The sequence below is a fragment of the Desmodus rotundus genome, chromosome 5 (assembly GCF_022682495.2).
Source record: "Desmodus rotundus isolate HL8 chromosome 5, HLdesRot8A.1, whole genome shotgun sequence".
Taxonomy (NCBI): domain Eukaryota; kingdom Metazoa; phylum Chordata; class Mammalia; order Chiroptera; family Phyllostomidae; genus Desmodus; species Desmodus rotundus.
The window spans coordinates 14553287-14614234 of record NC_071391.1 but is presented as its reverse complement, the minus strand read 5'-3'; the positions used below and the strand labels follow the sequence as shown (position 1 = coordinate 14614234).

Genomic DNA, 60948 nt, shown 5'->3' with positions numbered 1-60948 from the left:
AGAGAGAGAGAGAGAGAGAGAGGGAGAGAGAGAGAGAGGACAACATCTAAATGCACATCAACAGACTGGGATTGTGGTACACCCATACAATGGAATATTATGAAGAAATAAACATTAAATGAACTAGAGCTACATATATCTGCATGGATATAGCTCAAATGTTTAATGTGGAGAAAAAATAGTGCAATAAAGTTTAAATAAAGTTTAAAGTACACAAAAATACTCGATGGTGCCCAGGGTTTACGTATACATGTGGTGAAGGATAAAGCAATGCTTGGGGCGAGAAATCTCAAAATCAGGATGGTGGTCTCCTCAGTAACGGGCTGGAGGAACTTCAATGGTATTTGTCAAGTTTTATAAAACTTGGCAGTGGTTCATAAGTGTTTATCAAACTGTTGTTTCTGCATTTTATACGTCTAAAATGTTAAGCGAAAAGAAGAAACCACCAGGCAGCTAACCCAGTTGGAAATTATTTATTTACCACTGAAAGGTTTTTGCTCCAAAGTGACACCAGACATATGACTACCATGTCTCATGCTTCTTTTTGTGCTTCGGTTCATAATTGCAAACAAACACACACGTAGCATCGACAACAGGAAACACGGGCGGCAGAAACAAGTCACAGGGGCTGCGTCGCTCTCTGGGTGGTCCTCACCTCAGTTTGGCTTAGGCTACAGCCACCTGCCACCCAGGACTCCAAACATCCCAAAGGAATTGCCCTTGAAGAACTGTTCTCCCACCTTGCTCTCTACATGGCGCCATTTGGGGTGTTTTGTCCCTCAACGCACACCAAGAGTCATACCTCAAACCGAAACGGACAGACACGTGCAAGGTCTTGATCAATAGGCACTCGACACATAGATACTGACTTGATGTAAGAAGGAGACTCACAGATTAATGCAAGTGGACTCCCAATTCTTTGTCCCCATCACCGCACCTATGAAAGAACCAGATCGCCTTGTGGGCAACAGCCCCGTCTGCGGTGGCTCCTTACTTTATCTTCACCTCCGAGTCACGCCCATCTTGGAAAACACTCCCTGGCAAAGCACAAGGTGCTCCTTCCAAAAACATCAGATGCGCTCACGTAGAGTCAATAACTCTGCAAATCGCCAATGTTTCTTGTACAAGGTAAACTGACGCAGAGGTTACTGAAGTTTTTTGATTTGTCAGTCTGATATCTCTGGGTAATATAGAATTCACCAAGACAAAGTTTGGGTGAAAAAGCACAGCGACAATATTCTCTTCTATCGTTAGTGACACACCCACGGACTACAAATTGTCGTTGGGTGAACGGTGACACTCAATGTCATGAATTTCTAGGCCAGCTGAGCTTTCTGATGCCTTTGCCATTGAGAAGTCAGCTAGGACTCTGATTTTTATGCCACTTGCAGGGTCCTTTTCTGTCTACTCCCCTGTCCATACTTTATTCATTAATTCATTCAACAAATATTTTGCTGAGGGCCCACACACCAGCTTTATCGTGGGTGCTCAGCACACACCAGTGAACACAACAGACAAACACCCCTGTAGAACCTGTCTTGTTTCTCTTTATGCCTGCTAAGGGAGGTGACAGCTGACACCTATGAGGTTCTGTGGTGGCATTGGACTCTTATTAGGGGCAACCTTTAATTTATAGATTCTGGAAAACTAAACCTCTGAGATCCAAAGAACTGAATGCCTCATGGTGGAATGACCATGGGTGGAGTTGGTATTTCTGGGATCAGAGACCCTACCCAACCCACCTCAAACATCCTTTGGTGTGACTGTAAGCCAGGTGCATAGATTCGCAAGGAAGTGGCACCACGTTTCCTGATTTTAAGCCTAGAAACCAGATTTGTTAAGATCGGAGTAGCTGATGTTACCAAGAAGAGAATACAGCTTACATAGGGAACATTTTGTTCTCTTTTAGCCATGCCAACCAACAAAGGGAGAGCAGAGTGATGGGGAGGGTGTCTCAAAAACATGATCAAAGAAATCACTAACAAATGTTTTGCCTAAAAAAACTTGGTAGGCAGTGGTCAACCTTAGCGATCAAGATTTCCAATGATCTGTAAGATTTTCCCATTAAAGAGGGATTAGATATTTTTTTGTTGTTGTTTCTTTGGAGGCGGTGTGGGGTAGAAGTTGTTTCTAATGCTTTTCTACTTCTGCCGAGAAAGGAAAAATAATAACTAAGGGTGATAAGGTCCCTGCTCAGATTCTCAGGGAGAGGCCAAAAACGACTTGCCTCGTTGAAGGTTGAAGGACAGCCCTTACCCATCTTGTCTAGGAATTCCCTTTTACATCAGGACTCGGGTGACATCGGAAGGTCCGGGGTTTGGACGTCAGTATTCAGGAGTCCAAATGCAGAATTCATGGCTCTGGAAATGCATGTGATGGTTCTGCGCTTGCCAGGCAGTGTGAGCCGCCAGCTTAAAGCTTAAGGATGATCTGCTGGGGGCCTCAGGGTTTGGTTTTAGCCAGCGACCCCCTCAGCTTCTGAGTACTCTTTCTCTCATTTATCACGTGGCTCCCACTGACAGAGCTGCCTTGTCATCAGACCCGCTCATCAGGGGGCCAACAAGAGAACCCAGTAGTCCTGGCTCAGGGGCAAATATACCCACTCCACGAGGCTCATAATTTGGTTACCCATGTGGACAGCTATTTGGGATAATAAGGTAGGAATCTGAGACCTAGCTGCTGGTTGGTTACTGATTTTAAAGTGATAGGCCCTGAAAACGGAAGTGGGAGGCACATTTGTAAAAGTCTCTGTTTCCTACTAAAAGTTAGCGTCTTTCTCCACCTCCAAAGGGCCAGATGTCATAGACTAAATTAATATGTGTCCCTCCCCAACTAAATTCTTCCTGACGTGGCTGGACTGCTAGAAGGAATGGTCTTCCTCAGAGGGTCACTTTGGTGATGCTGGTGGATGTGACAACTAGCGCCCAATGACCAATGGGGGGGGACCCACCTGAATGTTGTCAAGAAAGCCCCCCCCGAATATAATATAAACTGATTTTGAGATAAAACAAGAAAGCTTTCAGTAAAAAGTACAAATTCAATCCATGAGCAGGATCTGAAAAGCACAAATGAAAACATTAAGAATTAAGATAATTAAATTATAAAAACACAGAGGCTTCCAAATTTCGCGCTGACAGCTGAGATGTCCAGCCTTGGAACTGGCTGCCCCAGGGTGTTGGGCCCCAACAAGGACTGTGGAAACCTGTCTGGAATGTTTGTAGGAGGGACTTCGCCAAGCGCAGGGCTCCAACCTCTGCATCCAAACCGGATGTGCTTGTTCAAAAGGCAGGCTCCTGGGGTCTGACTCCGAACGTCTGCAGGTGGGCCCGGGAATCTGCTGGTGATGTCTCCACACACTAGGGCCCCAGGACTGTTGGGTTGTTGCTGCCTGGGCACGGGAGCCCGACTTCATGCTGCCTGAGATTTCACCCCGCCCTGACACGCTCTAATTCTAATTCTATCCAGAATACTTTTATTTTCTTTACCATTTTTGAAATGCTCATTTTGAAAAAGCCACATTCTTTGCACCCATTACTCCTCAAATTCAGCTTTCTCTGCATCTGGACTAACCTCTCCCCACCCCCTGCCGCAAAACCTGCACAAGGGCTGTATTTGATAAGTGTCTCTTCAGTGACACAGATGAGCAAAATGCATTCCTCAGTGGGACCCACGTGTCCACACGCTGCCCTGCTCTGCCGTGTCTTGCTCATGTTTTAGAAACGGGAGTGTGATGAGAGAGGATTGGTGTCCTGGCCTTTGCAAACGCGCCTGTCTTCTGGGTGTCAGAATGAGGATGTGGCACAAAGAGAAGGTTGAAGAGGACAGCTGAGACTGAAGGGGCAGGGCTGTGCCCAAGAAGAGAGGTGGCCCAGGAAGCCGGCTACAGGTGCAGCTGGTGCCACATGGCGATCTGCCGGCGTGGGTTCTTGAGCATCTCTTCCCAGTGGCTGCGCTCGGAGCCCGAGGCGTGCAAGCCCAGGCTGCAGCAGCCCAGCACGCAGCTCTGGCCCTCCTCCTCCTGGCCCAGCACCTCCAGCTCCACGCTGGAGGCCTGCAGCAGGTCATCGGGCAGCTCGAACATGATCATCTCATTCCACACGGGATTGATCTTGTGCTTGGCTCGTTTCGTCTGCTTCTTCTTCAGCTTCCGAGCTTCGTGCTTTAAGGTCACCTTGACAGAGACATCTGGGGAGGGACAGAGGGGAAAGAGACAGAGAGAAGGGTCAAGAGTGAACTTGTGGGATGTGGCGAGGCCCAGGACAATGTTCTCTCTTAGGGATGGAGAGAAAGGGTCTCTGGCTCAAGATCTGCACTGAGACGCCCTCTCTGTGCCCCCCACCCCCGCCACGGGTCAGGTACTAATCCAACAATTATTAAATGCCTGCCATATAGCAGACACTGGTCTAGACATGGGAATACAGCAAAAGTTCCTGGCTAATACAATGAGTACTCTAGTATGCAAAACACACAATGGCATTGAGGCTGGCCATTGGGTGGCCCATGATTATGTCATGCTAGGGGACACCAGGGAACCACCCTTTGCCATTAGGCTCTCCAAGTGCCTGTATGCCCCACATCAAGCCAGGCCCAAGACCGTGGCTCAGACGCCCTGCGGCTGGATTACAAACTCAGTCCAGGAAAACGAAGCCATCCAAAGTCTTCATGCCCTTGGTTCTCTGTCCACGCACTTTTGTCTATGATTAGGATCGTAGGTCACCTGCTGGCTGGATGAGTTCTTCTCCTCCGCTCCTTTGTAAGTGTTATTTGAGGACTCCGACTTCATGTGGAGGGTGAGGGCAGGCTGCCTCCGCCCCCGTGGGCACTGCACCGATAGAGCTGCCCCCCGCCCCAAAATCCACCTGCCCCTTTCTTCAGGGACACAGGTCACCATCACAAGGCTCGGGACCCAGATTACGTTTTCATTAGTCCAGGTTTCCAAAGCTACTGTGAGAATAATTGTTACTCTGCATTTATTGCTATAATTACCCCTGCCTGGGCAGTTTGTTATTTCAGCAGATGTTGGAGAGACGAAGTGCTGTGCTGTGATTGTCCTGACAGGAGCTACTAAAAAGGAGCAGGAGGCAAAGAACCGTCCGGAGAGGATGAGGAAAGAGCAGTGGGTTATGACTTTGGGCTCAGGAATCTGGCAGCAAGGCCAACACTTCTGATTTCATTCACCCACGAGGCGTTTCTCAGATTCTGAACACAGGGACACTTCTTTATTTGTATCCTGCTGTAAATATCCATTTATTTATATCCTGCCATGAGCGCTTGGCTCCGGGTCCAGGTCCAGATCCCACACAGCTAACCGGGGACGCTTTCCTGCTCTGGCAAGAGAACCTGTTCGCTCCCCTACCCCCGACTGGGAGTCTGGGCTGAGGTCTCCAGGAGGAGAAACCGAGGCTTCCAGAATGTTGAAGAGTTGTTTATCTGGGTATATAGAGCATGGACACCCTAAGCTTCAGGCTGCCTCAGCCCAGGAGCTCACACAGCTTCTGCTGTCACCCACAGTCAGCTGGTATGGGGGTGGCAGGTTGGCAACGGCTGAGAAGTGAGGAGAGACTGGGGTGGGTGTGGGGAGCACAGGGATGGCTTAGCTGAGACAGGAGAAGGGGAACCGGGGCTTCTCAACACCTGCCCATAAGGTGGGCCCAGCCAGGTCTGGAGACAAGGTCAGGGCCAAGTTTCCACTACAGCCCAGATACTCCACTCCATGGCTACAACCTGACCCTTGGCTTCTTATGACCAGGGATAAGACTGGTTCTTCTCGTGGTGGATCTCCAAGGTCAGGAGTCCCTGGTAGGTATGAGCCCAACCTGGGTCCCGATGGGTGGGATTGGCCAAGGAGTACATGGACGTGAACTTAAAGAAGAGAGTGTGCCCTTTAAAAATTAATTTATGAGCTTGGGGTGGAGGACACAGTTTAGGTCAACTTCACAAATGTACTCATGTCCCACCTCCTTGCTCACCTCTCCCCACTGTCTTCCAGGTGCCCCCTCCCTCTGCACACATTCCCGGAGGCCAGAGGGGTCCTGGCTCCCTCCCCTCACACCTCACTCACCCTTCCCCAGGAGCTCCTTGGACTGGCTAGAGTGGAGGTTCTTGGCCTTGATCAGCACGACCAGGAGGCGGTTGGCAGCCGGGAGGTAGCTGATGGAGAGGAGGACCTCTCCAGTACCGGCAGAGGGCTCCTGAAACAGACGGGAGAGTGAAGAGACAGCTTCATTGAGGGTGGCTTCTGCCCTAGCACCTAAGGCTAAGGCTAAAGCCAGGGTCACACTACTTGTACCCAGCTGGCATCCTAGAGACCATTTACCCAATAATGCTGGCTTCTCCATCCTTTGCAGAAGGGAGAGGGGCGCAAAAGAATTCTATGTGGCACCTATTTCAATAAGAGTTGGTTTTGGTTGTCATAAAATGTGATTTTCCAAATACCTGACATTCAAACCCAACCTATAAAGCAGATCAAAGAGATGCCACTCAGGAGGTGGCAGGGGCCTCCTCTCACCCTTCACTTGCCCTGGCCCCAGGCCCCTAGGGTATCTTTACAGAATGCTAGGGTTCTGGGCAACACAGTTGGAGAACCACTGCCCTCACCCATCACGTTCCTGGGGCAGGGGGAACTGTGATTCATTACTTAGAAAAGATCATCCCTTCCAGCCCCTACCGTGCTGAGAGAGTCAATAATGTCATGTACCGACGCTGAGCAAGGCCTTGCTTTGTCAACAGAATGGCCAGCTATGGCCAACAAGAAGCCAGGCACACGATGCTGGGTGACACACGAGAGACCACAGGCAATAACTTCACGCGGCAGGAGGTGCGGAGCCCTCTGAGAAGCATCCGCCACGTCTATCCCATCTGCAGGTTTACAGGGCATCTGCACTGAAATTCCTGAAGAATTGGTTGGGAATTTCAACAAATCCACTGAGGGGCAAATGTGACCAAAAGAGCCACTACAGAAGGCGGAAGTCTGTCACAGTCCAAAGGTAGTGTTGAGAGTGTAGAGTCTAGAACCAGGCCGCCTGGGACTGAGTTCCAACCCTACCATTTGCTGGCTATGTTCCTTAACTTCCCCAAGCCTCGATTTCCTCATCTGTAAAATGGGAATAATAGCATCAACCAACTGGGTGGTAGAAGTTAAATGACCATATTTAATGGCTTAGAACAGTGCCTGACACACTAAGCGCCGTGGAACTGGTTGCTTCATCACCATTAGTTATGGTGATAACTAGGAAGGACGATCACTACTTCTTGGGATTAAGTGGGAACATTATTTCTGGGTGAATGGGGGCCAGTCTGGGCTCTGGGAGTGAGGCTGGATGGAGGAGCTGGCCAGCGCTCTGCCTTTCACCCAGGAAAAGCGTCTTCAACATGACCCTGACGTCCAGCGAGCCATTACGTGACTAGTCACATGATGAAATGAGTTGAGAGCTGGCAGGAGTGTTGGCAAGGGCCTGAATGAGAGCAGCTAACATCAAGGACACACACACCGAGTGCCGGCTGTAACTACGGTATCTATCACCCCGGGCTGTGACTCCGCAAAGCCATGCCCGGCAGCCAGCACGCAGTTGACACATGAGAAGCAGTGGTGAGAGAGGGGGTTGAGATGTCCCATTTGATCTTGGCGACAACACAAAGAGTAAGACTGACATCATTCCCATTTGAGGCGTGAGACTCTGATGCTCAGTCAGTCATGCCACTGCTTGAGGTCCTGTAGCCACAGACGGCAGACTGAGCCTTGAGCGGGCGTCTGGAGTGACAGCAAAGCCCAGGTCCTAACCCCAGTGCTCTTCGGCATCCTTGGAGTGTGCTGCAGACTCTCATCTCAGGGAGGGGACTGAGGCCCAGGGACCTGTCCAGGCACCCAGGGGGTGGCAGCAGAGCTGGATGGGCACCAGCCTCCTGATTCAAGGGCATTTACTGGAGGCGCACGGTTGGCCTGGGCAGTAGCCACAGCATGAGCAGATTTCGACGCGCCACTCCCCACCAGACCAGGCGAAAGGAGCCTGGACCTGTCAGTGCATTAAGGGCTCATCACCTTTGTGGAGGGTGCCAAGAGTCCCAGACATGCCCAGCTGGCTGCACCACAGCCGGAGGGCTTAACGGCATCTGCCCCTCGGCTCTGCTGCTTTAAGTGCCTGCCGACAAAAATGCAGGCACAGGAGATCCTGGGGGCTCGACTCCTGCTCGCCATATGGAGGGAGTATTGCAATAAAGCAAGTCACAATCTTTCGCAGGGGGAGGGGCTTGCCTTCAATTTGTAAAATGTGCAGTATCAGTGGAGTACAATAAAGCAAAGCTGAATAAAACCAAACATGTCTGTAACCCTCTTTCCTTCTCATCCTCTCCCTGGTTTTTCCTGCCCCCCACCCCCAAATCTTTTTCTTAAGCTCTCAATGAATCATGCAAGCTGCCCTCGGTGTGGGTCACTGTATGGTGCCTGGTGACGCACATGCCACTTTTGGCTGAGTGTCTTCCGCTGAGAACTGGGGCACCGCTGGCACCTTTGTTAACTCATTCTGGGCTGCAGAGATGAAGGCTCCACCCACCGGTTCACATGGGCCCGCGCCCTCCAGCTGGGACCAGAGGCTTTCTCCTGCCGCATACACTGAGTGCCACCTCCTACCTCTGACTCCAGGCTGCCCTCTGAGATCGCTCACATTTGTGGGAAACAGGCCAGCGGTCCAAGTGGGTGCAAGAGCATGTTTGTGCAGCAGTGGCAACTACAACGTGTGTGACGGTTATTAGAGTGGCTGAGCCGTAAAGGCAGGGCTCTGTCTTACCTATTGCTGTGTCCTTAGCTCCCGGAACGGTGCCTGGCGCACCGTAGAAATCCGGCAAGGTATTTGCGGCATGAATGAAGGGTTTTTACTCTTCTGGGGGAAGGATAGAAGCAGCTTTGGTGCCTGAGACTTCTCCCTAGATGGGCTGGAGTTCAGCCTCTCAGGGGTGTCATCAAAGTCCCCAGGGCCCTGGGGAGCCCCTCCGTCTCTGGAGAAAGCTGGTTTACAGATGAATAAACCAAAGTGTTCATTCTCCTTCCCAGGGCCTCCAGCTATGATTCCACACGAATCCCAAACCACACATTAATTAGAGCGTGTGCTTTGGAACAACCTAGTTCCAGCTGAGAGTGACTCAATGTTTACCAATTTTCTGAGCCTTGGAAAAAGAGAAAAATAAGGCAAGAAAGAGATTATGGCAAAAAGGGATGCAGGTGGGGAGTGAAAGTGTACCCCTGTCCCTGCAGGGTCCAGCGGGAGAGGCACCTGTTACCGGCGCCTCACACCATCAGGCACTTCCAGGGTGTGGTGGCAAGGGGACGGCACGCGATTTACGGCAAGGCCAACCTGGCCTCAAGGCAGAGCTTGCCGTGTCCCAGATGGGCGACCCTGCGCGGGTGGCTGAGCTACTCTAAGGCTCAGGCCCCTGGTCTGTAAATGGGGAAGCACAGCACCACGTGGTGCTCATCTCCCTGGCAGTGCCTGGCACATGGTAGGTGCATAGGAAGTAGAAATAATGTAAATGAGGATAATACTGCCAGCACCAGACCCAACACACTTTTAACATGACGGCAGGGAAGGTCTTTGCCCGGCAAGCTAGAAGCAAAACTTGATGCCAGGAATCTCAAATCTATGGGTCTGCTCCAGCCCTCCACCCAGGTAAGACTCCAGCCTTCCTTACACCCACACACTCTCTCTCTCTCTCTCTCTCTCTCTCTCTCTCTCTCTCTCTCTCTCACACACACACACACACACACACACACACACACACACACACACCTGCGCTGGGAGATTCTCTAAAGCTTGTTCCATGCTCTACTGCCAGGTTTCACCTTTCCTGGAGGGAGGCAGTCCTACCTTACTTGAAGTCTTCAGCTCCCCCCACTGGGCAGTCCCCAGAGGCACAGACACCCCATCCAGGCCCAGGCGAAGCTCCCCAGCCACACTGTGGCGGGAGAAGCGGTCGCAGGTTCTCAGGGTCAGTGTCAGGGTCGCTGTGGGGAGCTCCTCCTCCGCCACGGGGAGCACCAGGCCTTCCTCCCAGGTGGTATGCAGCTCCCGCTTCTTCAGGGCTGTCTGGGCCTCCACTGAGCCCGTCCTGTTGGTCACGCTGCCTTGGATGTAGCAGTCACAGCCTCCGTCATGGTCACTGGTCACAGCTGCAGCCAGGGACAAAGCAACACTGACAAGGAACTTCTCGAGAACCCAGGGAGGAGAGAAGCACAGCCCTGCTTTGAGCTGCAGAAGCCGGCTTGAAGGTCATAACCATGGGTGTGCGGACAAACCCTGGGGCTGACCACCTTGGCTTTGTAGAATCGCCTTGCAGAAAGACAGCGAGAGATGGATCTCTTAGCTGAGGGGAAGAGTGTCAGTGCAGGCTGATCTTCCTTGGAGCACTGGGACGAGACTTGGTGCTTCCCAGAGCCCTTCCCACCTCACGACTCTGAGATGTCCCCAAGGTGCTGGAGCCCAGAAACTTCTGGTGATGTTTATTTGTGTTCCTGGCACAATTCAATTGTTCTGTACTTTAGGTATTTGCCACACAACCACCTGCGATGTGACTCACTGAGCCGCTACCTCATGAATGTTGCTTTATGTTCTGCACCTTGGTGTTTCCAGTGCTCCACAATGAGAACACCTGGGACCTGTGGGAGTGGGCCTGAATGATGACGAGTCGTGGTAGCCGATGTTCCCGGGAGGAGAAGAACCGAGGCCATGAGTCCTCACAGAAAGAACTCCACGGAGCTGCAAGGGGATTGGGTGTGGTCCTGGCTCTGGTACCAGTGAGCTGGAGTGATCTTAGACAAGTCACCTGATCTTGCCAGATCTCAGTTCCCTAATCTGCAAAATGGGACCATTGTAAAGACCAAATATTAAAAAGTATGCAAGAATACTAAAAAAAAACTAAAAATGAAAAAGAAAAGGCACTATCTGAAAAAATTAAACTAAATATGAACGTCCAATTTTTCCTGCCCACAGAGCACCCCAGCCCTGATTCCTTTGCAAAGTCTTGGCTTTGTTCGCTGATGGTAACGTGAATTGTCAGAGTAGAGAGGCCAGGGACACCCTGACCCCTTCGGAAAGACGACCTGGTTCGAAACATGCCGACCAGTCAGAACGCCCTCTGTATGCAGCACAAAGCCCTGTACAATGTCAAAGGCACCTATGGCAGAGATGGCTAGCTGTTCCCCAAAGCCCCGTTTCTTTCTTTTGCTGGGCACCTGCTGGGCCGCATCTCCCAGGCTCCTTTGAAGGCCATGTGACTAAGTTAGAGCCCATGCTATATGAGCAAGAGTGATGCATAGCACAGGTAAGTAGTGTTTAAGGAACAGTTGCATCCTCTCCCCATTCTCCCTCTCCTTCCACCTGCTAGACACAGATGATGAGGAGGCCTGAGAGGATTATGAAGCCACAGGTGGAAGGAGCCTGGTCCCTGAATCACCATTTGGAGGAAAGACGTCTGCCCACCAGGAATCTCCACTCGGACTGTTATTTGAGAGAGAGAAAAACCCCTATGTGGCTGAGCATCACACGTTTCCGGGTCTGTTTGTTACAGAGTGCGAATCCAGCACCAGTCCCCCCTCCGCGGATGCTCCCGTCACTCCTGCACAGCCCCTCCGGGGGAGACAGGCTCACGGAAGTCCCCAAAAGTCAACTGCAAGCATACCTTCCAAGCGAGTGACAAACAGTTCCGCTTTCTGCTGGTCATACTCCAGGCAGTAGTGGAGTTTGGGGGCTTGGTTCCAGCTGGCGGCCTTCTCTGGGTTCCAGGTCTCCATGACACAGACATCCTCCACCACACCTGTTGAGAAGGTAAAGGCGTCACTGCCACCCACACTGGGGTCCTGCTTTTCGAGTCACACCTTTCCCATCTCTGCCATCTGTGCCACCAACCTAAACCCAAAGCTTCCTAGGCAGGTGCAAAATCATGGTGGAAGCTCCTGCGGCCCGGGGCCTTGCATTTCAAGAGACCATCACAGCCCAGCGGTCAAGACATGGGCCTTGGTGTCAGACCTGGGCTGTGACAAAATAGTTATGTGACTTTGAACAAGTTACTTCATTTCTTCAAATCTCAGTTCCCTTATCTTTACAACAGGAATGGCAACAGCTTTCCTCCTAGAGTTAACATGAGCATCAAATCAAATAAAGTAGGGAAAGTATGTAGCCCAAGGCCTGGCCCGTGGTGAGCTTTCAGTAAGAAAAACTGCCACAGCTTGTGTGGTTCTGGCCACCCCGTTTCAGGCAAACCATCCCCACCCATCTCTAGCTCCGCCTCTCCCACAGAGTCCAGTCGGCTCCCCAGGAGTGCACGGCCGCATAGATATGTCAAAGAATGAGTCAGGAGATGCTGGGGGCAAGGTCAGGGATAGTGGATATGATTTTTTGCGCATGTTCAATAAATACTTGCTGAATGAATGGACTGACCTTATCTTTAAATCAGAAGTTCCTAAAACCAGAAATACTTCTTGCTCTGCCCCTCACTTGAACAGAAGCCAAACATCTGGAAGATTCTCATTATTCAAATATAATACAAGAATTAAAGGGTCCAGCAGCTGCCACAGACTCCACTTTAAGCAAATTGGAATTTAAAAAATTTTGATTTTCAGAACTAATTTACAGGGCAGGAATATAAAGGAGTATTTAATTTCCAAAATGGTTCATCATTGGGTTCCTTACAAGTAGTGAAAAATATCCCTGGTGCATCTAAACAAGGAACAGATTGGCCAGGAAGTGAGCAATGTGTCACGTGAGATACATGTGCACAAGGACCCGTGTGGCTTCCAAAGGCACCACAGGGACAACCGCAGCCGGACCAGTGTCAGAAGGGGCTCGTCGGGTGCCCAGAACTCTTCGCAGTCAGACCACCTCAGCCTCCAGAATCAAAACCAAACCAAAGCCAAACCAAAGCCAGCACTGCTTGGAGAAGCAGGAGTGGATTCAGCTTTAAGAATAGGGAATTTGAGCTGTACTCAAAATAAAATAGAAAAAACAAACCGAGTCTACAAAGGAGCTGATGAGGAGCATCGCTCATGGGAGCAGACCACGTTCTTTCAGCACGTCGGGGCGCCGTGTCTGATGCACCTGGCGTTCTCGTCCCTGTGCGCCCTCACCTCTGGTCAGTGCCTGCTGAGCCAATCACCTTTTGGTAGACTTTTGTGGGAAAAGAACTTCGTTGTTGTCTTACAGAAGCGGAGAGGAATGAGGAAGCATGAGAAGGAGGAGGCAAGCTAATGTGTTCTGAATGTTCCGAAGTTCCAGACTCTGATTTGCTCTCCTTTTACAGAGTGTCCAACCCTGGCTTCATCCAAGCCTTGAGAAACCTGGGCCCCCAAGAAAAGGGAGCCCTTCATGATTACAATTTTAAAAAATCCTCACCTGAGGACATTTTTTTTTCATTGCTTTTCAAGAGAGAGGAAGGGAGAGAGAGAAACAGTGATGCAAGAGAGAAGCATCAATTGGTTGCTTCCCAAGTACACCCAACCTGGGGATCAAACCCCAGCCTAGGTATTTGCCCTCACTGGTAATCGAACCCACAACCCTTCAGTTATGAGACAATGCTCCAAACAACTGAACCACACGGGCCAGGGCCATGATAATGATTATAATTAGCACCCCCAAGTGGCCTCAAAGCAATTGTTTCACAAGTTCTTGGCAGATGTAGTTTAAATCTATTTAAAATGTGAGCTGGCAAACCCGAAGGCTAAAAGCCAACCAGGATTCACTCATGCCGTAGGCACTGTGTGAGTTGTTCTTCCAGAAATGCCAGTCTAATCACTGTGAGCTAGGTCGGAGGGGCCCTTGGTGCCTGGGCAGCATGGGGTAAAGCTGGACCCAGTCCAGGACATGTGTCAGGAGTGGGGTCAATGTCAAAGCTGGTTATGCTGCTTCTGCTTTCCCCGACTCCACCTCTGTCTCCAACCACATGAAACACAATCCCAAACAACACAATCCATTCTCCCAGCTGCAGTTTTCAAGTCCTCACAAAGGCCTGCATGATCCTTCGAGGTAAGGACTGTCTCTGCTTCGCACCTCTGGCCCTGTGCCCAGCCTAGCACTACCCACCTAAAGGAGCCACACTCTTCATGTTGATGCTGATGAGGAGAATAGAAACAATAACAACAACACTATATTCTGATGACATCCTAGTGCCAGACCCTGAGCTAAGCACTTTACACCCATTGTTTTTTTAAGGATTTTATTTATCTACTTTTAGAGAGAGGGGAAAGGAAGGAGAAAGAGAGGGAGACAAACATCAACATGTGAGAGATACATCAATCAGTTACCTCTTGCATGCCCCCACAACCCAGACATGTGCCCTAACTGGGAATTGAACCAATGACCTTTCTGTCTGCAGGCTGGCATTCAATTCACTGAGCCACACCAGACAGGGCTATATGCATTATTTTATTTACACTTTACAAAAACTTTACCAAGCAGGTAACAGTATGAACCCAATTTACAGATGAGGAAACTGAAGCCCAAAGAAATGAGCAACATCACCAAAGCCACACAACAAGTATGTCAGAGGGCAGAGAATTGAACTCACGACTCTGAACCCAGGGTTTTAGCCAAGACTCTTTATCCCCTCTTACTAGCTGTACACGTGACTTGAAAGAGACTCCCCATTTCCTAGTGAAAAGCTGGGGGCCTTGGGGAGAAGCCACATGGCAATATGGTAGCAGGAATAAAGGACAGTAATCCTGAGACCCTGTGCCCACCTGCCTGCTCTGTGTCAAATGTCACAGACTCGGGGGCTGGCCACGCCCAGTGTCCACACAGACACTGACAAGCCCCCTAGTGTTGCTCATGGAAGAGTGAGGGGCAGGGGACCCCTACCATTCTGAGGAAGGATGAACAGCTCCTCTGTGACCTGCCTCTTGAGGCGGCTGTCCTTCGGGGCCTGAGGGCTGGCAGACGCAGCCGGCTCCTCTGTGCTCCTCAGCGTGTAATCGGCGTAGTTGATGACCTCCGGGGCTGTCACAGCTGGCCTGGGCCCGTAGATGTCTGGGAACTTGAGGAGGGCTCGGGGCTGGACAGGCTCAGTGGATTTTTTAACGTTGAACTGCAAACAAACCACTCTGGTTAGTCTTCCAGAGGACCTCCTGCCTGTTTCCACCCACAGAAGGGAGGAGCAATGACCCGACCCTTCCTGGGGGGCAGAGGGACGGCTGGGGTTCCCTTCTGCTCCGAGGGGCATGACCTAGGGAGGCAAAAACATTGCCTCCAAACCCACCTGAGTAACTTTCAGCAGGTCATTTCACCTTTCTGAGTTGTCATGTAGAGTGACAGGTGATTTCAAGGTTTGCTCCACTCCCACATTCTAAGGAGCTCCTTTAAGGTAGAATGGGTGGGAAACACAGTTCTTTATTTGCAGGTGCAGGTGAGTTGAGGAGTGACAGGTATATTTGGCAGTTCAGGACCGCAGTTCGGAAGTGGTCAACAGGCAGTCCATGTGAATGACCAATGGGGAGCAGATAGTACACGCAGGGGGGCAAGTAGAGGAGTCTGGGAGGCCAAGGGGGCTTCAGGGAGGAGCCAGAGCCTGAGCTAGACCCTGAAGGAGGTGGGTGGAAGGTAGAGAGAGGGGTGGGGAGGAAGTCTGCACTCCTGACACGCGGAGCCAAGAGCCCCGGAGGGAGACACACAGAGCGATGATGGATGTCCTCCTGTTTTTGTGTCCTCCACAAAGTGGCGTCCACTTCCAGTATTTCAGCTAAGCCTGAGTTACATTTATTACACTATTTCACAGTGAGGAGATGGAGGCTCAAGGAAGTTCAAGGTCACACCACTGGCAAGAGTTAGATAATTGAGCCTCCAGGTATTTTGACTTAAAATATGTGTCATTTTCACTGCCATGCAGCTGCTTCTCAAAAAAAAAAAAAAAAAAAAAAGTCCCTGCTTGTCTTAGATGTTGGACTTTAAGTGGCATTGCAGCATCCTGGGGCTCGGGCCCTGCTGCTACCTTCTGTTCATTGACACAAGAGCGCCCAGCTTTTCACAGGCTGCTGGACCACACAGCGCCTTCTCAGAGTCATCCTGTTCTGTCCCTTACAGGGCCCAGGACTAAGGCTGTTTGACTGTTTAGGGGGCCATTCTGGGTTTATGTTTGGTTTTTCATCCCAGCTCAATCTTTCCAGGAAAGGGCCATGTTGATGAATTCCCAGTTTGATCAAATTTGGCCAGTTTTGCATTTTTAATTGAGGAAATAATTATCGAGCTCAGTTCTGAGTAAGGTTGACCCTGTGTTGCCGCAAGTGTCATCAAAGCCTGGCCCCGCGTGCCCCCCACTCGGCGCGCCTCACTTTGTGTGCCCTGCGCACCCTCCAGAGCCACAGCAGGAGGCGGGGCTTTTCTTGGGAGTCTGCCAATACCGATCCCTTCTCCCGTCTGCATTCCTTCCAGGTTTTCTGGGTTCTACCCCAGCCCCAGCTCCTGGGCAAGTGGGGGCTTCTATTTGGTCTGATCCTATCAGTTCTTGGCACTATCCTGGGGACTGCTTCTGGCCCAAGGGTTGGCACCTGTCCTGGGGAAGCCAGCCCAGACAGAATGAAAGGACTCACATTCCACGGCAGTGGAAAGAGATTTTCTCCCCTGCTGGACAGGAAGCATGTGACCCCATCTTCTGACTGCAAAAGTGAGTCAATCTTAGGACAAAGCTGACGGTGTAGACAGCAGGGTGGAGAGACAGAAGGAAGCTGTGTCTCTGATGACAGTGTCATTAAGCCAATGACTCAACCAGGCTCGAAATCTCTCCTACCTCTACTCTTCAAGTTACGGGAGCAATATTATTCTTATTGTTTAAGCTGGTTTGAATCGGGGTTTTGGGGACTTTCAGCTAAGAGTACCCCAGACTGATGCACTACATTTTTAACAAGCATTGTGAGAGATCGTGACCCTGGTGTAAAGAAATTCTGCCTAGGGTCAGACATCACCCACCTCTCCCAACCCCAAACCTCTCTGCGTCCAGCCGAAGGCATCCTCATTTGCTGTGTATCCTTGCCCTGCCTTGGTAAGACCGTGTGCGGCAATGACAGCCTTTAGTGGAGGGTGATGGATAGCCCTGGACCGGGCTGAGAGCAGTCTGATGACTGCTACGTGAGCCTCTTCAAGTAGTAAGAGCAGCAGCTGATTACGGGTCTCATTCTCTTGTGCAACTTTATTTATTGCATTTCAGAGCACTGGTTCTACCACACAAGTCAAATGCATCTGTGCTGCCAGTTAAATAGCTTAAACTTCAGTACCCAAGAAGCAGAAAAAAGGTTTGGGAGTTCAGGGAAGGAGCCTGGGGAAGGAGTAGAGGTGGATAGCAAGGACTCCTGGAAGAAGGGGCCAGCAGGGGAGCAGACCCCTGGAGCTGGGCCTGTGCTCTAGCCTTACGCAGTCTACAGCAGCGGCAGGATTTGGAAGTGGGGATTCTCTCTCTAAATGTCCCACAAGCCCATGGAAGAGGGCCTAGAAACACAAATGCAGGACAGATCAGGGAGGGTTTCCAGGCATTCAACAATTAGGGCGTGTCCAGCTGTGCTCTGCAAGGCAGGTGCAGAGACAGGAGAAACACTCTCGGTTGGTGCATCAGACCTTCCAAGGTGTCCTGGAAACATAAATGCAGGACGGGTCAGGGAAGGTTTCCAGGAATTCAACAATCAGGGATTGTCCAGCTTGGCTCAGTATTGCAGGTGCAGAGATGGGACAAACACTCTCAGACGGTGCCACAGACACTCCACAGGCCTCCTTGGATTCGCCCTGTCCCCTGTGTCTCTGGGGCTTGGACTGCTTCCTCCCCCCCACCACGGCCAGCTCCACATGGACTCCAACCAGCTTCAAGAGGGTACAGCCTCATTGTCATGCCCATGTCCCTGTGCTGGGGCTTCTCAGCGGCTGCTGAGGTATGAGGCATACAGGGACACTCTGTGTCCACCCCAGGGCCATCCAGACGTGTAAGGAGTTAAAACTCCTTGGTGGGTGGAGGGGAGGAGGGAAACTTGGCCACTTCAAGCTAGAAGCCAAACACTGAACTCTTTTCCCTTCCTCCTCACTACCCCTCCCAAATGTGTCTTCAGCAGACTTTTGGAAGAGGACACCTCAAGATCCAGCAGTTGCCCTTGACACCAACTGGTGGCCTGCTCAGGAACAAGCCCAGTGTCTGTGTGTGCCTTCCCTCCTCCCCCCACTCCCAAATCCCTCCATAGCTCTTCATGATGCAGAGCAGCTTTCCCGTAATCCAGGCTAAGACGAATGGCACCGGGGTGGGGGGAGGGAACATTTCATGTAATGAACAAACATTTACTGAGCATGACTACAGGTCAGGTCTAATGCTAAATGTTAGGAACACAGAATTGACAAGACAGATGCTGTCTTCCCTATGAGGCTTATGTTGGGAAAAAAGAAATTAATTATGTAGTTAATGATCTGTAAACAAACACTTAACCTTACCAGAGATGTTAGGCAAGCCCTTTTGTGATATGATTAATTTTTTCATTTAAGGATCACTTATTGATTTGGGTTTTTACACTGGGGCATCCATCTTCAAGCATCACAGCACCCAGGAAGTTACAGGAAGGGGAGATAGACTCGGCTCAGAAAGAGGACAGATGGCTTTGCCTCTTATACTTGAACTTTAAAAAAGGAGAGGGGAGAGATGGACATAAAGTGTCCTATGATACCAGCCATGGGCCACTGTGGCTGGGGCCTGCAGCTAAGCACCATGAAGCCACTCAGAGTGGAAGTGGGCCTGGGAAGAGACACCCACCACCTGTCACTCTGGGCTCTAATACGGATAGGTGCACACACTAACACGTGTAAAGGAGTTTGAAATATAGCCTGGTGGTCAGTGTGCAAGCTCTAAAACAAGAGAGCTTGGCTGCAGCCCAATTGCTTGCTATGCAGTCTTGGGTCTGATCAATTAGTCTCTCTGTGCCCCCAGCTTCTTCACCTATAAAACAGGGATGCTTACTCCAGGGAACAGGAAGCCTTCGGGAGCTGCTGGGAATCTTCCTTGAAATTTCCAGTTCCACCTTAAAATTCATGTGACTGTTTGTATTTGGCTCCATATGATTATTTTAGTGTTACAAGTTTCCCTTGTTTATTTTGTGACTTGGGATATTTCACAGGATACAGTTCCATAGTCCCTCTGCTCATTCCACCGCCACTGAAATTTCCCCCAGTGGGGAAGCAGGATTCTCTCTCCATGTGTTGGCCAATATGCAGTAAGTCAAGCTATAAGCTAATGGAGAGAAACACAGTTAGCTCCCAGGGAAAGAGCAGCTCCTAGGAACTGAGTCTGTGTGGGAACAGCCCTCTGTCCAAGTTTTCCTTCCAACCACATAGATAACTCTTCCAGAGAGAATTTGGTGTGCAGTAGAAACTCTTAACCAACCCAAAGACTTGATTCTGTCTGCCCTTGCCCTCTGCAGAGCATCCTTGCACACTGCTTGAATCCTCACAGCCAGCAGATCACTTGTTAACAGCCTTGTATTAGTCAGGGAAGTCCAACGCTGTGCAACAAACAACCCCCAAATCTCAGTGCCTGAACACAATAAAAGGTGATTTCTCATGGTCCAAAGGCAGTCTGCTGGCTTTTCTCTAAACCTGGAGTCCCAGACTCTTCTACCCTGTGGTTCTGCCCACCTGTGCCCTGCACTGTTCAGATATGAACTCAAAGAATTTGCGTGATAACCCTATCAGGAAGTGCTACTATGATCTATCCCACTGTTCAGATGAGGACCCGTGGCCGGCTTGTCAACAGTGGAGGCTTGATTCAAACCCAGGTGGACTCACTCCAGAGCCCCATATTGACCCACTCTGCTGTGCCTCCAGCCCCTTTACCCACCTCCTCATGCTTCTAGTCATACTGTGCCACTCACCCATGTTTTTGTGCCACTTAGACCAATGCCTGGGCCACTGCCTAGCCCACCACCCCTAACCTTGCCCCTGTGGGCCCTTCAGACAGAGGAACAGGCTTAGAAGCACTGGTTCCCACATCTGACGTCTTAAGTTTCACCTGGGGAAATGTAAAATTCAGATTCCTTGAGCAACACCCCAAGGGGTTTGACTCAGAGGTCTTAGGTGGAGCCCGAGGAATCTGCATGTCTAAGAAGCTCCCCAGGGCATCCGTGATGTGGGCGCTCTCTGAGGCTAACATCAGAATGCCTGGTGTTGGGGAGGCCCCAGAAATCCAGGTAGGGTAGACATAGAAATATCCTCTTGCATGGTGAGCTGCTCACACGCACAGCCTCCCATCTCTCAGCCAAGTCCTCTCTCTCAGCTCCCCACAAACGTTTGCCTGGTAGATCTCCAGCTCCAGGAGACCATGCGCTAGAGGTAGAGACCATGATCTCTACCTCTTGGCTGCTTATCTGCCAATCCACAGGGTCGGGGCCCAGGGAAGAGCATATTTCAAGCTGTAAAGTTGAAATTCACTTTGAAGAAGCAGCTTATCTTCTGGTTCGGGCACCAAGCAGTGTTTCCATGGCAACACAGCCACCACACCATCTTTTGTTATCCCTTCCAACACCTCCTTTTCTGGTTATTACAAATCTGTGTCACATCCCTTCTCAAATCCCCTTCCCTGGGGACTCGCCTCCTGCTAGTCTCTTTCCCCTCTGTAGTTATTTTAAAATCTAAAAGGCCTACTTTCTGGTTGACCCACCACCCTCTGGCCCCCCAGTCGGTGCTTGTTGGGGGGTTAGCCCTGATGCCAGTAGGGTAAGTGTGCCTCTCCCAACCAGGCAGGAACGAGACACAGCTCGGAATAACAGCCAGGCCCAGAGCAAACCCTTTCTCTGTCGGTAGTCATTCATCCAGTCCTTTGCTTCTCATGTATTAAACCTCTAAGATGCTGGTCACCCACGGAAACAACACTGTCCAATCATTTTCCTCATGGAGTAAGCATGGCCAGAGGAGTAGGGCGCAAAAAACTAGTAGATTCAAAAAGGTAATTTCAGAGAGAAGTACCATCAAGACAGAGACAGATGGGAATAGGGCGGGTGGAAGGAACAGTTGTATCCACTAAGAATTTGAGGGCCAGGAAAGACTTTTTAACCTGAAATTTGCACACAAAAAATCCTATCTAGCATTAGTCATGTGTCGGACACAGGTGTAGCCCTCTTACCCACGGGGCTCCATTTAAACTCACAACCTCTTGAGGGAGGGACTGTTGTTATCCTGATTTATAGAGGAGAATACTGAGGCACAGAGGACGTAAGTATGAAGTCGCACAGCTAACTGGACACAGCTGGATTTGAGCCCAGGCATGTGACTGTGGGGCCCACAGGCTTTCCAGCTTGTCCACACACTTCCCTGACCGAGTGAGACCAAGGAAGCAGAACTTTGACGACCTGTTACCTTTTCAAGGTCTGGGTGGATGTAAGGGCTGGGGGAAGATGTCCCACCTCCACCCTCCTGCCCCAGCCATCCATTCATTCATCCCATCAGTCATCATTCAACACTGAGAACCGTGTATGTGGTGGAGGCCCCAAAAGACGCTGGTCGCCGCCCTCATGCACTATGCGGGTGGGGAGGAGTGGGGAGGAGTGGGCAGTGGGGGGGTTAGCGTAATAAGCACTACGATGGAGACCAGCGAAATGTAGACAGTGCATAGGAACACATTGAACTTTGCCTGGGGAGGGCGTAGGGTAGAGTGCGTTTTGGGCAAGGAGATTTTAAGGAAGATTCAGAAGCTCCGTCTTTTGGTAGGGTATACCCTGTATAAATAAATAAAGATAACCTAATTGTTTTCTCTACAAGGAGGAAATTAAGGCTCAGGAATTTTGAAGCTCATCCAAGATCTCACAGCTAAGGTATGACAGCTCTGGGCTCGGAACCCAAGTTCAATCACCACACACTGCGAAACTCGGTTCCCTGGGGCTTCGTCTCTGGACACCAATGCGAACAGGTAGAAATGGAAATGTCCAGGTCCTTGTTTCTGATTTGCCGGCAGGGACCGCATCATTAGATTGATGGCTCCATTTTTACCCTATCCAGTTGTCTGGGTTCTTTTAATGAACTGCCTGGATGTTTGGGCACCAGCTTTGTTACTGCTCTCCGTTCTGAATCTGGGCTTGACCACCTTTGTGCAGAAAATGTGTTTCATTTGTGACATGAACAAGATGTCACCATTATGTTGTAACCTCATTAACACTCATCGTGAGCATATTTCAAAGCTGGAATCTTTTTAAAGGTCACAGAAAACCCCTTTGAAGAGCAACCTGGGGCTCAAACACAGCCCTCCCGTGCCATCTGCCCCATCCTTATTCTCCCATCTCCAGCCACCGCAGCAGGGCTGTTGGCAATGGATTGGACCCAGAAGAAAGCCTTCCCTGCAGACTTGAACTTCCACATTTCCCACTTGCTCCCCTGCCCCCAGTACTGGTTTACTCGGGCCTTAAAGGTCTTTCTGTTAAGCTGAATCCGTATATCTGAGGGAGATCTCAGCCCTGCATCCTCAATTAACTGTGTCAGATGGAAACACACGTGTTTAATATTGATCTCTGTCTTAACCAACAGTGTCCATTTGAATACTTTAAGCGTGTTTTCTCAGTTCCTCATTTGTGGGGGCTATGTTTGTCATATAGAAAAGTCATTTTGGTACTAAAGGCTGAAATATCTGGTTATATGCCAGTTCCCTTGACATTGAATTCAGGATCTCCTTCCAGAGCAGCTATAAATTTTTTTGATTCTATGATGCTTGGCTAATTCATGAAACCATTGACAAAGGCAACATCCCCTTACGTGCAGACACTTGGAAAGCATATAAATTTCTAACCTGGCAGTTTAAAATAGCAGCCATGTTGAAACGTGTGACTTAAAAACAGGACAATGACTATTTTATTCCATTCTTCTTATATTTTGGTTTAAAACCAAAATCCTCCAATTAAGCAACCCTCAGAAATCGGCACACACTTGTTGCTAACTATATATCCACCCGCCCTACAGAGCACGGAAGACATATAACTAAGGCCCTGCCCTCAGGAAGTTTACCATCAGTGACGGACATCTTCCCATAAACCGGAAATATGAAGTGCTTATGCTACAATTTTCCAATCCTGTGTCCATGGCAGACATGACCAATCGATTAATGCGTTCTTTCCTGCGGTGCTCCGAGAGAGCCTGTCTAGCTTAGGGCTCCAGGAAGCCACTACCGATTAATAAGAATTAATAAGCAATGCTCTTCCTGATGCATACTTATAAAAAATGAATAAGCATAGAATGCATTCTTAAAAGGCCAAATGTCTGTACTGTGAGCTACAGAAGACTTAAGAAGGAGCTCTCCATGATCAATGAGATCAGAGAAGGCTTCCTGGAGGAGGGGGTTCAGCCCAACATTCAAAGATAGCTATGGCTAGGAGAGCAGGAGGTACCTCAGATGGAGAGAATGACAGCAGCTTGGGTGCAGGGGTTGCACCCAGGGCATTGTGAGTCTGGCAAACCAGTTGAAGAGAAAGGTTGGAGAGTTTAGGGAAATGAATTTGCAAAGGAATGGTAAGGCCAGGCCATGAACAGCCTCAAATGCCCAGCAAACAATTTTGAATTCTGTCTTACAAGAGAACCTTGACGGTTCATGGGTAGGAAATGCCACGAGCAGAACAGTGTTTTCAGTAATTCAGACTAGCAGGTGCAGCAGGAGGGACTGAGGCGGAGGGAAGTGGAGGTGAGAAGAGCAGCCAGAGACACGGCGGGAGTAATCCAGGTGGGAGGAAGCGAGGGACCAGGCCAGGAAATACCTGTTAAGATGAAAAAGGGAAAGCAGCCATGCCCGATTCTGCTCTGAGGAAGACTGGACAGTGCGTAGGGGCGGAGCAATGTGCAGGGAGAAGGAAGAATAAGACAGAGCTGCATCAAACAAACAAACAAAAGAAGTACTTCCATGATCACCTCTCAGGTCTCCTTTTCCAGTAAAGCATAACCCCTGAGTGTCACTGGAAGTCTACCACCACAGCAATGTCTGGATGACAGACCGGGTCTTCTGTGTGACTTTTGTGAGAGGTCAGCTAGGAGACTCCAGGGGACGGCCACTAAGGGGCTGCTTCTAACATTCTCCTCCCAGCTGTCGCTCGGCAGACGCACAGCCGGTGAGTGCCGTCCATTGATGTAGCTGTTCCTTCTTTTAAACGGGATGCAAACCTATTGGATTTCCCTTCCGCATCATACGAGTCAACATTTCAACAGTTTACAAATGTCATAAAAACGCAATGGGATCACAGGTCAGTAATATCAGAGTATTTGGTTCCAAGTTACTATAAATGTTAAATATTTTTCCTCTGTTCATTTCAAGATTTTTGAAATGAGAACAATAACTGAACCTTCTAACCAGCACATGTGTCTGTTTGGCAAGCACGTAGCAAAAGCCACAAGATGTGCCGAGCCCCTTGTCTGAGGCTGGATCAAAGGGGAGAACAATAGCACTTTTAAAACCACCAAACCTTGTGCAAACTGTGGGCTTTATTGTTGTTGGCCCTGACCTTTGCCAACGTGTACGCACGCTCTCTGATGCACAGAGTGTCCCTTTATGACTATTAGCGATTGCGGTTTATAATAAGCTAACATTGATTGTCCTATCAATACGGGTTTTGGGGGAGCAGATGGCACCTTCAAAGTGGGTGACTGTGGGAAGTTTCATGAGGCAGAGGGTTAAGTAAAACAGCAGGAATGGGGAGTAGCCTGGGGCCAGGAGTAGCTGGGCCCTCTTCACACCCCTAATGGGGGTAGGTTTGGGCGGGTGTCAGGGGAGGGGAGGATGATGGAAGGGGTAGCTCTGGATGCAAAGGCACCGCCCTACCTGGATTATCTGATTTAACCCCACAACAACTCAGTGCTGACAACAATACACAGTGAGTGGGGGCAGGCTGAAACTGGAACCCAAAGACCAGGCACTTTGTCTCCTCACTCACCTAGCACGTAAAGCCAAATCATGTGATAGCAGTTGTTCTGATGACAACTTAATTATTAATACTATTTGGTAATCCAATAACCATTTCATATACTGCTGCAATTAGTGCAGCCTCCCAAACGCCACCTGTAGGAGAAGGTGGTGGCAGCAGCCAGAGTCACCCCTTCTCTGTTCCTGCGGAGGCCAGGGCCCCTGATGTGCCTCCACTGGGCACAGTCTGTGCATTGTGGACATTGCCTGGATTTCAGGCCGTGACCAGGGACTGAAAACACACCAGTGGCATCCATCCCTCTTTCCAGACGCTAAGCCATGGGGACAACCAGGCTTGCAGCAAGCGCCCTGCTGGGCCTCCCATGGGCATCAGAGGTTGCAGGTCCAAGGAGCTCCTACTTTAGAGTCTCATGTTTCCCTAAATAAAGAATTCCAGAAACACTATGCAGCACACGACCGCTGACCTAACCAGCTGATGACTCATCTTCATAACACCAACTTTAAGTCCATCGAGTAATTAATTATTCACTCTAACACTTCACCTTCACCGTGACAGCTGCCTACCTCATGAGAGAACTAAAAGACGGTTCTTGCACTTTGACCCTGGTGGGCACATGGTCCTCGGGGTGCCCAGGGCCACAGCTGGCTGACTGAGCCCTCCCCAGCTGTTCTTCCACTCCAAAATGCCTTCAGACCAAGGGGCCCTCCATGCTCTCTCCCTGTCTTCACTTTGCAACTTTCCCGATTCCATTCCCTGGCCCATCATGTCAACACCACCTTCTTAGAGCCTAGAGCCCCCTTGTTTCCCCGTCCCTTCCCTGAGGCCAATGGTGCAACCGCAGCATTAGGTGGGCGCTGCCGCCCCATGATTGTGCCTCCAACAACCCTGCAGTTTTATTGGCTCGTGACTTGAGACCTGTGATGCCCTCTTTTCTGAGTGCCCCTGTCCCACTCACGGCCATCGCCATCCAGTTGTGTAAGTGAAAAACTCAGGCATCATCCCTCACTCCTCGCCCTCCCTAAAGTCCACACCTGACCCGTAGGCAAAGCCAGTCAATTTATTTCCTAAATATCTCCCCAAACCACTGCCATCATCAGGTTGGCCCAAGTCACCAGAGTCTCTCTCTCCACTTCTGCCCCCTGTTTCCCTACTACCACTCTTCCCACACCCAAAAGGGTCTTTTCACAACCCAACTCTGACCCTGTCTGAAGACCAGATCTTGCTTAAGACCTTTCAGTAGCTTTCCCTACTCTTTGGATAGAGACTCAGGGACCTAGGCTGGCCCCCGGCCCTGTGCGGCTCTGCCCTGGCCTGTCTACCTCACTTCTCATCACCCCTCCTGTGCCCTCTGTGCTCTGCCCACTCTGACCTTCTTTCGGGCCCTCCTCCCTGATACTTCTTCCTCCCACGGGGCCTTTGCACGTGCCCTGTGCCTAGAAGGTTTGGAGCCCTCATTCCCAACACCTTGACCTAGCAAATCCATTAACTGTCGGCCACAGACCTGTGCAAGGCCGTCCATTGGGGGTTTAGGAAGAAAGTAACAGAATTTTATTTTTGTAAATTGTTTTTATCATATTGGTTTTAGAAGGTCCATTTTGTGAATGCTTTATTATGTACATATTAGTAGAGTTATATGTATAAAATGTATGTACATATAAAATACATAAGCCTATTTGTATGTTACAAAGAATTAACTATGCATGTATAATGGGTGCACACTCACAATTTTTTGCCTCCCTTACATACCTGTCATAGGTGTAGATTTATATTCATTTGTGCGACTGTGTGAGGACATCTCTGCCGCTAGAACGTGAGCTTCAGCAAGCCAGGGACGCTGTCTGCCTGGTCACTACAGTGTTCTCAGTGCCAGCTCTGTGCCTTGCACATAGTAGATGGTCAAGAAGTAAGTTTTGCATGAATTAATATTGAAGACGTTGAATGTTTCTGGTCCTGTTCCCACGTTGACACAAGCCTTCCCTTTCTCACATGTGGGCCCCTCTCATAAGCTCTTTTTTCCAACACGGGGAGCACGGAGTCTAGGCATTGCCTTGGCAAAGGAGAAATAAGACAGTGACTCAGAGGCACCTAAAATATACTCTGACTAGTAGCCAGGCGCTGAGTGTGCCGGGTGCCTTTGAAAGTGTAGTTTTAACATTACGTTAGCATTACGTTAGAGAACCTTATTAGGATCATCTCTGTTTTATTGCTGAGACATGTGGGGTTCACAATGTCAGGATCACTCAGCTAGGAAGTGGGGGAGGCTGAATTCAAATTCAGGGTTGGGTTCTAAGTCTAATTTGCTTGCTATTATAACTCAGTAACTTGATCATAAAATGACCTTTTTTACTTTAAGAGGCAATTTCCTCTTTGAGTGGTCTCAAAAAACAAGACTGTTATCACCTAGAGCTAATTCTGGTAGGCATCCAGAGCCGAGTTCAAGTGCTCTGTGCTGTGGTTATGAGTCTCGCATTCACTGCTGTCCTCTTCGGCTTTGTCTCCGCGAGTTTTGTTTGGAGGCTGTTGTGCAAAGGGAGACAGTCACGGGCTAAAGGACCCATTCCACTTGTGTGGTAAGACACGGGCTCATCAGTGACACATTCGCAAGGAAAGTGCCAAAAAGCCCTCCAGATCGTGCTGATGTTTTCCTACGGAGTTTCGTCTCTGGCCGAGTCATCGCTGCCTTCACTGCATGTCCCTCTGGTAGCCTTGCCCATTCTCCTATGCAGTGACTTGCTGGAGTTGAGAATGTATTTGAAGATGGTGGGGGTGCACCATGAGAAAGGAGGAAAGTCTGAGCTTCGAGCTCACTGAAGTTATTCCTCATGCACAGCTCTTTCCACCAGCTCTTCTAGTTGCCCGACCAAACGGCTTTCCCGGCCTTACCTTCAGCTTCAAATGCCATCCTTTCCAAATCATTATTCTTCATTCTGTTTGAACAGCAAAGTCTTTACTACCCTGCCTCAATAAGCTACCTCTCCCTCATTATGTCATTCTTAGCAGAAAGTCCCAGGCTGTGGGATTTATAAAGCGTTTCCAAGTCACACATGGTCTTTGGGTAATAGCTCACTGGCCTTGCAGCTGAAGAGTTTTTAAACCGTCTCCAGTGTTAGCCCAGTGATGGGAGGTTCAAAAGGAGGGGAAGCAATAGAAAGTGAAGCTGCCGCCCTCCAAGCTTATCCCGTTCCTTGCTGTCACTACGGACAGACACAGAGATTCTTCAGCGAGCTCGGTGCCTTCCCCTGCGTTTCTGTCCCTGTGATTTCTACTCTGCCTGCAAGCCTGAGCGATGGCCGCATGAAGGCCCCCCGCCCCATTCATCCATCCATTCCATTCCCTGATTCCTGCTGTCATTCAGCATTTCTCCTCCTCTTGCTGTCCGCCAAGCTCAATTTTCCTACAGAGAAAAAGCATGTCTTGGGCTTAATAAGTGGAGGGCAGGGCACTCAATGAAATATGTCAAAATACCCCAGGGTCTATGCCAGATGCACTAAAACTCAATTTCACAGAATTCCCATAGGACGTCCCTTCCCTTTTTCTTATTCATATTCATGTATACAACTACCCCTCATTATTCGACTCTCATCTGTTCATGGAAATGTCCTGGCTGGTGATTTCAGAGAGCAGTCACTTGTATTCTAGTATTTTACATGGGAAAAACTATAATGCACTCCAAGACCACCCCCAAACCCCAATCGGTTTCCCAAAATATTACTGTATATCACCGAATACCCCTAAATGCCGTGTAAAAGTCTCCCAGGAATTTTTAATAATATAAGTCAATTAAAATACCTTTCACTTAACTAGCACTTAGGGAACACCTTAGTCAGAAGGCTTGAGTGTGTGCCAGAGAACGGGCGCCGTGGGAGGTCAAGGCTCCTGGTAAGTCAGCCCATGAGGAAATGATACTGAAGGGATAGTAAATATCACCTCAATTGCACCAGGGCTTGTAGGGCTTCCACGTATCTGGGCGAGGCAGACTGGACTCACCGGAGGCTAAGCTTAGGGAGAACAAAGCGGGGAAGCTGACAGTGCTAACATGCAACATATTTAAAGGATGGAATATATTTAAAGCAGGTGCAAATCCGCTAGGAGAACAGGGGAGCCGGGACGGCTGCACACTCCACTCCCCTCCTGAGACTCATGAACAGGGAGGTGTGCCCGCGTGGACTCACTGTAACAGGCAGTCAGCACAGAGAGCAAATGATGGGTAAAAACTTGCCAGGTACCAATGAATATTTTAAAAATGAGAGTTAGGATTTTTATAAGTTAGAAGCTTAGAAAATACCGCAATGAGATACCATTTCACGTCCAATAGGATGGCTTCACAAAAAGCAAAAAGAAAAGTAACAACCGCTGACAAGGACGGGGAGAATCTGAACCCTCCTGCACTGCCCGTGGGAATGCAACATGGTGAGAGCAGCCCGGGAGCTCCTCAAAGGGCTAAACGCAAACTCACCGTGGGACCCGGATGGTCCACTCCCAGGCATCTACTTGAAAGAACTAAAAATGGGTAAACGAATACTTGGGTAGCAATATACACAGCAGCACTGTCCACAATAACCAAACGGTAGCATCGGCCCAAGGGTCCACCACCGAACGAATGGATAAACAAAATGAAGTCAGTACCTACGATGGGATATCATTCAGCTATAAAAAAAACTGTTAATGCTACTACAACATGGATGAACCCTGAAAAACATGCTAAGTGAAAAAAGCCAGACGCAAAAGGTTACATATTTTATAACTGTAATGATATGAAATGTCCAGAATCGGCAGATCCAGCAGACAGAAACAGGTCGGCGGCTGCTGGGGCCTGGGGGAGCAGAGGGACACAGTGCCTGCCTAGCGTGCACGGAGGTGTCTTCAGGGTGACAGAAATGTTTTAGACCTAAAGGGAGGTGGTGGGTGCACCGCAGTGTGGATGCACTCAGTGTCACTGCTTTGCACAGTTTAAAATAGTTCATTATATGTGCATTTTACCTCAGTTTTTTAAAAAGCTTTGAACATAGCAGTAACTTTAATATCATTGGCACATCGGTCAGTGTCCCTCACGGGTGCCTGTTAAGTGCCGTTGAGCCAGCTCTGACTCCTGGAAACACTATGAATGAGTGACGGCCACACCGTCCTGTCTTCAACAGCCCTGCTCAGCTCCTAGACTTGTGTCTAAGGCTTCCTTTATGGAGCCAATCCATCTCATATTTGGTCTTTGGTTTTTCCTGTTGCCTTCTATTTTTCCCAACATTATTATCTTCCCCTAAGAATCCTGCCTTCTTGTGACGTGCCTGAAGTATCAATATCTGTCACGTAGGCATTAGTAAATGTTTGATCCATGAACTTGTCCGTGGTCTACAACGTCCTGCTTGCTCAGGCCCCTGCCCACCTCCTCAGCCTCATCAGGCACCGGCTTCCCCTTGCTCTCTGCTCTTCAGGCATGCTGGCCTCTCCCTAGACACTCCTAAGTGCTAGGCTTTATCCTGCCACAGGACCTTTGCGCGGACTCATTCCTCTCTCTGGAGTCCCTCACACTCCATCCCACTGACCTGCTTAACTTTCCCTCCAATTCCAGCCGTCAGCTTGGCGGTTACTCTCTCCAGGAAGACCCTCCCTGACCTCCTCCTTGGGTCAGTTCCATCTATTTTTTTGGTTGTTTGTTTTGTCTTTCTAAAAGATTTTATTTATTTATTTTTAGAGAGGGTGAAAGGAGGAAGAAAGAAAGGAGGAGAAAGAAGAAACACTGATGTGTTGAGAGATATGAGAGATACATCGACTGGTTGCCTCTCACACATTCCCAACTGGGGACCTGGCCCACAACCCAGGCACGTACCCTGACTGGGAATCGAACCGGTGACCTTTCAGTTCACAGGCCAGCACTCAGTCCATGGAGCCACAGCAGCCAGGGCGTCCATCTTACTCTCATAGCACCAGAATTCCCCCATCGGGTCACTTTCCACCATCACACAGTTGCATTTTCTCTGCTCTCATATTAACTCTGGTAGCCCCCGCCAGCCCATAGGTTTCACGAGGACCGAGAATAGGCTGCTGCATCACTGAGGAGGGGGCCGTTACTACAGTACTCCCCACCCCCAAACACAGTATGTGACACGTAGTATATGCTCAATAAACATACCTGAAGGAAGAAGGGGGTGGGAGAAATATATTGACCTTCTTCATCTGTTTTAGATATCTATAAACATTATTTCTTTTTTTTTATCCTCACCCAAGGACATGCTCATTGATTTTAGAGAAGGGAAGGGAGGAAGAGAAACATCGATGAGAGAGAAGCATTGATTGGTTGCCTCTTGTATGCACCCTGACTGGGGACCAAACCCACAACCTAAGTATGTGACCTGATGGGAAATTGAGCCTACGACCTTTCGTTTTTTGGATGACATTCCAGCAAACTGAGCCACCCAGGCCAGGCAAATCTATAAACATCATTTCTTATGGAATTGGCTATGGGGGCCCTTTGAATGAACATGCATGTTGATTATGACATAAACATGGAGAATCCCTTAGTTCTTAAAACCTGTCTCTGTGAAGCTATTGTCCATTCTCCAAGCAGGGTTTCCTGAAGTTTGTTAGCAAGAAACAAGCGCCGGAGGTAGCAAATACAGTAACACTACGGTAGAAGCAGGGGATACACTGTTACAGGTGATTGGGAGATTGTCGGTCAAATAGCGTGGGCAGTGCAGGGGTCATCTCTGTTTACCATGACCTTTCCTGCTGGTCCCAGACCCTGGATGGTCAGTTGGCCTTTACTTGTCTCCTCTGTCTTCTGGGTCTGCAGAAGTTCCTCCCTCCTGGACTCTTCCTTTCCTTCTGGGGTTACCTGAACCCCCTCTGATTTCCCTCTCAGGCGTGTCTTCCATCACGGTCCAATGGCCTCGCTATTCCTTCCTGCAGCACAGGCACTTGATGGCACCACGGGTCAGAATCTGAAAATCTGGACATTTGCGAGGATGCAGCAATGTCTTCTGCTGGAGTTAACAAAAAGTGCTAGTGAACCATCAGTCCCTGCAGAGAAGAGCCCCGCACCCGAATGACCCACGTGCTGTACAGAGGAGAAATTCTGGAGGGAAGGAGGTGCGCCAGGTCCGGTCCCGCCACTGGACAGGGATTGACGGACACAGACGTGGGGCCTCACTGTGAGTGTTTCCAAGAGCCTAGTGTTCCAGCAGGTGTGTGCTCATCTCCCTGAAATAATCTATGCTAATGTCTTGATAAAAAATTCATACTGGCTTCCATGTTGCCAAGCAACCAGCCCAAACATGTCTACTGTATAAGTCTCTCTGGAGGGTCCTGGGTTGCACCCAGTGCCTGAAGCCTGGAGCACATAAGAGCCAGCAAAGCAAGCCAAAGCTTTGAGAAAGGTTTCTGAAGCTCGTGAGGATAAAATTACTATAGTTAAAGTGCTCAGAACAGCGCCCGGCACATAGGAAGAATTCAGGACCTGTTAGCTTACTATCACTATTATTTATTATTCTATGGAAAGGGGATCCATTTTCTGTTCGTCTGTTTACTGGAACAGGAGATCAGCTGGGCATGAGTCCTTTTAAAGGGTAAGAATCCATGAAAGCCAGACCTTACAGCAGCCCAGAGTCAAATCAGTTCCAGGAGTGGTGTGAGTAATTCATGGAGCCTCCTGTGGTGACTGAGGTACAGGGGAGACCTCAGCAGAGCAGCCAACCAGAACTGGAGAAAGTTTACTTTGGGCTGAAGGTGGGGTGCCCATCCGAAGGGCTCCCTCAACCCCCCACCACGGCAGCACTATAACATGCTTCCTGGCAAGTGCTGGCTTCATTGTCTCCCAACTTATCAGAAAGAGCATACGCCTGTCTTTTCACTGCTGTATCCCAGTGCCTGGCATTAACCTTTAATGCTCATTATCCTTTAATGACTGAAATTATAAGCTAATGAAATGCAGCATCTGGGCTCCCATCCATCCTCACTCTGACAAGGATGCGTTCAGACCAGTGGTCTGAATGTTGCTCCAGCTGTCTAAGGAAGAAGAGAAGAGGCAGAAGGTTTGCCAGGGCCACACTGATGGTCTTGGGGCCCCGTCCTAAGGAGGAAGTGGCCACAGGAGTAGCAGCAGAAAGCAGACCGGGCCAGGAAGGTGGTGTGTGACTGACCACAAAAGGAGGGCCGCGTCTCCTGATTATGGCCCCAAAGTCCTTCTGGTAATAAAAAGACTAGTTGATACTAAAGCAGTGTTCACAAACATGATGTCACAATATGACAAACTGTAACAAAAATTTTACTGAAGTACCAGTCCCTAGAGGAAAGTACACAAATCGTAAATGTGGAGCTGGCTGAACTTTCTTTCACAAAGTAAACACACCTGTGTGACCAGCAGGCAGAGCTTATGAACAAACGCCCAGAAGCCCTCTCCCTGCCCCCACCACTGCACATACATAAGCTGGACTTGATTTCCAATCTGGTGGCAATGTGAACTGAGCGACATGCTCTCCTTTGTGTCTTGCCTCCCTTATGTGGTGGGTGTCACACTATGACGATTTAATTCAAATACATTGAAGAGTTACTATGTGCCCAGCATCGCACTCGATATCGTGAGGGATACAAAACAATGAAAGATACACTCCCCAATTCGGGGGTGGGGAAAGACCCCACTATGCCCAGCATGTTGTTTAATACAAATTCAGCACTTACATTATTTCACAAGAACCTAGAATCAATCTATTAGTGTTTGCTACAGTCTAAAAGTTTGCGTCCCTCCAAAATTCACATGTCGAAGCCTACCCTCCATGTGATGGTATTAAGAAGAGGTGATTAGGGGGATGACTAGGTCATGAGGGTGGAGCCCTCGTGAATGGGATTAGTGCCCTCGTAGAAGCAGCCCAAGAGAGCTCCCTTGTCCCTTCCACCATGTGAGGTTCCATCATAAAGGCCAGAAAGCAGGATCTCACCCAATACGAACCCTGCAGGAGCTTCGATCTTGGACTTCCTGGCCTCCAGAATTGTGAGAAATTGGTTTCTGGTGCTTATAAGCCACCCAGTCTGTGGTCTTTGGTTACAGCAGCCCAAACGGACTAAAACAGTATTCTTTCAAAAGCCACTTTGGTCTTCTCTACTCTGCTGAAGGAGGGCGCGATTTCAGTTTGGTAGTACGTGGCAGTGGGGGGTGGGTGGTACAGGTTGATAGAAGAGGCGTGCCACCACTGCTAAGGGGCCACGCAGCCTGAATAAAGCCTTTGACCCCATGTTAGCTTCAATGTGACAGCACCAGCATCACCCTGGGGACCCCTGAGACACATTTGAGAAGACTCACTTAACAAGGTTACGCACTGTGTTGGGAGACACATCAGATGCCAAAACGAACGCTTTCTGAAAACAGGGCCCAAACTCCTGCGGAGCGAAGGGAGTCCAGGGTAATGAGTCGTGGGAGAAGGGCAGCCCTCCCTGCTCACTCTTTAATGATTTAGGTTAGCCAAAAAGAGAGTTTCCTCTGCAGGCACCCAGAAATTCAGTGGGTGCAGACAAGCGTGAAAAGGAAAGTCGAGGAGAAGGAACCAGTGAGTCTGGCTGCCTCCCACTAACAGGTTCAGAAGGGAAGGGGAGATGGTCTCTCTCTCTCTCTCTCTCTCTCTCTCTCTCTCTCACACACACACACACACACACACACACACACACACGCGCGCAGAGTTCTGCCTCTCTGCTCTGCCTCCTTGCTCAAGCTGGCCCATCACATCACTGTATAACAACCACACTTCAAAAGCTAGGCTGACAGCAGTGAGGGAGTTCCCAGGTGATCCTGCCAGACCACGAGTGGGTGTCGAGTGAGACCGAATCCCTTGTGTCTCCAGCAGACTGCATGTGGGTGAGCAGGCGATGCATGACCTAGGACGTCCAGCGTCTCCCACCTCCCACCTAGCAGAGAATTCTGGACCTTTTTTGTTCCATGGACACCATGACCTGTCTGGAGAAGCCTATGGATGCTTCCTCCAAATGTTTGAAAAAGCCAAAAATAAAAGCATGAGACTACAGAGGAACACCTAATAACATCAATTTGTGAAATAGTTACTGTGTGCCTCCTTACTCATTCACTAAATAATAGGATTTAGCAGGAGATTTAATAAGTACCACGATTTGGAGTAAGAGATGAGCATAAACGAAGTTGTGAAGTGTCTGTAACAGTTGAAGCACGCTCCGGAACTGTCTGTGATCTCCCCTGGGGACGGAGTCACTAATACTGTTAATACCCCTGTGATACATGGTTGATATTCCTACCTACAGGAAGTGCTAACTTTCAGCTAGGGCTTCGTGAAAATAATGATGTAGGTTTTCTACTCCAAGACCATGAGCTCTTTTAATTCTATCTGCAGACCCTTTGGAGGGAGGAAGGTGTATGGGCCTCAGGTTAAAGAAACCCTGGGAAAACCTCCAATTCTTTCCAAAAATCACAACAAATTTCAACTTCATCCAACTATTAAGGGCCAGAAATCAGGTTCCCAGGCATGGCCTGCAAACCCCAGGACATTTTCCAGCAACCCCAGCCACCCACCGACTGAAGGAGACACGGGCCGTTACTCTGCATGCTACAGACATCCCAGTGCTCAGTGACATCAGGAACCTAGAGCCCTCTGCCTAGCCCCCACGCCCTCTCTTCACAGAACATCCCTAGAGAGCCTTCCTCAACTCTTCCCTCCTTGTCAACATGCACCATGTCCACCACCCTGCTGTCACCTGCCACCTCTGACACCACCTCCCTTACTTTCTTTGAAAGGTCAAATGCATTGCCTTTTCTCTGTTTACTCTAATCGGGGTCAAGGCTGAATCTGTCTGAGCACCATGGCAGGCAAACCTGCACTGAAAGCTCAGCCTCTGCCCATTCACACCTGAAGGTTCAGCCCCCGGCTGCCCAAATCCTTGCCACTGAGGGAGCCAGGTGAGGGAATGTGGATGGCTGGGTCTCCCTTGTCCGCAAACATTTGTTGTGCCACTGCTGAGCTAGCACTGGATCACGAAGGCCTGGTGTACTCATGCGCTTGTGAAGAAATCACTCAGATGACGACCCCACAGGGCTGGACACTGGGATGCCTTTATTATTTGTCAACGATTTTCTATGGGGCACCTAGTGGGTTCCAGGTGCTGGGTGGGTGCTGGAAAGAAATATACAAGTAAGCAGATATGAAAGAACACGTCCAATGGTCATTAGTGCCGGAAAAGCATTTGGAAGGGACATGCGGAGTAGGGTAATGGGGGGGGGGGGCTTTGTTACATGTGGCAGTAGATGCCTTCCCTGAGATGGTAAAATTTAGAGGGAAAGAGACCTAAAAGATAAGAAGAAGGAGCCATCTGTGTGAAAAGCTGGAGGAAAATGGGAGGGGCTGGTGTCTTTGAGAGGGATCAAAAATCCAGGGAGGCCCAGGCAGCCAGTGAAAAGAGGAACTGGCGTGAGTTTGGCTGGAGAGGAAGCTGCCAGACCGAGCTGAGGGAGTGGAGTGGAATGCTAATGGCAGACTCCAGAATCAGACCAGGTTGGCTAGAATCCGGCCCTGAGACTTCTCTAGCTGTGTGACCTTGGGGAAGACGCTCACCCTCTGGGCCTTAGCTGCCTCCTTTCTAAGTTGGGATCAACATTTCATTGAGTTGCTAAAAGCTTGAAGTACAAAGTACTTAGAACAGAGCCTGGTGCACAGTAGGTGCCCCGTAAGGATTTGTTTTGCTAGGACTTGTTCCACACTCAGTGAGAAGCTGTGGAGGACTTTAAGCTGGGAGAAGAACGATCTGTCTGTCTTTAACAGATTATTGGCCATTGTGTGGGTTATCAGTAAGAGGAAGCGTTGGAAAGGATCCCCGGGGTCATTCACACCAACACCTTCCCCAGTGGTTCTCTCTGGGAAGGGGAGGGGACAGTGCCTGAAGAATGGCACCTGTAAAGGCAGAAGAATGGCTTAAGTGCACTGGGCTGGACAGAAGGTCTCGAGGCAGCTGGTCACAACTTCTGGAGAAGGTCACATCAACCACCCGCACTCCCCGCCCCAGTAGGGAGCCCACTACTCCCACTTTCAGAAGATTCCAGGTCCCACATCCCGGGGTCCAGCTGGCTTCTATTCCTGCCAGTGTCAATGTCACTTCTCTTGGATTGTAAATGCCTCAAGGGCAGCAGCCATTTCCTTCTACTCGCACTGTTCAGTGACTGACAGGCCCCACGCAGCTGGTCGCGGAGCTTTTGAATAATTGATTGAAACAGGAAGGTGGAATCATAGCATGTTAGCGCCGTTCTGGGACTCTAACCTCTATCAGGCATCCAGGGGGCCCTGGGAAGCCCTTAAGTCATGGCCCTGGGGGGCGGGGGGGGGGGGAAGGCAGGGACAGCCTTCCTCAGACACTCCAGCCAGCCTCTGCTCCTCCGGTTCCCCGGAGGACGTTTCGCTCTCCCCACCTTGAAAATGCGTCTGGAGTTCACAGCCTCTGCAGGCAGCTCCTTCCAACCCCTTCCCAGAGCCCTTCGCTGCGGCGCTCAATGGGGACACCACCCATTTCCTGCCCGGAGGGGCTCTGGAGAGGAGCCAACGCACACGCCGAACGCCCTCCGTCTCCAGGGGCATCTTCAGAGCCCGGCTGGGGGAGGCCACCGCAAGGCCCCCCGGCTGGCTGGACTGCGGGCTGCTGGGAGGGGCCGGGCTCTTCAGTCCTCCCCCAATTGCCCTGCCTCTCCAGACCCCAGGCTCCCTGTGCAGCTACCCCTCTTCAGCTCCCGGGTGCAGTACTCCTCCCCTTTGGCTCTTGGTGACCCCCCTCCACAGCTTTGTCAGTGCTTTCCCTACGCCAGCCCATGACCCCTCCTCCCAGACCTTCTCCGCCCTTCATTGCCTCCCTCCTCCTCCCCCCAATTCTGCAAGCTTCTCATTCTCCCCCTTTCCTCCCCGTCTCCCCTCCCCCTCACAATTCCCTTCCCATTCCTCGCAGCCCCCTCCCATATCCCCCACTCCTCGCAGCCCCCTCCCATATCCCCCCTGGAATGCCTCACTCCCATTCTCACCCCACCCCAGCCTTCCTCTCCTCACTCCTCCCAGCCCCGCACGCTCCCCTCCCAGCCCCAATTCCTATCCAAGTCCCCTTTCCCATTTTCTCCCACGCCCTCCCCTTAGCCCTTGCTGTCCCCATTCCTCTCCCGTCCCCTAAGTCTCCCATCGCCTAATTACAGCCCCCTCCCCCACCCTACCCCGCTTTTCTGGGCCCCTCCTCGAGGTCTTCTACCTCCGCCGCCGTACCGCCGCCCCCCGCTGCTGTGCAGAACCACGACGGCTTCACCCCATGTTCCCCCGCCGCCGCAGCCAGGGGCCCCCACCTCTCCCGGGGAGGCCGCGGTCCGCCCCGCTCACCTGTTGGGCGGGCTGGAGTACTCCGGCTCTCGCCTTCTCCGGGTCGGGGTCCCGGTCCCGCTGCAGCAACCCCTTCTTGGGGTGCATGTGCCGACACAGGCAGGTGACCCCGCACAGCGCGAGGATGCTGGTGGCGGTGCCCAGCGTGGCGCCCAGCGCGATCACGGGCACCGACAGCACCATGGTGCCCGCACCGCGCGCGGGCTCGGTCCCGCCGCCGAGCACCTACCCCGGCCGGGCCCGCCGCCCGCCGCCGCCACGCAACTCCGAGCTCCGGGCGCGCCAGCAGCTCTCCCGCGGCTGGAGGGGCGGGGAGGGAGGGCGGCTGCGAGGACGTCAGAGCGGGGGCCGGGCCGAGCCGAGCCGGCTGGTGGCTGCACTCGGTACCGCGTCTACGACCACCCTCCCCAACGACACGTGACCGGACCCCCCACCCCAACAGGAGCCGGAGCCTTTCAAGCGGCAGGAGCCTTGGGATTGTCCCAGGCCTTTTCTCGGGCTTCATGTACGAGGACACTTGTGCCCAAGAAGGGCGGGGAGTCGCACTGCTGCAGGGAGAAAACCGGGGCTCGAACCCCTGTTTTCGGCTCCTCCCGGATACCTAGGGGTCACTTTATCAGACTATTAACCCTTTATTCACCCTTTCTAGCTGAGGAGGGAGTAATATTTGTTCCTCCAAGGAGCTTTTCAAACACAAGCACACAGAGCTGGAGATTTCCCATCTCCCATACTTGAACTTGCCAGGTGTTCGCTCAGGCGAGAGGTAGGCAGCCGGGCAAAGGCAACGAGTTCGGTGTGTCGGGGTGAGGCTGCACCGGCGTCCTGGTGGAGATGGTTGCAGGATTTCATTTACACCTGCATCTCCTTCAGCGTTGAGCGGTCAGTTCACCTCTGCGACCTGCCCTGATCCGCGGGTATTCTCACGACCATTCACTGATGAGGAAACTGCGGCTGAGAGGGGATGTGGGGCAGCTAGACGAATGCAGTCATCCTGAACCCAAATTCGGGTTCGCAGGTTCAAGTCCACACCTGACACTCGGAGAAAGGACTTGCCTTAGAAGGACAAAGAGTGTTAGATGCAGCGGCCAGGAGTCCACACTTGACTGGAGAGGGAGTGGGGCGGAAAAATAGAGATAAGCTTAGAGGGGATATTAGAATCCCAGAGGTGAGGACTGTCTCGGATAGGAGAGCAGCGATGTTTGGTGTCTTCCGTTGTGTGGGGTGTGCAGTTCAGCATTCGCAGTGAGTGGGCTGTTCTGTAGGCGTGTGGGGCACGTGTGAGAAGGGGATTCCACCCACAGCAGGGCTTTCCATTTCCCGCGAAGCTGAGGACTCCCAAATCTGTGATAGCTCCCCCAGTCCTTTTCCTCTGAGTGACAAAGTGACCACCACCTGGTACTCCCCAGTGTTCCAGCTGGCCACCCCTGCCTGATGAACCACTGCCAAGGTCAGCGGTGCCCACCCCTGCACAGTTAAAAATCCTCATATAACTTTTGACTCTCCCCAAACTTAACTATTTACTAATATAATAGTCTATTGTTGACTAGAAATCTTACCATTCACATAAACCATCAATGAACACATATTTGGTATGTTATTGGGTTGGCCAAAAAGTCTGTTTAGTTTTTTCTGTAAAATAAAAGACACACTTTTCATTTTCACCAATACCTTTATTGATTTGGATATTTTGAGTATGTCGGCTATCTCCTGCTATTGGCCTCTAGTGGGCAGAGGCCAGGGGTGCTGCTAAACATCTTCCAATACATAAGACAGCCCCACAGCAAAGAAGTATTTGGCCAAAATGTCAATAATACCAAGAAACTTTGCAAACCACTTTTGACATGTTTGATCAGTCACAGCACCTTCTCCATACACTGCACAAATCTTTTCCTGTGTTTCAGTTGCATTTTTCTTGAAATAATAAAGCTTAATGTGCTGAAAATATTCTGTATTTTCTTCCATCTTCAATATTAAAATGGCTGCACAACAATTCACCAATTTTGATGTTTAAATGCACGCTGATATGACAGCTGTCACAATACATTCTAACCAAACTGTTTTGAATGGAGTTAAAGGCAACTAAGTGCTATGGGAGACATCCTATGGGAAAAAACCAAATGAACTTTTTGGCCACCCAATACATGTATTATATACTACATTCTTACAGTAAAGTAAGCTAGAGAAAATAAAATGTTATTAAGAAAATCATAAAGAAGAGAAAATACATTTATTAAAAAAATACACATATAAATGTACCCTCGCAGTTCAAACACACGTTACTCAAGAGTATTTTATTTCACTGCATTTTATTTCTCCTCCAGATTTTATGGGCTGACTTGGCTCAGCTGGGCGGTTTTCCTGCCCAACATGTTGTCTTCTGGGACTTTGGTCCACTGGGCTGGAATGTCTAAGATGGCGTCCCACATGGCGAGCAGGTGGTGCTGCCTGCCTCCAGGAGCACAGGTGGGCCATCATCCAGTGCACTTTTGTCCTCCCATGTGGCTGGAGCATCTCACAGCATGGCAGCCAGTTTCCAAGAGGGAAAAAGCAGCAGCTGCCTATTCACTTGAGGCCTGTGTTCAAAAGTTGTAGAACATCGTTTCTTTGGTCACAGCAATAGTCTTCCTCTGATCCTTTTCCTACAGGACATCTAAACATGATGGTCCTGAAATGCAAAGCTGATGCTGTCAGTCACATGCACAAAAGCCTTCCGAGATTCTCCAGAGGTAAACTCAAGAGCCCCTAGTTAGATCCAAAGCCCTTTGGGACATGGTCCCTTCCAATCCCTTCAGATTCCCCTCTGCATACCTCCCAATGTGCCCTTGAGCCCCAGTGACTCCCAGGGACTGGGGTTTCATTCAGTAAGAATCTTTAGAGCCACTCGTGGGTACATACAGCAGGCACTCAGTAACTGCGGAAAGGGTGAATGACTCACATGATCATCTCACGCAAGACCTCCAGTGACTTGGAAGGAGTCCCATTTGCTAAATAGCTTCATTTGACTAAATTGACTCTTCCAAGTATTTATTTTGTGCCTGCTGTATGCCAGGCACATTTTTCTACTGACCTCCATTTGCTGCCAACTGTGAAACCAAAGCGCCTCAGTCCCTGGTGGAGGCCTTGGCTTTGTCTCTCCTAAGAGCTTCCCTGGGAGGTTTTCTTGGCTCCCAGGCCTGGCAATGCAAAATGTTCTGGGGAATAAGAGTTTTAATTAATGCTGTCATTCCAGCGCTCCCATGTCTGAGCTGCTCCCCCGGGAGATCTCAATGCCATGTAGCAGGATCCAGAGTGGGGGTGAGGGGAAGGATGAGGAACATTTAATATCAGACACTTTGTGATGGGGATCAGAAACCTGTCATGTGGTCCCTTGTTACTATGGTTACTGGGATGAGAGCGGTGGCAGTGCCCTTCATCTTTAACGAGAAGAGGGACCCCAGCCCAAGAAGAACAGCTTGCCTTTTGCCTCTTTCAAACACAGTGAACTCCTGGCAGGGCTGGGGTAGACCTCAGGGGATTTGAAAGCCAGCAAAGCCATCAAGACTCTAGGTCACCTTGGCTGCATCTCATCAAAGATGTGACTTTCGCTTCTTGGTTATTGATATCCAGGCAGTAGCCTTTAATGACAACTCTCTAAGAAAAGACATTAGGGAATTCCTTTGAAAAACGAGAGTGTCTTTACCGAGAAAGGCAGTTGACAGAATCAGCGGAGTGGAACAGTCTAAGGATGAGCCCAGCAAATAATTGGAAATGCTGAGGCCAGCAGATTGCCAAGGGTGGACAGAGCAGAAAGTGTGGGGGACTTCTGGACGGCTGAAGATCTCTGAAGGTTCCCCGGACTCTCAACACAATATCACCAGTGTTGTTGTGGTTGATATTGATATAAGTAATTATTAGATTCATATAAGTAATTATTGGATGATTAAATATCTGAGTAAGCACTGTGAATTTCTATTAAAATGCTTTTATCTGGGGAAAGTGTTTCAAATATAGAAGGTTCTGATATTTAGCAAATATGTATGGTATCTGCATATCATGCTAGGCAGGAAAGAGGAAAATACACAAGCTTTTAACATTGGAAAGACTTCAGAGATCATTTTTTGTAAAACCTTTCATTTTACCAACTGGGAAAACTGAGGCCCAGAGAGACTGTGGCTTGCCAAAGGGTAGAAGGAGTGAATGATAGAGCTGGAAAGGTCTTGTAGGTCAGGATAGATTACTTTCTGCTGCAGTAACAACCTCCAAATCTCAGGGATTAACTCAATAAAAGCATATCTTGTTCCTATCACAGTTTAAGGAGGGTCAGGTGACTCACTTGGGCATCTCATCTCCAACCAGTGACTCAGGAATCTGGGCTTTTTCTGTCTTATGTCCCCTCTGCTCCCTGATGTGCAAATGGAGAAGAGAGCACACTGACCACCACTCGTGACAATTCAGGGGCCATGCTGGAAACAGAGTACATAGTTTTCACCCCGTGGCATTGGACAGAACTCAGTAACTTAACAAATCTAACAACAAAAACGACTGGAAAATATAGAGGAGAAACCCAGGCGAAAGCAGTCTCTGCCACATAAGCCAAAGCTTAGGACTTCTTGCCTACTGCATGTTTCTCTAACTCATTCATTAAGTCAACACGTTTTTTGAGTTTCTACCATGTAAGACGCACTGCACTGAGTGAGGAAGCAAAGATGTTGAGCAACACCACTCGTCAGGCCGTTTACATTTGCATGGAGGAGATGGGCAATAACCATTCACCACACAGACACATGTGAAGTTCATTACAACCATCCTACAAGCCAAGAAGAACAGGCTCAGGACTGGGATTTGACTTGTTCTGATACCAGGAAGTCTTCCCAGAGAAGGTAGCAACTGGACTGAGGTCTAAAAGAGTAACGTTAACTCAGCCAAGAAGGAAGGAAGGGTGTTCCAGGCCAAGAAGCAGCATGTGCGAGGACCCTGTCGTGGAGCTTGCGCAGTGGGCACGGGCAGCAGTGTGCTGGTCAACCGACTGTCTGGGGAAGGGGGCGCAAACTCATTTTTAGCATTTGCTGATTTCTCTGGTGTAAAATATTAACACCACGGTCGGTTTCCAGCTACCAACCAATTCCTGAGTATTTACCAGTTGGCTCTGGGAGTGGTAGGAGCCCACTCCAGCACACAGTTGGGAGAAACTTTGTGAGATGAGCCTGAAGGGAGAGGCAAGAGCCAGACGACAGGGCCTGGAGCTGTAACGGAAGGCCACCGGGTGTGTTTAGACGGGGGTGCATGGTGTGATCAGACTGGTGTTTTGAAAAGATTCCCGCCTGGCTCAGATTGGAAAGGGACAAAGTGGACGCTGACTAGAGAGGAGGTCGGAGCAGGCACCCAGAAGAGGGATGCCAAACCTCCCTCAGGACGTGGCTAGCCATATGAGGAGCTGCAGTTGTTGACGGCGTGAGGAGAGAGCAAGTGTGATGGGCAAGTCACGTTCTGTCTCTGCTGACCTCCGCTTTTCAGCTCTGTGCTGTTACTCTCTCATTTGATGACTCTGTGGTTCTCCAGTCTGGACCGTGGCTAACTGGAGGTTCCCCAAGTCCTGGGCCTTGCCAAGAACAGGATGTGCAAGAGGAGGCTGCCCGGGATAAGGAGGTGGGGATCCTGGGTCCTCAGCAGAGTGAGGCCCATGCCAGAGAGCTGAGACACTGGCTGCAGGGTGAGGAAGCAAGGAGCTCAGGTGAGGCCCAGGAGCGAGGCCACTGCCAGGACCCAGGCCACTGCCAGGACCCCTGCCACTGGCTCTGAGCCATTCTGGGGTCTCCTCTTAGGGCAGAAAGGAGAAAGGGGTCGGGTCAGGGGCCCCTGATACAGAAATTCAAGTCTGGAGAAGGTAGAGAAATGTCCTAGAATTGGAGCAAACTGTGGCTAGTCACGCCTGCCCTGGCGGGTCCTCTCCAACAGCCCGGTCGTCTTTCAGATCCCTGATTCCATCTCATTCCGCCTCAGCACAAGGTGAAGCATCACATCCGGTTCTCAGAAGTGCAGCCCCTCAACCCCATCCAGTTCCTCTCAGAGCCTGTCTGGAGGCTGCCTCGGTCTCTGGAACTGACGGAGATTCTGGCAGTCTGCGGGGGTTCGCCCGGCAGATTGGGAGGAAGATTCGCACTTGCGCAGACGGGATGCTTAACTCTGTGTGTGTGTGTGTGTGTGTGTGTGTGTGTGGTGGGGGTGGGGTGGGGGGGGGCATAGATCCCTGGGAGAAGCTAACGAAAGCTATTTCCTTTTTCAGAAAAGAGTTTAAAAGCAATACCTATGAAATTTTGTATATACCCCTAAATTGTTCAAGAACCACATGATGGCTTCTAGAAGTTCGTGGGCTGCAGATGAGGAGTCTTTAGCATGACCAGAAGATTAGTGAGCTTTCTATGCTTAAGGCTGCATGATCCATTGGCAGGTAACCTTAATTTTTCTGAGCCTAATTTCCTGATCTGTAAAATGGGGATGATCGTCTCTACTCTATGGAGATGCTGTGAAGATGACTTAAAGCACAGAGCTATATGAATAATGGAGGATGCTCAACTAGTGTTAACCTAGGAACAATAATAATCCCATTCGCTCCAGGCTCTTCTTCATTTTTTTTTTTCACACAGCAACTTGGTCTAGTGAACAGAGTAGGTGTCACAGTCCCACAGGTATGTGCGGCTCCAGCTCTGTTACATACTAGCTGAGAGACCCTGGACCCATTAGTCAGCTTAACCTGTCTGGGCTTTGGTTTCCTCATTTGTAAAAAGGGTGCACTGTACTGTTTGCAAAGAGGGCGGCAGTTATCCCCTTCCTGGGTCCCTATCCTTTGCAACATTATGGCTTTGCAAAGGAGTGGGGGTCTACTGCCCTTAATCTGAACTGGCCTTGTGACTTGATTTGGCTGGTAGACTGAGGTGGAAGTGACATGGTGCCAACTCTAAGCTGAGGCTTGAAGAGACCTTAGATGCTTCCACTCTGTCATGGAACCCTGCCCAGCTACCATGTGAGGAGGGCCAGGGAGCCTGCTGGAGGATGAGGTCACGTGGCCCATTGTCTCCATCACCCCAGCCGGCTGCTACCCATCTCCTGAAGAAGCAGAGCAGCAGAGCTGACGGGCAGCACTTCACCGGCGCACAGCCGAGCCCAGCTGAAAATAGGACCACCCAGCAGAGCCCCCCAAGGGGCCAACCACAGAATTAGAAGCTAAATTAAAATCATGAGTCATTTTAAGCCACTACACTTTGGAATGTTTGTTACACCCTGAGAGCCAACTGAATGATGGATTTAAATGGTAAACGAGACCTGGCCAAGTGGCTCAGTTGGCTGTAGCGTCGTCCTATGTACCAAAACATTGCAGGTCTGATCCCCCATCCAGGCGTGTGCCTGGGCTGCGGGTGTGATCTGAGTTGAGGAGTAGGTGGGAGGCAACCGAGAGATGTTTCTCTCTAATATCAATGCTTCCTTCTCTCTCTCTCTCTCTCTCAAAAAATCAATAATAAAAGAACTTAAAAGTTAAATGGTGAGCGATAGCCCAGCTGTCACAGGATCACTGCGAGTGTATGTAAGGCACCCGGCGCTGCACCTGGTGCCCACAAGCTGCGCAATCAATGGCTTTGATTACTGTTCTGAGCCCCACAGGCAGCCTTATCAAGCATTTCCAGTAACGCCCGATGGTACACCAGCCCATCAGTAATTGCGTAAGAGTCGGTCTTGGGGACCTCAACACTTAGGAAGAATACACCAGCCTCCCCCGAGCACCTCTGCAGTCTGGCCCACGCTCTCCGCTCCTTCTGGAGAGCTCACTGCCTGACGCCCCCGGCCTGAAGCAGCCCCTTGGCCAGCAGCCCTCCCCCTAGTTGCCCTCAGCCTTTCTCCCCTTCCAGGGGAGTTGTGAACCCCCTTCAGGCTGGTGGTGTTTGTCTCCAATGTTTTTATACCAGGAAATCTCATTATTGAATTATACACTTTAATCAATCAATATATGGACTAATGAGAAAGAAGTACAAAGGAGAGTGCGTTCCATGAAACTAGGTGAGCACTTGGACCCACCCCAGCGAGTTGCTGTCCAGACGACTGTTAAAGTGGCTCTGAGCAAGTCATCTTGTGAGCGCTGGGAGGGACCATGGAATTCTCGGGTTCTGCCATCCCGCTGCTTGCTAGGCAAGTGTCTCCAAGTTCTCCCCACACTGTAAAGAGAGTGAGACTGCCTGCCACAGATGATGCATCGTGGTGCTTGCAGAAGGAAAAACGTTTAGGAAGTGCCCCTACATGTCAGGCAGGGCTCAGAGTATCTTGTCTGTGCTAATGTGTTTAACAAACTTTAAGAAAGATGGGAAATCAGCCAGAGGTGGGAAAATAACGACAAATCTGATTTAGATGAAAAGGGGTGTGTGTGTCATTTGAAACTTTTTGAAGCCTGGCATACAGATTAAAAGTGCCCCAATCGCAACCAGATCTGGTAGATTTTCACATAGTGAACACGCCTCTCTATCCAGCACCCAGAGAAGAAACAGAACAACACGCCGGAAATTCTCCACGCATGGTTTTCTGGGAGCTCCAACTTTAACCTGAATTTTTACGTGGGCTGAGGAGCCCTGGTTCCCATGACGGCAGACTTAAGCAAGCTTCCCAGGGACGTTGCTCTAGGGCTGGGAGAGGAGCCCCGCCTGGGAGAGGAGCCCCAAGAGCGGCAGAGTGCTGCCGCCCAGAGGACCCAGAGGGACATGGGCCCCCCTCCAGGTCTTTCCTTCCAGCTTCCCCGTCTTTGTCTATGAGGCCTTCTCTGCTCCCCTTACCTAAAATGACCGTGTTTCTGCCCTTCACCCCTTCATCCCCTGTGTCCCTTTCTGCTCTTACTTTTTAAAATGAATGCATTGGGGTGGCAGTGGTTAACAAAAGCACACAGGTTTCAGGTGGGCAATTCTACAACACGTCATCTCTACACCGTATTGCATGTTCACCACCCCAAGGCAAGTCCCCGTCCATCACCATCTGTCCCCCCAACACCCTCCTCCCCCCTTCCAGACAGAATTTTGTGGTCAGCAATTCTGAGTCGTCCTGGTGGGGGCTGGAGGTGAGGCTAGGGTTGCTTTGCGGAGCACTTAGGGCAAATCCTCTGGAGTCTGCTGATTCCAGCAATAGTACTCTGGGTCTTTATATTAAAAAAAAAAAAGATTACTTTCTGCCCTGGAAAGTGTACTTACCAGCATTTCTGCAATTTTGAGAAGAAGAGAATCCATATCAGCAAATTCCAGCAACTGCCGCACTCTGGCCCAGCATCCCTTTCGTGGGCCCAGGCAGGCTGAGGGCCTGGATCCTCCCTGCCCCAGCATCTCCTTTTCTAATTGCCTGCTGCTCCCACAGAGCAGTGAAACCCAGCACACTGTGTGGGTGCAAGGCAGACACTTGGGGTGCTGTCCTTGGAAACCATACTTGCATTGCCCTCTTCACAAGTCCGTATCACAGAAGCTAATGGGGGCCCTGAGAGGGGAACCCAGAGCATTGTCCCGCCAAGAAATATCTCCAGGATTTTCATGCTGATAGTAGGGTCTCACTTGAGCTTTTCCAGGGGTACAGGTCTGAGCTGGTACCTCCAGGCTTCGGAAAGAACAAAGGAAGCTCTGAGGCCGACATATGTGTGCATTTGAAAAATGATTAAAGTACTACATTTAATTTTGCTAAAATTTAACAGAAGAAAAAGAAATTGAGGCTATGCTCAATGAATTTCTGGACTTCAGATAAATGCTCTTCTCTATATGATATTCATTTAAAAGAATTTTCAGATAAAAGTGAGAGTGTGGAAAAATCGGCATCATTACAGTTTGTTTTTAATTGGAAGCAGAGCACACTCATGCCCTTTAAGAGAGAGGAGGAAATCAGCACTGTGAATAATGTCCCCACCTTTCTCCCACCTCTGAATATTATTATTAGTATTTATTTTGTCCAAGTTTATATAACTCACTGACCTTCTGTTCTGACTCCAGAAAACCTTTGGCAATCGTTGTTCACCAAGTACACAGCTGCACTGCACTCCCAGCCTCCTTTGCGGTCGGAGGGGCCCTCGCTCTGGAACTGGCCTGTGCGCAGAAGTGCGGTGCGGCACTAGCTGGCCTGGCCTGTGAAAACCTCGGTGAGTGGCCTTCCCTCTCAATGCTCTCCCAGGGGCTGGAGGCATGAGAGCCCAGTGCCCTTGGACAGCCATGCTGAACCTGTGGGGCCACCCGGTGGCTGATCCCTGGAGCCCTGAGTCACCAGCGAGGGGAGAGCTGCCACCAACCAGGAAGCAACCGTTTTGGAATTTATGTGATGCAGAAATAAACTTCTATCATGTTTGATCCCCTGTATATCAAGGATGTGTTTGTTAAGGTAATTCACATGACCTCACTAGTTCGTACCTTTGTTCTACAATGAAATGGACACAATAATGACTCCAGTTTTCCCAATTGTGAGTTATTTAAAATGTTGATTGGTTGGTTTTATCCACAAGTAGATTCTTTCAGAAAATCCCATAATAATAATAATAATAATAATAATAATAATAATAAATGCCTAAATTTTCTGAGCTCCTACTATGTACCAGACACTGTAAATTATGTGTATTAATTTATGTAATGTTTACAACAGCCCCAGGAAGCACTAGCGTCATCCCCATCCTACAGACGAGTACACTGAGGCCCAGAGAGGTCATGTACATTCGCACAGCTGCTACGTTCCAGAGCTGGGGCCCACAGGTTCAGGCAGTCTGGCTCTCAGCTCACATTTTTCCCTCTATGTTAAAACTTTCAGAGGTTTTATATTCCTTAAGTTCTTGTATAGTTCATTGCCTTACTTTTATCATGCACTGATTACTTGTAACAGCCTTTTATGTGGTGTCAAATTCTCTGAATATAAAATCTCTATTTTTCTAGGCCCACTCTTGTATTGGGTTGGCCAAAAAGTCTGTTTAGTTTTTTTCAGTATAATAAAAGACAGACACATTTTTCATTTTCACCAATACCTTTATTGATTTGGATATTTTGAGTATGTCGGCTATCTCCTGCTATTGGCTTCTAGTGGGCAGAGGCCAGGGGTGCTGCTAAACATCTTCCAGTGCATAAGACAGCCCCACGGCAAAGAATTATTTGGCCAAATGTCAATAATACCAAGAAACTTTGCAAAACACTTTTGACATGTTCCATCAGTCACAGCACCTTCTCCATACACTGCACAAATCTTTTCCTGTGTTTCAGTTGCATTTTTCTTGAAATAATAAAGCTTAATGTGCCAAAAATGTTCTGTATTTTCTTCCATCTTCAATATTAAAATGGCTGCACAACAATTCACCAATTTTGACGTTTAAATGCACGCTGATATGACAGCTGTCACAATACATTCTAACCAAACTGTTTTGAATGGAGTTAAAGGCAACTAAGTGCTATGGGAGACATCCTATGGGAAAAAACCAAATGAACTTTTTGGCCAACCCAACAACTGGAATCCTTGAAACGCCCCTTAATCCCTCTCATAGGCTGTGCGCCCCATTTCTCTCTCTTTGTTTAGTCCAAGAAAGAGAACTTTATTTGTTGGAGTGCATCTTCAAGTGACTTCCCCGAATGTGCGTGGGACACAGATGTTCTGAGTCCTGGCAAGTCCGAAAATGTATTTTTTCTAACTTTCAGACTCTATTAAACTCTACTGACCACTTGGACATAGAATTTTAGATTAAAAATAATTTTCTCTCACAGTTTCAAAGACTTTGCTCCATTTTTTCCTACTGTCCAGTGTTTCTGATGCGAGTTTGAGTTTCATTCCTTCGATAGCAACATTTCTTGTCTTGTTTCTCTCTGCAGGTTTTCAGGATCCGCTCTTTATCCCGGGCGTGTGGTGATTTCATCACAGGGCACGCGGGCTCTTTCCACACATTGTGCCGGGCATTCTCTGGATGCTTTCGATCTAAGCACTTGTGCCCTTAGCCCCGGGGAGGGCTTCTGTTCTCATCTTCCCAGTTCTCTTCCCGAAACCCTCACTGTTCAGATGTTGCCCCTGCCGGTGCATCCTTCATGTCTCTTATTTTCCTCGTATTTTCTATCTCCGTCTTTTTGTTCTACTTTTGGCTTCTTGACTGTATACTTCAACCTTTTAATTACATTTCCTATTTCGGCCTTTATCTGTTTAATCTTCAAGAGCTCTCTGTTGTCCTATCTTCACAGTGACCCTGGGTTTTCTTGGCTACAACCCCTTCTCGAAGCTTTCTGCAGAAGCTGTGAACACCATTATCCATTACTGGAACTAGCTCTATTGCCTTTAGAGACAGCGTTCACGTTCATGCATCTTAGGCTTTCTCTTCCGAGTTGCAAGTTTTTCTCTCTCCCCTCCCCCCACAGGGCTCATTCATTTTGTAGGACAAAGCAATAAAACGCTCATGGGGAGCTACATACGTAACCCACTGACCGGTGAGCCTGGTCTCACTGTCATGGGTGTCCAGTGGGAGACTCCCAAATGCCAGGTTGCAGAGCCCAGCAACCTCGTGAGTGGCTACAGCCAGGCCTGGACCGTCAGCGCATTCCAGCCCACTGGCCACCGTCGGCATTTGGTCCAATGAGACTCGATTCTAGGAGTCCCATTGGGACTAAAGGGGAAAAGAACTTCTTTCTACTGGGATTTATGGCAGTAAGAATTATCCGAGTCTGTACTCATCAGAGGCCATTGTGAGGAAGGGGTCCACCTGAGACCTGAGCCCACAGAGGGAGGAAAGCAGGACCCAGAGAGGAAGAGAGACATCAATTCCTGGATTCAGCTATGCCTGAGGTGAGCCCAGCCTTTGGTGGCAAGAGCTGCTACATTTTCTTTATTTTGTCTTACCCAGTTAGAAAAAGAGCTCTATTACTTGCAACCAAAAGAGTCCCGTATAATGCAACTAACCAGTTACCTATCGACTTTGGCGAGCCCCTCCCCCTCGGGAGCCTCAGCTTCCTCTTCTGTGTGGGTTGGTGATTTCTTCCTCCTTCAGCACTGTGATGGAAGGAAGCCACGCCAGAGGCTGAGGTGAGAACCCTTTCAACACTGCGAACCTGATGAAATGTAAGCAAATGACATTGTACTGGACCATCCTTTTCTTTAGGCCACTTGGCAGGGTAAGTTCTCTTTTTACTTTTTTTCTAGGCAAAAAATAAAATAAAATCGCTAATTCTTTGTTTCCTCCGGCCTCCTGCCCCCACTGTGAGGGAGAAGGCTGGGGTTCCAGGAGGGTGGGGGAAACGCTGACTTTTGTTACTTTGGTGGTGCTTTGGGCCTATGGAGGGCCATGGGGTCTCTAACTGAATTTAATTGTTATTGATGTTTAGTGAGCCATAAAGCCCTGATTTCCTGCCTGCTCCCCCAGCTATAGAGTAACAGTTTGCTTCGGCCTGTAAACACCTCTTGGTCACCAGCCTCACTCCCTTCTGGTACCTGTGGGGCTAGTGAAGGAGCATAAGGCAAAGGCCCCTCTGTCCTTCCACCCTGGTTCCTGTGAGTCGCTCCCCACTTTGACAGGCCTGGCTTTTCCATGCAGCAGTGGCCAGAATGGCAGCCTTGCCGCAAGGACAGGCCGGGGCTCTGTGCTGGGAGCTGGTGGTCTCAAAGGCTCAGGGTATGTCTGGCCTTGAGAGAAGACCGCCAACCCCCTCTTCTCCTACACAAAGCTCAATGGGCCCATCTCAGGGCAGGGGAACAGCAGGAACCCTGATTCCGATAAAGCTGATGACTTCACCTTGCTCAGCTGCACCTACTGGCTTTACTCTGAGAAGCCCTTTGGGGTAAAATGTCTCAGAAGCCTGGCCCACACCTTTACCCTCTCTCTTGGGGCTCCTGCCTCCTGCACCAGAGCCGGGGCTCCCCAGTCTCTGCACGCACTCCCTTCACCCTGCAGAGCCTCCGTGGCCTTCAGTGGAGTTAACCCAGTTTGGGCTTTCCCATCAGGTGGGAGGCTAGCCATCCACCTCGAGCAAGAGAACTGACTTAGGTGCTCATGACGGCTTACCTGTCTTCCTCTGCTGGGTTGAGTGCACCTACAGGGGATCCAGCATGTCTCATTCATCCCTACACCTCCAGGCACCCAACACAGCGCCAGACTTGGTCTGGGTGCTCAGTGCCTTTCTGAGAAAGAGAGATGGAGAAACTGAAAAAAGACAAAGGAAGAGTGGAAGCGAGGGCGAGCCTGAGCCCCATAGAACTGGCTGGGTTTCTAAGACAGACAAGTGTCTTGACTGTTGTTCGTTCCCTGGAATTATTCTCTGGAGCTACAATAAAGAGAAAGATTGGTGTGTAGTACACAGCACAGGGGACCGGTAGTCAGGAGTCTCCTTGTGACCCGGGCGACCTCAGTCAAGCCACTCTTTCTTTAGGGCCTCGGTTTAATGCCTACCAAGGAGGAAGTTGGTGAGCTTCTCTCTGGAGTTTTCTTTGTCCAACATTCTGAGAATGAATAAAAGGTGGCCAATGAGGCTAATCTTCGTTGCTTGCGTTTTGAGACTTGTGGTGCTTTTCGTACACAAACATTTTTGGTGTTGGGATAGTCAAATGTGTGGTTTTTTTCATTTCATGGTTTGCACTTTTTGTGTTGTAAGAAAACCTTTCCTACCCTAAGTAATAAAGATATTTTCCTAGTCCTGGCTGGGTGGCTCAGCCTGTTGGAGCATGGTTCCTACACCAAAAGGTTGCGGTTCGCTGCCCAGTCCGGGCACGCACCTAGGTTGCAGGTTCTGTCCCAGCTGGGCACGTATAGGAGGCAACTGATTGGTGTTTCGTTCTCACATGACGTTTCTCTCTCTCCCCCTTCCTCTCTCTATAAGTCAATAAACATATCTTTGGGTGAGGATTTAAAGAAGAAAAGATATTCTCCTATATTTCCTTGTACAAGTTCTAAACTTCTTTTCATGTATAAGTTATTAGTCCACCTGGGATTAATGTGTGTGGTTGGAGATGGGGGTCTCACTTTATTTTTTTCGTGAAGATCACGATGAGTTGACTAGCCCATCCTTTTCACATGGATTTGCAGCGCCACCTCTGGCAACCTGCTGTGGGAATATGAAGCCCCCCTGCATGTTTCTGGGTGTGCTGCTCTGCCCCCCCCACCCGAGTTTCTCTCCTCGGACCCACACACTGTCTCAACTGCACTGGCTTAACGTGAAGTCATAATATCTGCCAGGACCAACTCCCCCAGCCTCAAACTCGTCTTGGTTATTCTCGCTGTTCTCTATGTATTTTTAGAATCCATTTTTCAAGTACAATGAAAAACCTTTTCATTGGTTGAGATTATTATTGAAGTGGAATTGAATTTAGAAATTAATATGGAGGAAATTGGCATATTTATGGTGTCAGATCTAACCACCAATGAACATAGCTTATCTCTCCATTACCGTGTCCGCCTTTAATGTTTTTTTAATAAAGTATTACATAAAGCAGCTTGTAGATCTTTTGCTGATTTTTTTTTTTGCTTACTTGTTTTTGTTGTTAATTTAAATGGAGTCTTTTTTAAATTACTTTTTCCAGCTCTGTGGTGTTAGGGTATAGAAACCCATTCTATTTCGCTTATTGGTCTTATATACTGCAACCAGGGGACCCTCTTAGTTCTAATAATTTGTCTGTAGGTCCTCTTGGGTTTTCACTGCAGGTAGTTTTGTTTCTTTCTGTTAAATCTCTATTATTTTCCCTTTATTACTGCATGACTAGAACTTCCGATTCAAATTGGGTAAAGACAGGGATGGTAGATATTCTGCTCTACTGGTGGAATTTACTTTTAGGTTATAACCTTAAAGGGTCTATTTGGATTTTCCATTCTTTTCTCTTTCTTTACTTTTTTTTAATGCATTTTCTGTAATTGGTAGGCATTACATTTATGTTCCCTTTTATTGTCTTTAGAAAAAAATGCAAGCTCCTAGAAAAGTTAAATGAAAATAATTCAGTGAGTACCCGTGTAGCTTCTCACCCAGACTCACCGCTGTTAGTGTTGCCCATCTCTCGGTACACACATACATTCACTCACTTCCCTTTAACCAACCCATTCAAAAGTAAACTGCGTGGCATAATATTCTCCAGGTCCACCCACGCTGTCGCAAAGGGTAAGAGTTTCTTCTTTTTTATAGCCTCATGCTCAGCAAAATAAGCCAGTCAGAGAAAGACAAACACCATATGATCTCACTCATATGTGGAATCTAATGAACACACTAAACTGATGAACAAAATAAGACCAGAGGCGTGGACACATGGAACAGACGGACAGATCTCAGGGGGGAGGGGAGTGGAGGGGACCCGAAGAGGTTGGCCAAAGAACATATATGCATACGGGCATAGGCCATGGACACAGACAGCAAAGTGGTGAAGGCATGGGGGTGGGGGTCTGGATGGAGAGGGGCAACGGCGGGGGAATTGGGGGACATCTGCAATAGTGTCAACAACAATAAAGTAACCTGCAAACATCACGGTATTCACCCCTAAACATGTCTGCACACGCCTTCCAAGAATGGGATGTTTTCTTCTTCAAACTTCATCACTATTACCACACCTAACAATGTCCATAGTAAATCAGTAACTTCATCCAACATACGGTCCATACTCGAATGTATGGACCATATTATATAGCTTTTTTTTTTGTAATTTTTAAAAATATATTTACTGATTATGCTATTACAGTTGTCCCATTTCCCCCCCACTCCACTCCATCCTGCCCACCCCCCTCCCTCCCACATTCCCCCCCATAGTTCATGTCCATGGGTCATACTTATAAGTTCTTTGGCTTCTACATTTCCTACACTATTTTTACCCTCCCCCTGTCTATTTTCCACCTATCATCTATGCTACTTATTCTCTGTACCTTTACCCCCCTCTCCCCCTCCCACTCCCTTATTGACAACCCTCATGTTCTAGTTGTTTGCCTAGTTTGCTCTCGTTTTTGTTTTATGTGTGGTCGTTAATAACTGTGAGTTTGCTGTCATTTTTACTGTTCCTATTTTTGATCTTCTTTTTCTTAGGTAACTCCCTTTAACATTTCGTATAATAAGGGCTTGGTGATGATGAGCTTCTTTAACTTGACCTTATCTGAGAAGCACTTTATCTTCCCTTCCATTCTAAACGATAGCTTTGCTGGATACAGTAATCTTGGATGTAGGTCCTTGCATTTAATCTTGGGTAATGTAATTATGATGTGCCTTGTTGTGTTCCTCCTTGGGTCCAGCTTCTTTGGGACTCTCTGAGCTTCCTGGACTTCCCGGAAGTCTATTTCCTTTGCCAGATTAGGGAAGTTCTCCATTATTTGTTCAAATAAGTTTTCAATTTTTTGTTCTTCCTCTTCTCCTTCTGGCACCCCTATAATTCGGATGTTGGAACGTTTCAAGGTGTCCTGGAGGTTCCTAAGCCTTTCCTCATTTTTCCAAGTTCTTGTTTCTTCATTCTTTTCTGGTTGGATGTTTGTTTCTTCCTTCTGGTCCATACCATTGATTTGAGTCCCGGTTTCCTTCTCATCACTATTGGTTCCCTGTACATTTTCCTTTGTTTCTCTTAGCATAGGCTTCATTTTTTCATCTGTTTTTCGAACAGATTCAACCAAGTCTGAGAGCATATTGATAACCAGTGCTTTGAACTGTGCATCCGATAGGTTAGCTATCTCTTCGTCGCTTAGTTGTATTTTTTCTGGAGCTTTGAAGTGTTCTGTCATTTGGGCCATTTTTGTTGTTGTTGTTCGTTTGTCTTGGCGCGTCTGTTACTTTAAGGGGCGGAGCCTTAGGTGTTCACCAGGGCGGGGTAATGCTGGTCGCTGCACTGTGACGCTGTACATAGGGGAAGGGCCGAGTGGGAGCAATGGCGCCCGCCTCACTCTCCTCCGGATTTCAATCTTTCACTCCGATACCCACAATCAAACTGGGCCACTCTGGTGCTGGTTCCCGAGTAAGTGGGCCTGTGCACACTCTAGGCCCCTGTGGGTCTCTCCAACAACCTCTCCTGTGAGGCTGGGAGTCTCTCCTGCTGCCGCCCCAACCCCCAGGGGTGCTTTCAATCAGAGGTTTGAAGCTTTATTTCCCCAAGCTGGAGCCCTGGGTTGCGCAGTCTGCTTCGGTGCCCGCCGTTCGTCCGGTTTATCTGTGGGTGAATGTGGTGCCGCAGCGTGCTACCCGCCACTCTGCCTGCCCCACTCTCCGCCACTCTGAGTCCGGCCCTCTGGGTTTATCTGTGCAAATGTGGGGCTGCAGGGGCTGCTAGTGCTCAGACTGCCTGCGCCATTTGTCCCACACTCCGCCAGTCTCAGACCCACCACAGCCACGCGAGTCCTCTCCACCCCGGTGCCTGTCTCCGCCCCTCCTACCAGTCTGGATGAATGTTTATTTTCTATTTCCTTGGTGTCGGTCCCCCTTGCTGTTCGATTCTCTGTCAGTTCTGGTTGTGCGAGGAGGTGCAGTGTGTCTACCTACGCCGCCATCTTGGTTCTCCATTATATAGCTTTTAAAAAATCTGAAATATAATCAAACTTCGCTTGCTGCATTTGCCATTGTGACTCTTTAGTGTCCCCCCACCACTGCCTCCCGCCAGTCTAGAAGAGTGTCCCCATCGTCCTGGGTTCCCGATTTGTCGTTTTCCCATGAGCGCCTCATTGTGAACTTCATCTGTGCTGTTGTGCTTAGTCGTTTGTTCTCCCTGCAGTGCAGTGCTCCATGTGCGTGGGCCCTCCACACTTTATTCGCCTGTGTCAATGGCAGGTGTTGGGTAGTTTGCAGAATTTTGCTCTTATCAATAGCGTTGCTAATTATATCTATGCCTCTTGGTGAACATATGCATTTACTTAGGAAGGGAACTGTGGTTCTTTGGAAAGATGTGTGCTCAGCTGTAGTAGATACTGCTGAACAATTTTTCATAGTCCTGCCAACTTATTCTCCCACTACCAATGTATAAGTGCTCGTGTCGCCCTAGTGGATATTGTCTTTTTAATTTGGGTCATTCTGGTAAGTGAGTTATAGTTTCTTCTTGTGTTTTATTTTGCATTTCCTGATAATTAGTAGAGCTGAGCACCTTCTCGCATATCTGTGAATCAAGTTGGGAAATATTGACATCTTTGCAACATTTACATCTTCCAAAAATAAATTTAATGAGAAGTTCTTGCACACATTTTATTAAACTTATTCCTAGATATTTGATGTTCTATGGTGCTACTTACTGTAATCAGTTTCACTTTAAAATTTTTGTTTTCTGGCCCTGGCTGGTATAGCTCAGTGGATTGAGCATGGGCTGCAAACCAAAGGGTTGCCAGTTTGATTCCCAGTCATGACACATGCCTGGGTTGTAGGCCAGGTCCCCAGTACGGGGCACATGAGAGACAACCACACACTGGTATTTCTCTCCCTCTCTTTTTCCCTCTCTTCCCTTCTCTCTAAAAGTGAATAAATAAAATCTTTAAAAGAATTTTTAAATATAAAATAAAATTTTTGTTTTGTGTGTGTTGTGGCTGGCCCATAGAAACACAATTGAGTTTTTATGTTGGCTTTGAATCCAGTATTTTTAAAGCATCTATCACGGTGGTCACATGACATTTTTTGCATTGATTTGTCAATGTGGTAAATTATAATGATCAATTTTTAGATGTTAGAGAAACCTTGCGTACCTGGAACCAACCTCTCTTATTTATGATGTATCATCCTTTTTATAGATTGCTATATTTAATTTTTACTATTTTAAGATTTTTATATCTATGTTTATGAAAAAAGATGATCTATAATTGATTTTTTTCTGTAATATCCTTTTTGGGTTTTGATATCCAAGTTTTGCTGGTGTCATAAAACGAGTTGGGAAGTGTCCCCCCATTTCTGATTCTGTTTTCTAGAAGAATCTATGAAATAAGATGGCTCGAGCCCAGAAAGGGGAAGATTTTTAACAGTTGCAGTTTGGTCATTTGGCAAGTTTATTCTTTTTAAAGAAACTTGTCCATTTCACCATTTTTTTTAATGGATACAAATAAAATTGTTTATAATGTCTTTATGTAGCTTTTAGGTCTATGAAATCTGTAACGATGTCCTGCTTTTTAGTGTCTTATATTAGTAACTTGTATTTTCTCCTTTGCTCTTGCTCAGGTTTGCTAGAGGTTTATACATTTTATTAATATTTTCAAACAGTTTTAGGTTTCAATGACTTGTCTCTATGGCATGTTTGCTTTCTACTGCTTTGACTTCTAATTTTGTCTTTATAATTTTCTTCCTATTTTCATTGGGTTTAAGTAGCTGTTTCTTTCTATCTTACTGAGGTAGGAGCTTCAACCATTAATTTTATTCTTATTTTTAATATATGTTTTGAAGGCTGTCAATTTTCCTGTAAGAATTTCTTTGGCTTTAGCTCCCACATTTCATATGCCTTATGTTTTTGCCATGGTACTAGTCGGGGCTCTCCGGAGAACCAGAACCAGCAGCGTGGATGTGTGTGCTTGTGTGTGACTTGTAAGGATTAGGTTCACATGATTATGAAGACCTAGGAAAGAGCCAATGTTGCACTTCAAGTTAGAAGGCCACCTGCTAGCAGAAATCCTTCTTGCTTGAGGAGGTCATTCTCTGTTCTATCAGGCCTTCAACTGGTTGGATGAGGCCCACCCACCAATTCAAATGGAAATCTCACCCAAAGACAACCCCCACAAAAACATCCAGAATAATGTTTGCCCCAACAGCTAGGTACCATGGCCCTGCATGCTGGGCTGTGCCTCCTGTTTCTAGGGATCTTTGAATATGAAAAGTTCTTCCCCCATAATAGTCTCTTCTGTGTCTAGGTGTCTTACCATACCCAATTAAAACAAATCCTGGGCATGTTTTAAAACACCTGCCCGTGTTAGCCTTCTCCCGGAGGCGGTCATCTGTCAAGGACACGTTCCTTGTGTCCTTCCAGCACGTCTCTTTCTTTCTGGGGACTCTGCAACCAGGCAGCTCAGCCCCGATGTCCAGGAGCTCCTGAAGACACGAGTCACAAAGGGAATGGATTTCTTGATTTGGGGGAAGAAGAAAAAAAAAAAAGAGGAGGACTATGCCTCAAAACACGGAGTTCAGACTACAGACTGAATGGGACTACCTTCGAGTCCCTTGTTGATGCACAGGGCAACAGAGCCCCTCTGGAGGAACAAGGGCAAACCAGGGACACTCCCTGTCCTCAACAGCTTCAAATCCCAAGACTATAAGGGACCGTTCATAGCAAAAAGGGACTTGCTTGTTGGGGGTCTCCTCTTTCTGCACACTGAGTCCCTGATGGCTACTGTCCTGACTTCTAGTAACAGTGTCCCACTAGAATCTTCCTTGATAATTCAAGGTCCAATTTCATGCTAAAGGATCTTCAGCCCCAGCCTCTGTCCCCTGCCAGGCACTGCCCCAGCCCTCTCCTGGAACCTTGTGCCAACCCCAGCTCGACCTCAGGCCCGAGCCCATCTCCCCCCTCACCCCAGATGAAGAGCAGTGGGCTAGCCTTCTTTGAGAGCCCAGAACAAAGGGCAGTCTCTCACCTTCACTACTATTCAACACTGCAATGGCACTGGCTGGAGAAACAGCTGGAAAGTTTGTGGGGTTCACCCTCTGTGGTCACAGGGACTCAGCAAACCCCTAGTCCTCCAGCTCCCAACCTTTTCCACCATGGCCTGGCCTCTGTCTTTGAAAGGGCTTCCCTTCTACTCATCCAGAGCATCCTCCTCCACCCTCAACCAGGGGAGAAGGTTCCAAGTGTCAGTTCACTCAGAGACAATCTCTTAGTCTCATGCTCTGAGAAAGGTGGTCTTTATTTCTCAGAATGACGGATGTATAGTTAGGAAAATGGCATCTTCTATCTCTCTCTCTATCTCTGCCCTATTTGGGATATAGGCGTATAGTATCTGAGAAGTTTGGGCTTAGGGAAGTTCAGGGCCTAGCTTCAGCTCTTACAAGTGACTGCTCTGGTTTCTAAAAATGGCCAAGGTCACGGTGGGAGCTTGTCCCAGCTTCCTCCATTTATACCTGATCATATGTCCTATTTTTAAAGTACTTAATTTTTTTTTCATAATACAGTCATTGAAAAACAAATGAAAGAAAAACTAATATAAAAACACCCATGGGCTTGTCAAAATGAGAAAATCAAGTAGACCCAACCCCAAGACTGGCTTAGCCAGTCTGTCCTCTCTGCAGCTTTGCACAGCTGCAGGGGTGGGTAGAGTTGCACAAGAAAAATACGAACACTTTGTTGATGATGATAAATTTAGAGTGTGCAATACTTCTTGGAATTCCATGTTAAGAGTACCGAGTTGACACAAGAGTTAGTGAATTTATTTAACTTGGACATAGTTTTGAAACCAATATGCTTTTGTTTCAAAGTCAAATCATTCCTCTAAAAGTCATGAACCAGTTGTCAACGTGGATACATATATGAAAGGAAAATATTTTTAAAGACTTAATTCAGTTACTGGAAAACATTCTTGATGGTAAAATAAATACAACAAAATTCACCGTTCTAACCATTTTAAAGTGCACCGCCCAGTGGCATTAAGCGCATTCACAGTGCTGTGTGCCATCACAACTACTGAGCTCCAGAACTTTTTTTTTTCCCTAAAAGGAAACTTTCTTTTCCCTAAAAGGTACCCACTAACAATCACTCCAAATTCCTCCCATCCCCACCCACAGCACCTGACACTCACGAATCTGCCTGCTGTGTCTGTGGAGTTTCCTACTCTGCATCTTTTATACAAATGGAGTCATATAATATGTGGCCTTTTGTGTTTGCTTT

The 60948-nt window shown here is 48.8% G+C and overlaps 1 protein-coding gene across 1 annotated transcript; it reads right to left on the bottom strand.

Moving 5' to 3' along the window:
• Positions 1-454: 454 nt before the first annotated feature.
• Positions 455-38499, bottom strand: SYT13 (synaptotagmin 13). Its single transcript, XM_024558700.3, has 6 exons — positions 38230-38499; positions 14838-15063; positions 11668-11802; positions 9858-10159; positions 6062-6191; positions 455-4185 (listed from the first exon to the last, which is right to left on the bottom strand). The coding sequence occupies exons 1-6, from the start codon at positions 38410-38412 to the stop codon at positions 3881-3883; spliced, it is 1281 nt and encodes a 426-aa protein (XP_024414468.2). The 5' UTR covers positions 38413-38499; the 3' UTR covers positions 455-3880.
• Between the last annotated feature and the right edge of the window lie 22449 nt (positions 38500-60948).

Excerpts from the sequence above, each read along its gene's own strand:
- SYT13 (XM_024558700.3), bottom strand. The coding sequence starts at position 38,412 with ATGGTGCTGTCGGTGCCCGTGATCGCGCTGGGCGCCACGCTGGGCACC. Across the intron at positions 10,160-11,667 it reads GTTTGTCACTCGCTTGGAAG|CTGTGACCAGTGACCATGAC; the intron begins GTATGCTTGCAG and ends CCCTGGCTGCAG. Across the intron at positions 4,186-6,061 it reads CAAGGAGCTCCTGGGGAAGG|ATGTCTCTGTCAAGGTGACC; the intron begins GTGAGTGAGGTG and ends GTCCCTCCCCAG.